We start from the raw sequence: 67,792 nt of genomic DNA on the forward strand, positions 1-67,792 counted from the left end.
AGCTTCTCTTCTCCACCAGTTGTATGATTGAGTTCTCTGAGAGTTTCTTGATCCTGTTCTTTCTTGCTGTTGACATATCAGGATTCTTCAAAAGCTTATATTCTAAGTTCTGTCCTCGAAATATCATCTTCCATCATCTTCTTACTATTGGCCTTTCCTTGACCTCAATGTATTATTCTTCTCCTCCAATTCTTGGGATTATTTTCTCAGCAGGTTTTCTCCTTCTGTATCTTCTCTTCTTGAGTTGTTCATCCAGTTGTGTTACTTCTTCTAAACTAGTCACTTTATCCAGGCATGATAAGCATCGGTCTATATCTTCTTCTATTTCTTCTGTGCCAGTCCTTGTAGGACAAACTCCTTTTGAATACACAGCACCTTTAGTCTCCTCTTTATCGCTGTCTTCATCTGAACTCGAATCTCTAATATCCTTATTTCCTCTCTTGCCAACTTCCTTCTGATCACAGAGTCATATCCACCCATGATCTCTTCTCAATCACTCTGATCTTCATCTTTATCATCTTCTTCAAGTTCCATCTTCCTTAACCTCACTCTTCTCTTCCAGACATCTCATTTTCTTCCTTCTGGAGTTTTGGATTCATCTTTCTGGTCGTTTCTGCTTGTCCTCTATCTATTATTCGTTCATCTTCTTCTCCGATGCAACAATCACCCTGCTGGATGATCACTGGAAGCTGAGGATAAACATCCCTAAGCTCTACTTCCTTCTCGTAAGGTGGGTGTCTTTTTGCTGAATCCGTATGTGAGAAAGGTGTACTAACTTCTGCCATTAGTTTTTCTGTCGCCTTTCCTTCCTTTAGCATTTTCTCTATACCTCTGTTTATCTTATCGCTGGAATCTTTTATCAGTTTTTGTTTGAGAATGAAGGGCAACTTTTGTTTCATTTGCCGGATAACCTAACACTACTTTAGTTAAAGGATTACTATTTTGTACTATATCAACCGGTGTAATCACCTTCATAGCCTTGATGTCGTTTTTCCCCATTGCAACAACCCTTTTATATTCCTTTATCGTTAATTATTTTATTTTAGACTATATAGCTTATGGCTTCCCCCCTTTAATTATTAATATAAACTAAACAACCCAAAAAAAAAATCAAAAAAAATATGACTATCAAAAAATTATATTTAAAAATGTATTCAAAAAATATTTTTTTTAAAAATAAAAAATCAATTAAAAAAAAAATTATTAAAAATTATGAATAATTAAAACCAATTTTTTATTTCTATATCCTATCTTACCCATTTATCAATTAGTGGCTATCTTACCACAACCCATCAGGAAAGTAAATGTAAGTTAGTCAACTTCAAAGCAATCCCAAAAACAAAGCCTTCTAACCTTACAACACTACAATTCCCATAAACCCCCTTGCTCTATAAGCACCTAATTATCTTAATTTTACAGAATAATGTCAGTCCTTGATTCCCAACACAATTCCAATCAAACCCAAGTGATGCCAGAGACTCTAAAATGCAATTTTTAATGAATCAGTATTTGCCAAGCCTCTGTGAAATTGTCATAACATCAAATATCCTGTAGGGGAAGATTTTGTAACCAGACCAGTACCAAAACCTTTTTGACTTGATCCTCTGTCGCGTCACGTGACGTGTACGTCAGCACCCCCTCTCTTTCTCTCTCTCTCTCCATTGTTCCTCTCATATGACAAAAGAACAGAGACACAGGAAAAGATTTTAGTAGTTAATGCAATACTGAGTTACTTCAACCATATTCAATATTCCCCCACTCACATTCGCTTTAAGACTTAATTCAGGACTAAATAGATCGCTCAAAAACATTTTTATTTTATTTTAATCCGTCATTTAATTTAATTCATTATAATCCGTCAACATATATCTAATTTATAAATTCACTACCTCTCAACAAATAGTTTCATTTTCGAACAACAGTCACTTTAACGATTAGAAGATTCATGTCCAAATCTCTCTTGTCTGTGGCTATTTCTCTGTCTCCCCCTGCAGCCCACAGCCCCACAGAAATATGACACTTTACCCACAATCCCGTGTTGTAGTTTTAGCAAATCCCCTCGTGTTGTAGTTTTAGCGCCGTAAAATCAAGCGCATGCGCAAATCCATTTAACAATACGATTGCCAGCATTCTACCTCAGTTCTCTATTTTACACTTATAGTCAGACAATAACACTTAACAGAGCTCACATTTGCGTAGAACTCTGAATTCCACACACACAAACACATTTAAGAGGGTTATCCCATCGCAATGGGACCTCTAAGGACACCCGTTAGCATGTAGCACGCAACACAATTAGCATTTAGCCTTAGCATTTAGCATTAGCCGCTATGTACAATGTGGCATGAAACCCAGCCAGCATTTAGCATTAACATTAGCCTTAGCCTTTAGCTAACTGTGGCCTGCCCCACGCAACAAGCATCCTGCACTGCCCTTTCCTTTTGACTTATTTTCCTACCGTTTGTGCTACCGTGGATTTAATGACAATCTACCGAGAAATTACACCCAAGCGGACCCCCCGTCGGATGAAAGTCGAGCAATAATCACAATCAGATAAATTTCATCAACCCGAGTTTTCTTTAAAACACACCGACTGCACATTCTAACGCGCAACCGGATTTGTCGGCCCATTCTAAATGGCCCCCCTGGGGTCTTACGCGGTACAGTGCTCTAATGTATACGCATATCTGCCTTAATTGTACATCTGCCATTGATTGCTCTAAAATTCCAATTATTTACCGTTTACCAATGCAACCACATTTTAGAATAATTATTACAGACTCCTAGTCGACCGCAAGAGCACCACATCCGCACAAAACCCAAGTAATTTAAACGGTACACCTTTCAGTGCCCTTTCATAAACCAGCCAAACAACTAAACGCCCAATAATTTGTGAGGAATCTCACCTTAGCCGGGTTGAGCGGTAGTCACCTCGCGATTCAGGAATGGGACAAAGAACGATGCATACAGATCCCGGACGAGCCCCCATTTATCGTGTCGCATCGAATGCTGGTGCTCATTGCTGTCAAACAAAGGAGTCCGCTCATACTGAACCTGGATCATAAGTTTTATTTATATCACAAGCTTTCAGCATGAGTTACAGACTTGCAGGGTCTGGAGAGCAGTGTCCTCGAATTCTAATGGCTGCTCTGACTCCCTCTTTGTCTAGCTCATACTTATAAACAATGGCAGAATATGGGTTGCTCCCTCTTCCGTCCAATCACCGGTCTCCCCTGGGGCGTCACCCTACAACTGCTACTTTTGAACTAAGATAAACATATTTTCTTTGTCCCTCTAGAATAGTCATAATCTTTAATACACTACAATGGCGTAGCAGTGCGGTCGTGGTTTTATTCTGTGTCCTAGTGTAAATATCCAGTTTCTTGTTTTTTTGTCTATTTTGTATATATTTCTCAATTTTACTTTTCATTCTTTAACTAAATATACTTTCCTGCAACCCGCCTCACCCAACGTGGAAAGGATTCTATTATTTCTTTATAACTTTCATCAAGAACCTTAAGCTGAAACTAGTCTAGCTGCAACTGAATGGCTACTTGCTATTAGTCACCGTTAGCGTCTTCACCATTGTCCGTGGCCTGCACTATCCACCAGCCAGCTCTAGCCTGGACAATTCGTCGGCCAGTCTGCACAGCGTGCTATCGACCCAGAGCATATCGGACTTTCTGCCGGAATCACTGGACCCTAGCGCCGGATCATCGCAACCAGCTAGCTGCAACCTGTTGTTGGCTAATTACCATTGCCCCATAGCAAGCACCAGTTAGCCTTGAACTAGCCTCAGGCCCATCTCCCGGCTATCTACCTCTCTGTCAACCGGACGGGACCTCCTAGTGTTGACACTGAGCCCCGCCGATCCAACACGACTGGTTTGCCGACGAAATCGTCTGATGTGGTTTCAACAGGCTTCCCGTTGCGACGACCACGAAGATCCATCTGCTAGCCCCGGCCCGCTAGCACACGCAAACTACAACTGTGCTTCCTGCTAGCTGTGCTGAAGCACCAATTTGAACTGCTCTCGGACTCACATATTGCTGTTCACTGGACCTTATGATCACTCAGCTGCACAGCTGATGCCTGCTGGACTGTTCCTTTACACGGTACCCTGTCCTGTTTATTCTGTTTAGCCTCAGCCCAAACTTTATCGCTATTACCAGTTGTTGTCTTAGCTCTCTCTAATAACACCTGTGATTGCTTAATGCCTCTCTCCCATGTCAATATGCATTGCCTATTGCTGTTTGGGTTAGTTCTTATTATACAATTTCACTGTAGAACCCCAAGTCCCTCTCAAACTGCCTCAAATAGTTCCTTTGTTCCACCCCCCATACACGCCGAGACCGGCTCAATCGGTGCCTCCAGTGATGCTATCTCTTTCATTGTTACCCAACGCTTAGGTTTACCTCAACTGTACTCATATCCTTCCATATCCTTTTCTGTACATAATGCCCTGAATCTTTTCTACAACGCCCGGAAATCTACCCCCTTTATTCTCTATACCCAACGCACTAGAAGACCAGTTCTTAAAGCCTTTAGTCATATCCTTATTCTACTCCTCCTCTGTTCCTCTCGTGATGTAGAGGCTAAACCAGGCACTGCAGCCCCCAGTATCACTCCTACTCCCCAGGAGCTATCATTTGTTGACTTCTGTAACCGTAAAAGCCTTGGTTTTCTGCACGTAAATATCAGAAGCCTCCTTCCTAAGTTGGAGTTATTCACTGCGTTAGCACACTCCGCCAACCCTGATGTTCTAGCAGTGTCTGAATCCTGGCTTAGGAAGGCCACCAAAAATTCGGACATTTCCATCCCCAACTATAACATTTTCCGTCTAGATAGAACTGCCAAAGGGGGTGGAGTTGCAATCTACTGTAGAGATAGCCTGCAGAGCTCTATCATACTATCCAGGTCTGTGCCCAAACAGTTTGAGCTTCTACTTCTAAAAATCCACCTTTCCAGAAATAAGTCTCTCACTGTTGCCGCTTGCTACAGACCGCCCTCAGCCCCCAGCTGTGCCCTGGACACCATATATGAATTGATTGCCCCCCATCTATCCTCAGAGTTCGTACTGCTTGGTGACCTAAATTGGGATATGCTTAACACCCCGGCCATCCTACAATCTAAACTAGATGCCCTCAATCTCACACAAATTATCAACGAACCTACCAGGTACAACCCTAAATCCGTAAACATGGGTACCCTCATAGATATCATCCTGACTAACTTCCCTCTAAATACACCTCCGCTGTCTTCAACCAGGATCTCAGCGATCACTGCCTTATTGCCTGCGTCCGTAACGGGTCCGCGGTCAAACGACCACCCCTCATCACTGTCAAACGCTCCCTAAAACACTTCAGTGAGCAGGCCTTCCTAATTGACCCCCCCCCCAGGTATCCTGGATGGATATAGATCTCATTCCGTCAGTAGAGGATGCCTGGTTGTTCTTTAAAAGTAATTTCCTCTCAATCTTAAATAAACATGCCCCATTCAAAAAATACAGAACTAAGAACAGATATAGCCCCTGGTTCTCCTCAGACTTGACTGCCCTTGACCAGCACAAAAACATCCTGTGGCGTACTGCATTAGCATCAAATAGCCCCCGCGATATGCAACTTTTCAGGGAAGTTAGGAACCAATATACACAAGCAGTTAGGAAAGCAAAGGCTAACTTTTTCAAACAGAAATTTGCATCCTGTAGCACTAACTCCAAAAAGTTTTGGGACACTGTAAAGTCCATGGAGAATAAGAGCACTTCCTCCCAGCTGCCCACTGCACTGAGGCTAGGAAACACTATTACCACCGATAAATCTACAATAATCGAGAATTTCAACAAGCATTTTGCTACGGCTGGCCATGCTTTCCACCTGGCTACCGCTACCCCGGCCACCAGCTCTGCACCCTCCGCTGCAACTTGCCCATGCCCCCCCGCTTCTCCTTCACACAAATCCAGACAGCTGATGTTCTGAAAGAGCTGCAAAATCTGGACCCCTACAAATCATCTGGGCTAGACAATCTGGACCCTTTCTTTCTAAAACTAGCCGCCGAAATTGTCGCAACCCCTATTACTAGCCTGTTCAACCTCTCTTTCGTAACGTCTGAGATCCCTAGAGATTGGAAAGCTGCCGCTGTCATCCCCCTCTTCAAAGGGGGTGACACTCTAGATCCAAACTGTTACAGACCCATATCCATCCTGCCCTGCCTTTCGAAAGTTTTTGAAAGCCAAGTTAACAAACAGATCACCGATATTATAACCGCAATCGATAATAGACAGTACTGTGCAGCCGTCTTCATCGACTTGGCCAAGGCTTTCGACTCTGTCAACCACCGCATTCTTATTGGCAGACTAAATAGCCTTGGTTTCTCAAATGACTGCCTCGCCTGGTTCACCAACTACTTCTCAGATAGAGTTCAATGTGACAAATCGGAGGGCCTGTTGTCTGGACCTATGGCAGTCTCTATGGGGGTGCCACAGGGTTCAATTCTCGGGCCGACTCTATTCTCTGTGTATATCAATGATGTCGCTCTTGCTGCTGGTGACTCTCAGATCCACCTCTACGCAGACGACACCATTTTGTATACATCTGGCCCTTCATTGGACACTGTGTTAACAAACCTCCAAACGAGCTTCAATGCCATACAACACTCCTTCAGTAGCCTCCAACTGCTCTTAAACACTAGTAAAACTAAATGCATGCTCTTCAATCGAACGCTGCTGGCACCCGCCCACCCGACTAGAATCACTACTCTCGACGGGTCTGACCTAGAGTATGTGGACAACTACAAATACCTAGGTGTCTGGTTAGACTGTAAACTCTCCTTCCAGACTCACATTAAGAATCTCCAATCCAAAGTTAAATCTAGAATCGGTTTCCTATTTCGCAAAACAAAGCCTCCTTCACTCATGCTGCCAAACATGCCCTCGTAAAACTGACTATCCTACCGATCCTTGACTTCGGCGATGTCATTTACAAAATAGCCTCCAACATGCTACTCAGCAAACTGGATGTAGTCTATCACAGTGCCATCCGTTTTGTCTCCATATACTACCCACCACTGTGACCTGTACGCTCTTGTTGGCTGGTCCTCACTACATATTCGTCGTCAAACCCACTGGCTCCAGGCCATCTATAAATCACTGCTAGGCAAATCCCCGCCTTATCTTAGCTCATTGGTCACCATAGCAACACCCACCCGTAGTATGCGCTCCAGCAGGTATATCTCACTGGTCATCCCCAAAGCCAACACCTCCTTTGGCCGCCATTCCTTCCAGTTCTCTGCTGCCAATGACTGGAACGAATTGCAAAAATCTCTGAAGCTGGAGACTCTTATCTCCCTCACTAACTTTAAGCATCAGTTGTCAGAGCACCTTACCAATCACTGCACCTGTACACAGCCCATCTGAAATTAGCCCGCCCAACTACCTCATCCCTATATTGTTATTTATTTTGCTCATTTGTACCCCAGTATCTCTATTTGCACATCATCTCTTGCACATCTATCATTCCAGTGTTAATACTAATTGTAATTATTTTGCACTATAGCCTATTTATTGCCTTACCTCCATAACTTGCTACATTTGCACACACTGTATATATATTTTCTGTTGTATTTTTGACTTTATGTTTTGTTTTACCCCATATGTAACTCTGTGTTGTTGTTTTTATCGCACTGCTTTGCTTTATCTTGGCCAGGTCGCAGTTGTAAATGAGAACTTGTTCTCAACTGGCTTACCTGGTTAAATAAAGGTGAAATAAAATAAAATAAATAAATAAAAAACCTGGTGGGAGGGAGGAGAAGGTGGAAAAGAGTTTCCTAGGGTTAGAGGCAGAAGCTTGAAATTTAGAATGGTAGAAAGTGGCTTTAGCAGCGGATACAGAGGAAGAGAAGGTAGAGAGGAAGTAGTGAAAGGATGATAGGTACTACGGAAGTTTCGTTTTCCTCCATTTTTGTTCAGCTGCCCGCAGCCCTGTTCTGTAAGCTCGCAATGAGTCACTCAGACACGGAGCAGGAGGGGAGGGCCGAGCCGGCCGGGAGGAAAGGGGACAGTGCGAGTCATAGGATGCGGAAAGGGAGGAGAGTAGGGTCGAAGAGGCAGAATCAGGAGACAGGAGGGAGAAGGATTTAGTAGAAGGGAGATATGATAGGATAGAAGAGGAGAGAGTAGTGGGAGAGAGAGAGCGAAGATTGCGACGGCGCATGACCATCTGGGTAGGGGCTGAGTGGTTAGGGTTGGAGGAGAGGGAGACAGAAAAGGAAACAAAGTAGTGATCAGAGACCTGGAGGGGTTTGTAGTGAGATTAGTAGGAGAACAGCCTCTATTAAATATGAGGTCAATGATATTGCCTGCCTTGTGAGTTGGAGTGGACTGGGAAAAGGAGAGTTGGAAAAAAAAGAATCGAAGACGTCGGGAGGTTGAAGTCGCCAAGTACAAGGAGCGGTGAGCCATCATCAGGAAATTAGCTTATCAAGGTGTCAAGCTCATTGAGGAACTCTCCAAGGGCACCTGGTGGGCGATAGATGACAATGTTAAGCTTGAGTGGACAAGTGACAGTGACAGCATGGAATTCAAATGAGGAGATGGACAGGTGAGAGAGGGAGAAAAGAGAAAATCGCCAGTTAGGAGAAATGAGTAGCCCTGTGCCACCACCATGATGACCAGATGCTCTTGTGGACTCTGAGAGAAAACGTAGTCAGATGAAGAAAGAGCAGCTGGAGTAGCAGTGTTCTCTGGGGGGGATCCATGTCTCCATCAGGCCCAAAAAAGTCAAGGGACTGAAGGGCAGCATAGGCTGAGATGAACTCTGCGTTCTTGACCGTAGATCGGCAGTTTCAAACGCTGCCAGAGACCCGGAATTACACATGGGTTCACTAAATTAGGGGTGGGAGCGTCTGTGAAGCCTACATCAAGAGGAGCTGCCAGAGATCCCGGAATTCCAGGCAGGGTACACTAAATTAGAAGGGTTGCAGCCAAGGGGGTGGGGAGCGTCTGTAAAGCCTACAGGGGGAGGAGCCAACAGGTATAGAAAACACACACATAGTTGCCAAAGCTACAAAAAGAGCAAAATTAGATAATCTGAAAATAACTAGGTAAAATACAGAAGTGAGAAAATGGTGTGGCGCCTTTCCTCAAACAACTCGGCAGAACTCTTAGTTCTGCTGAGAAACCAGGGATACTGAGGTACTAACACGGATTTCTGATTGCCTAGCAACCACTCCACCTCCACCTTCAATACAGTCCACTGATTACCAAAAACAGATCACAAGGTGCACTGCCCCTTAATCCTGGTTGATGTGTCAACAGTAATCTGCAAATTATGAGCAGTCAGCAGTTCACACACCAAGTAGACCACAGATAAAAAATAAAAAATGATATGTATCACTCCTGGAGATATCAGGAGTCCTCTAGCTATAGAATAAAGTCCAAAAATGGATGTAGCAACTTCAGATTTAAAAATAAACGCTTTGTCTGGAGAAAAAAAAAAAAAGTGTTTTATTTTTCTCTCAACTGCGTTACCTACTCCAGTCAGCAGATGGCGATGTGTGTCTTTCAGGCGATGCTACCAGTGTGACGTATAATCTAGTGGACGGGACGTTTAAACAAAAACAGCTAATCAGCCACCTCCGTAGCTTGCTAGCCAACATAGCCGAAAGATTCAAGCTCTTTAGACAATTTCGTGTATATTAGCCACTGTGTTTTAAACCCACTTCTGTCGTCTAGTTAGTTATCCCATTTAATTTCATATTTACGGTGTTGTTGTTATTGGTCAGCTAGCTGGCTGGTTAAGTTAGCACTAGCCTAGTTAGCTAACATCCCCGACCATGAGCTCACTAAGCTACTCTCCTCCTACTAAAGAAGAGGAGGTCTGCTGGACGGAGAAAGAGGGTCTAGTGAAAGAGGAGGAGGAAGAGGAGGAGGATGTTACAATACAAAAACAAGTAGAGGGTGAAGCTGTTACCGTGAAAGAAGAAGAGAAAGACGTTACAGTGAAAGATGAGGAAGACGCGTTCAGAGTGAAAGAGGAGGAGGATGTTACAGTGAAAGAAGAGGAAGACGCGTTCAGAGTGAAAGAGGAGGAAGACGCGTTCAGAGTGAAAGAGGATGATGATGTTACAGTGAAAGAAGAGGAAGACGCGTTCAGAGTGAAAGAGGAGGGGGAGATAACTGTCATATTGGAAGAGGACAATGGAGATGTGATTAACACCAGTAAGTACTGTCTTATAACACTGCATTTAAAAAAAAAAACTGATGTGTGGTTAGGGGCAATCTGGGATTCACACAACAACAAAAAATGACTGCCCTGACACTTGTTTTGGTAAACAGCTGTGGGAAGGGGGCTGGAGAAATGTAACAAATTAACATTTCATAGATTCTCACAGGACTCTATCCACACAGTAGGCACACACACAGCAGCGTAGCCTGAAAATATTTTTGGTGTCCCGGATTGTTCTGACAATTCTCACATAGAAACTTCATTGGGAGGAACAATGCTTGACATGCTTTTTAAAATGTGTATCTCAAACCATTTATGAGAAAATCCTGATGAAAGTGGCCATTTTAGGCCCTTTTTTAGAGCTATACAGATCTGGCATCGTAGCCCTTTAAACACATACCTGTATACAGGTTGAAAATTGCAGATTTGGCCACTGATAAGCGCCTCAATTGGAATGCAGTGGCTGTACAGTAACATGCATTACATGACGTCAGAGCTCTGGGTCTCCGCAGTGAAATGCTTACCGGCCTTCCCTAACAGTGAAGTGCTTACCGGCCTTCCCTAACAGTGAAATGCTTACGGGCCTTCCCTAACAGTGAAATGCTTACGGGCCTTCCCTAACAGTGAAATGCTTACTGGCCTTCCCTAACAGTGAAATGCTTACTGGCCTTCCCTAACAGTGAAATGCTTACGGGTCTTCCCTAACAGTGAAATGCTTACGGGCCTTCCCTAACAGTGAAATGGTTACTGGCCTTCCCTAGCAGTGAAATGCTTACTGGCCTTCCCTAACAGTGAAATGCTTACTGGCCTTCCCTAACAGTGAAATGCTTACTGGCCTTCCCTAACAGTGAAATGCTTACTGGTCTTCCCTAACAGTGAAATGCTTACGGGCCTTCCCTAACAGTGAAATGCTTACTGGTCTTCCCTATCAGTGAAATGCTTACTGGCCTTCCCTAACAGTGAAATGCTTACGGGCCTTCCCTAACAGTGAAATGCTTACGGGCCTTCCCTAGCAGTGAAATGCTTACTGGTCTTCCCTAACAGTGAAATGCTTACGGGCCTTCCCTAGCAGTGAAATGCTTACTGGCCTTCCCTAGCAGTGAAATGCTTACTGGTCTTCCCTAACAGTGAAATGCTTACGGGCCTTCCCTAACAGTGAAATGCTTACTGGTCTTCCCTAACAGTGAAATGCTTACTGGTCTTCCCTAACAGTGAAATGCTTACGGGCCTTCCCTAACAGTGAAATGCTTACTGGTCTTCCCTAGCAGTGAAATGCTTACTGGTCTTCCCTAGCAGTGAAATGCTTACTGGTCTTTCCTAACAGTGAAATGCTTACTGGCCTTCCCTAACAGTGAAATGCTTACGGGCCTTCCCTAACAGTGAAATGCTTACGGGCCTTCCCTAACAGTGAAATGCTTACTGGTCTTCCCTAACAGTGAAATGCTTACTGGTCTTCCCTAACAGTGAAATGCTTACTGGTCTTCCCTAACAGTGAAATGCTTACTGGCCTACCCTAACAGTGAAATGCTTACTGGCCTTCCCTAACAGTGAAATGCTTACTGGCCTTCCCTAACTGTGAAATGCTTACAGGCCTTCCCTAACAGTGAAATGCTTACTGGTCTTCCCTAGCAGTGAAATGCTTACTGGTCTTCCCTAGCAGTGAAATGCTTACTGGCCTTCCCTAACAGTGAAATGCTTACTGGCCTTCCCTAACAGTGAAATGCTTACGGGCCTTCCCTAACAGTGAAATGCTTACTGGCCTTCCCTAACAGTGAAATGCTTACTGGTCTTCCCTAGCAGTGAAATGCTTACTGGCCTTCCCTAACAGTGAAATGCTTACTGGCCTTCCCTAACAGTGAAATGCTTACTGGCCTTCCCTAACAGTGAAATGCTTACTGGCCTTCTCTAACAGTGAAATGCTTACTGGTCTTCCCTAGCAGTGAAATGCTTACTGGCCTTCCCTGACAGTGAAATGCTTACTGGCCTTCCCTAACAGTGAAATGCTTACTGGCCTTCCCTAACAGTGAAATGCTTACTGGCCTTCCCTAACAGTGAAATGCTTACTGGCCTTCCCTAACAGTGAAATGCTTACTGGTCTTCCCTAACAGTGAAATGCTTACGGGCCTTCCCTAACAGTGAAATGCTTACGGGCCTTCCCTAACAGTGAAATGCTTACTGGTCTTCCCTAACAGTGAAATGCTTACTGGCCTACCCTAACAGTGAAATGCTTACTGGCCTTCCCTAACAGTGAAATGCTTACTGGCCTTCCCTAACTGTGAAATGCTTACTGGCCTTCCCTAACAGTGAAATGCTTACTGGTCTTCCCTAGCAGTGAAATGCTTACTGGTCTTCCCTAGCAGTGAAATGCTTACTGGCCTTCCCTAACAGTGAAATGCTTACTGGCCTTCCCTAACAGTGAAATGCTTACGGGCCTTCCCTAACAGTGAAATGCTTACTGGCCTTCCCTAACAGTGAAATGCTTACTGGTCTTCCCTAGCAGTGAAATGCTTACTGGCCTTCCCTAACAGTGAAATGCTTACTGGCCTTCCCTAACAGTGAAATGCTTATTGGCCTTCCCTAACAGTGAAATGCTTACTGGCCTTCTCTAACAGTGAAATGCTTACTGGTCTTCCCTAGCAGTGAAATGCTTACTGGCCTTCCCTGACAGTGAAATGCTTACTGGCCTTCCCTGACAGTGAAATGCTTACTGGCCTTCCCTAACAGTGAAATGCTTACTGGCCTTCCCTAACAGTGAAATGCTTACGGGCCTTCCCTAACAGTGAAATGCTTACTGGTCTTCCCTAACAGTGAAATGCTTACTGGCCTTCCCTAACAGTGAAATGCTTACTGGCCTTCCCTAACAGTGAAATGCTTACTGGCCTTCCCTAACAGTGAAATGCTTACTGGCCTTCCCTAACAGTGAAATGCTTACTGGCCTTCCCTAGCAGTGAAATGCTTACGGGCCTTCCCTAGCAGTGAAATGCTTACGGGCCTTCCCTAACAGTGAAATGCTTACGGGCCTTCCCTAACAGTGAAATGCTTACGGGCCTTCCCTAACAGTGAAATGCTTACTGGCCTTTCCTAGCAGTGAAACTTCCCAACAATGCAAAGAAGAAGAAAAAATTGAAATAGTAGAAAAATAATAACAGAATAAATCCACAATGAGTAACGATAACTTGGCTCTATACAGGAAGTACCAGTACTGAGTCCATGTGCAGGGGTACGAGGTGATAACTTGGCGCTATACAGGAAGTACCAGTACTGAGTCCATGTGCAGGGGTACGAGGTGATAACTTGGCTCTATATAGGAAGTACCAGTACTGAGTCCATGTGCAAGGGTACGAGGTGATAACTTGGCTCTATACAGGAAGTACCAGTACTGAGTCCATGTGCAAGGGTACGAGGTGATGACTTGGCTCTATACAGGAAGTACCAGTACTGAGTCCATGTGCAGGGGTACGAGGTGATAACTTGGCTCTATACAGGAAGTACCAGTACTGAGTCCATGTGCAGGGGTACGAGGTGATAACTTGGCTCTATACAGGAAGTACCAGTACTGAGTCCATGTGCAGGGGTACGAGGTGATAACTTGGCGCTATACAGGAAGTACCAGTACTGAGTCCATGTGCAGGGGTATGAGGTGATAACTTGGCTCTATACAGGAAGTACCAGTACTGAGTCCATGTGCAAGGGTACGAGGTGATAACTTGGCTCTATACAGGAAGTACCAGTACTGAGTCCATGTGCAAGGGTACGAGGTGATGACTTGGCTCTATACAGGAAGTACCAGTACTGAGTCCATGTGCAGGGGTACGAGGTGATAACTTGGCTCTATACAGGAAGTACCAGTACTGAGTCCATGTGCAGGGGTACGAGGTGATAACTTGGCTCTATACAGGAAGTACCAGTACTGAGTCCATGTGCAGGGGTACGAGGTGATAACTTGGCTCTATACAGAAAGTACCAGTACTAAGTCCATGTGCAGGGGTACGAGGTGATAACTTGGCTCTATACAGGAAGTACCAGTACTGAGTCCATGTGCAGGGGTACGAGGTAATAACTTGGCTCTATACAGGAAGTACCAGTACTGAGTCCATGTGCAGGGGTACGAGGTAATAACTTGGCTATATATACACGGGGAGCCAGTACCGAGTCCATGTGCAGGGGTACATGGTAATTGAGGTAGATTTAAGCAACAAGGCCCGAGGGGGGTGTGGTATTTGTCCAATATACCACGTCTAAGGGCTGTTGTTAGGCGACTTAACGCAGAGTGTGTATGTATCTAGTCCCCAAGTGTCTGCATGGTTCTAAGAGGCTCTGGTGAAAGTTTCCATTAAGGTTGTCCTATTGGTTATCACTCCTCCATTAAGGTTGTCCTATTGGTTATCACTCCTCCATTAAGGTTGTCCTATTGGTTATCTCTTCTCCATTAAGGTTGTCCTATTGTTTATCTCTCCTCCATTAAGGTTGTCCTGTTGGTTATCACTCCTCCATTAAGGTTGTCCTATTGGTTATCACTCCTCCATTAAGGTTGTCCTATTGGTTATCACTCCTCCATTAAGGTTGTCCTATTGGTTATCACTCCTCCATTAAGGTTGTCCTATTGGTTATCGATGACAATGTTGAAGACGTACAGTGCATTCGGAAAAGTATTCAGACCCCTTGACTTCACATTTAGTTACGTTACAGCCTCATTCTAAAATTGATTAAATTGTGTTATTTTAATCAATCTACACACAATACCCCATAATGACAAAGCAAAAACAGGTTTTTAGAAATGTTTGCAAATGTATAATTTTTTTTTTTTTAAAGCATTTACATAAGTATTCAGACCCTTTACTCAGTACTTTGTTGAAGCACCTTTTGCAGTGATTATAGCCTCAAGTCTTCTTGGGTATGACGCTACAAGCTTGGCACACCTGTATTTGGGGAGTTTCTCCCATTCTTCTCTGCAGATCCTCTCAAGTTCTGTCAGGTTGGATGGGGAGCGTTGCTCCACAGCTATTTTCAGGTCTCTCCATAGATGTTTGATCGGGTTCAAGTCCGGGCTCTGGCTGGGCCACTCAAGGACATTCAGAGAAGCAACTCCTGCGTTGTCTTGGCTGTGTGCTTAGGGTCATTGTCCTGTTGGAAGGTGAACCTTCACTCCAGTCTGAGGTCCTGAGCACTCTGGAGCAGGTTTTCATCAAGGATCGCTCAGTGCTTTGCTCCATTCATCTTTGCCTCAATCCTGACTAGTCTCCCAGTCCCTGCCACTGAAAAACATCTTCACAGCATGATGCTGCCACCACCATGCTTCACCGTAGGGATGGTGCCAGGTTTTCTCCAGACCATGATGCTTGACATTCAGGCCAAAGAGTTAAATCTTGTTTCTCATGGTCTGAGAGTTTTTAGGTGGCTTTTGGCAAACTCCAAGCGGGCTGTCATGTGCCTTTTACTGAGGAGTGGCTTCCATCTGGCAACTCTACCATAAAGGCCTGATTGGTGGATGGTTGCAGAGATGGTTGTCCTTCTGGAAGGTTCGCCCATCTCCACAATTGGAACTCTAGAGCTCTGTCAGAGTGACAATCGGGTTCTTGGTCACCTCCCTGACCAAGGCCCTTCTCCCACGATTGCACAGTTTGGCCGGGCGGCCAGCTCTAGCTTAGTCATGGTGGTTCTAAACTTATTCCATTTAAGAATGATGGCGGCCACTGTGTTTTTGGGGACCTTCAATGCTGCAGAAATGTTTTGGTATACTTCCCCAGATCTGTGCCTCGACACAATCCTGTCTCGGAGCTCTACGGACAATTCCTTCGACCTCATGGCTTGGTTTTTGCTCTGACATTCACTGCCAACTGTGTGCCTTTCCAAATCATGTCCAATCAATTGAATTTACCAAGGATGAACAATGGAAACAGGATGCACCTGAGCTTAATTTCGAGTCTTATAGTAAAGGGTCTGAATACTTAGGTAAATAAGGTGTTTAAAAAATATATATTTGAAATACATTTGTAAATATTTCTAAGAACCTGTTTTCACTTTGTCATTATGGGGTATTGTGTGTGTAGGGAAAAAATAATAATTGTATCAAGTTTAGAATAAGGCTGTAACGCAACAAAATGTGGAGAAAGGGAGGAGGTCTGAATACTTTCCGAATGCACTGTAGATGCTCTTTTACACAGGGTCAGTGAAAATCAGTTGTCCCCCCCAAAGCTCTGTCCCCTCACTCTCAAAACAGAATTTCTCAGTTTTACTTACCCTCAAACTTTGGAATCAAAGAGGACAGATTCCACTCATTCAGAGTATCCTTTACAAACCTGTCCAGTGGCCTTGACCTCTGCATTTAAGCACAGAAATAAAGAAATGTTAGAAACATAGCTAGCTAACTATACTAAACTTGGCTACATCAAATATAAGGTAAACTCTAACATTAGCTAGCTAACAGAGTTTGCATCCATCCACCGACTAAAGCTGCCACTGTCAGAAACCATTGGAAACTAGTACAGTAACAACGCCTGCCGAATAGCTTGGTTAAATTAACCCAGAAGGAGAATAAGTCAAATCTAGCTATGGTAATTTAGCTAGCCAGCTAACGTTAGCTAATGAGTGAAACAGTGTCCGACAGTCCAGAAGAAGAAGTGTCCGACTTAGTTAGCTATCGTTACAGACAGCTTGCTAGCTAGCCAAACGTAGTCAAAAAAACGTACATTTAGCTATATTCCGCAACAACACTCCAGTAAATTAGCATTGCGAGCATGGTTGCCAGGCTAACGTTACCACAGCCTGAAACATTAGCATAGAAAATGACTAGCTAGCTAACGGTCATTAGCTAATGCTCAAGCTAACATTAGCTAGCTACCTAATTTACCTAATAAGACGGCCTCAATCTGTACTTTTTGCCATGTAACTGATTGCATCTAGAAGGAACACCACATGTAACTGATTGCTTCTAGAAGGAACACCACATGTAACTGATTGCTTCTAGAAGGAACACCACATGTAACTGATTGCTTCTAGAAGGAACACCACATGTAACTGATTGCATCTAGAAGGAACACCACATGTAACTGATTGCATCTAGAAGGAACACCACATGTAACTGATTGCATCTAGAAGAAGAGAAGGAACACCACATGTAACTGATTGCATCTAGAAGGAACACCACATGTAACTGATTGCATGTAGAAGGAACACCACATGTAACTGATTGCATCTAGAAGGAACACCACATGTAACTGATTGCGTCTAGAAGGAACACCACATGTAACTGATTGCTTCTAGAAGGAACACCACATGTAACTGATTGCTTCTAGAAGGAACACCACATGTAACTGATTGCTTCTAGAAGGAACACCACATGTAACTGATTGCTTCTAGAAGGAGAGAAGGAACACCACATGTAACTGGTTGTTTCTAGAAGGAACACCACATGTAACTGATTGCTTCTAGAAGGAACATCACATGTAACTGATTGCATCTAGAAGGAACACCACATGTATCTGATTGCTTCTAGAAGGAACACCACATGTATCTGATTGCTTCTAGAAGGAACACCACATGTAACTGATTGCTTCTAGAAGGAACACCACATGTAACTGATTGCTTCTAGAAGGAACACCACATGTAACTGATTGCTTCTAGAAGGAACACCACATGTAACTGATTGCTTCTAGAAGGAACACCACATGTAACTGATTGCTTCTAGAAGGAACACCACATGTAACTGATTGCATCTAGAAGGAGAGAAGGAACACCACATGTAACTGATTGCATCTAGAAGGAACACCACATGTAACTGATTGCATCTAGAAGGAACACCACATGTAACTGATTGCATCTAGAAGGAACACCACATGTAACTGATTGCTTCTAGAAGGAACGCCACATGTAACTGATTGCTTCTAGAAGGAACACCACATGTAACTGATTGCTTCTAGAAGGAACACCACATGTAACTGATTGCTTCTAGAAGGAACACCACATGTACAGTGGGGGAAAAAAGTATTTAGTCAGCCACCAATTGTGCAAGTTCTCCCACTTAAAAAGATGAGAGAGGCCTGTAATTTTCATCATAGGTACACGTCAACTATGACAGACAAAATGAGAAAAAAAAATCCAGAAAATCACATTGTAGGATTTTTAATGAATTTATTTGCAAATTATGGTGGAAAATAAGTATTTGGTCAATAACAAACGTTTCTCAATACTTTGTTATATACCCTTTGTTGGCAATGACACAGGTCAAACATTTTCTGTAAGTCTTCACAAGGTTTTCACACACTGTTGCTGGTATTTTGGCCCATTCCTCCATGCAGATCTCCTCTAGAGCAGTGACGTTTTGGGGCTGTCGCTGGGCAACACAGACTTTCAACTCCCTCCAAAGATTTTCTATGGGGTTTAGATCTGGAGACTGGCTAGGCCACTCCAGGACCTTGAAATGCTTCTTACGAAGCCACTCCTTCGTTGCCCGGGCGGTGTGTTTGGGATCATTGTCATGCTGAAAGACCCAGCCACGTTTCATCTTCAATGCCCTTGCTGATGGAAGGAGGTTTTCACTCAAAATCTCACGATACATGGCCCCATTCATTCTCTCCTTTACACGGATCAGTCGTCCTGGTCCCATTGCAGAAAAACAGCCCCAAAGCATGATGTTTCCACCCCCATGCTTCACAGTAGGTATGGTGTTCTTTGGATGCAACTCGGCATTCTTTGTCCTCCAAACACGACGAGTTGAGTTTTTACCAAAAAGTTCTATTTTGGTTTCATCTGACCATATGACATTCTCCCAATCCTCTTCTGGATCATCCAAATGCACTCTAGCAAACTTCAGACGGGCCTGGACATGTACTGGCTTAAGCAGGGGGACACGTCTGGCACTGCAGGATTTGAGTCCCTGGCGGCGTAGTGTGTTACTGATGGTAGGCTTTGTTACTTTGGTCCCAGCTCTCTGCAGGTCATTCACTAGGTCCCCCCGTGTGGTTCTGGGATTTTTGCTCACCGTTCTTGTGATCACTTTGACTCCACGGGGTGAGATCTTGCGTGGAGCCCCAGATCGAGGGAGATTATCAGTGGTCTTGTATGTCTTCCATTTCCTAATAATTGCTCCCACAGTTGATTTCTTCAAACCAAGCTGCTTACCTATTGCAGATTCAGTCTTCCCAGCCTGGTGCAGGTCTAAAATTTTGTTTCTGGTGTCCTTTGACAGCTCTTTGGTCTTGGCCATAGTGGAGTTTGGAGTGTGTCTGTTTGAGGTTGTGGACAGGTGTCTTTTATACTGATAACAAGTTCAAACAGGTCCCATTAATACAGGTAACGAGTGGAGGACAGAGGAGCCTCTTAAAGAAGAAGTTACAGGTCTGTGAGAGCCAGAAATCTTGCTTGTTTGTAGGTGACCAAATACTTATTTTCCACCATAATTTGCCAATAAATTCATTAAAAATCCTACAATGTGATTTTCTGGATTTTTTTTCCTCAATTTGTCTGTCATAGTTGACGTGTACCTATGATGAAAATTACAGGCCTCTCTCATCTTTTTAAGTGGGAGAACTTGCACAATTGGTGGCTGACTAAATACTTTTTTTCCCCACTGTAACTGATTGCTTCTAGAAGGAACACCACATGATCAAGATATCCTGAAGACGATACACTAATTTATCACTCAAATAAAGTGTTATGAGTGAGTGCACCTCAAACGTATTTCCAAGGTGTTGATGCATCCTCCTCCCAATACAGCCTCCTCCAACACCAGGGGTAGGGAGAAGGGAATCCATCTGCAAAGTGAAGTTTTTGCTCTGATGTCAAATCAGCTCATATTGTTGTTACCGTAGCTGTTGTACTAGCTAACATGCTACTGAACCGTGACACTAGCATATAGACACATATAGACAGGTGTTAAAAGACAGCAACATATTCACCTAAAAATAGATGTTTTTAGGCAAATCATTAGTTAGCTAATACAAATGACATGTAACAACACCCTGAGAGTATCAGACAGGACTGGACTCTAACTAGTATGCAGCTAACACCACACAGCCCTTACACCACTGCCACAGCAAAGAAGTTCTGAACCACTGACGGTCCGAATCTACCACAGCAAGAAGTTCTGAACCACTGACGGTCCGAATCTACCACAGCAAGAAGTTCTGAACCACTGACGGTCTGAATCTACCACAGCAAGAAGTTCTGAACCACTGACGGTCTGAATCTACCACAGCAAGAAGTTCTGAACCACTGACGGTCTGAATCTACCACAGCAAGAAGTTCTGAACCACTGACGGTCTGAATCTACCACAGCAAGAAGTTCTGAACCACTGACGGTCTGAATCTACCACAGCAAAGAAGTTCTGAACCACTGACGGTCTGAATCTACCACAGCAAAGAAGTTCTGAACCACTGACGGTCCGAATCTGCCACAGCAAAGAAGTTCTGAACCACTGATGGTCTGAATCTACCACAGCAAGAAGTTCTGAACCACTGACGGTCCGAATCTACCACAGCAAGAAGTTCTGAACCACTGACTGTCCGAATCTACCACAGCAAGAAGTTCTGAACCACTGACGGTCTGAATCTGACCTGGGACAACATTGATCTCAATGGGGGTTTCTATTGAGATTGTATAGTGTACTAGTCCTGATTTAGTATCAGTAAGGTGATATTTATTGCCAGTGACCATTTTACATTTGAGTCATTTAGCAGATGCTCTTATCCAGAGCGACTCACAGGAGCAATTAGGGTTCAGTGCCTTGCTCAAGGTCACATTGACATATCTTTCACCTAGTCGGCTCGGGGATTCGAACCAACTGCTAGGCCACCTGCCGCCCATATCCTGTTTCTTTTTTACACTGGTCATTAAACTTTGGGTCCTTCAGAGCTCTGCTCTGATCAGCCTAAAACATGACATTATCTATTATTATAGAGCTCTGATCAGCCTATAAACATGACATTATCTATTATTATAGAGCTCTGATCAGCCTATAAACATGACATTATCTATTATTATAGAGCTCTGATCAGCCTAAAAACATGACATTATCTATTATTATAGAGCTCTGATCAGCCTAAAACATGACATTATCTATTATTATAGAGCTCTAATCAGCCTAAAACATGACATTATCTATTATTATAGAGCTCTGATCAGCCTAAAACATGACATTCTATGAGACATTAGATTTTGAGCTCTACATAAATTGTTTTTAAACTCTCACCAAGTTTATTTTTAATGATGAAATGTTGTGAAGACTGACCTCAGGTTATTGAGGGATCTAGTCTGGATTAAACCTCATAGGAAGACAATTTTATCATGTGGAGGTTTAATTCAGGTCACTTTAGTATTTAACTATATACTCTGTTTGTCTTTAGCAGGAGAGAGACCAGACTCTCAGTCAGACAGTGGAAAGAGTCCTTCAGAGGAACCAGACCCAGAGACACTCAAACCAGCGAGACTACACCACTGCTCCAAGTGTGGAATGAGTTTTACCCGATTACTACGCCTGAAATCACATGAGAGAATACATACAGGAGAAAAGCCCTTCCACTGCTCCCATTGTGGAAAGAGTTTTACTCAGTTAGGGAACCTTAAAATACACAAGAGAATACACTTGGGAGAGAAGCCTTACCACTGCTCCAAATGTGGAATGACTTTTACCTGGTTAGGGAGCCTGAAAACGCATGAGAGGGCACACACAAGAGAAAAGCCTTTCCAATGTTCTCACTGTGGAAAGAGTTTTACCCAGTTTGGGGACCTGAATAAGCACGAGAGGACACACACAGGAGAGAAGCCCTACCAATGCTCCCAGTGTGGAAAGAATTTTTGTTGGTTAGTGAGCCTGAAAACGCATGAGAGAATACACACAGAAGAGAAGCCTTACCCCTGTTCCCATTGTGAAAAGCGTTTTAGGGGGTTAGTGAGCCTGAAACGGCATGAGAGAATGCACACAGGAGAGAAGCCTTACCCCTGTTCCCATTGTGAAAAGAGTTTTAGGTGGTTAGGGACCCTGAAAACGCATGAGAGGACACACACGCCAGAAAAAGAAAAGCCCTACCAATGCTCCCTGTGTGGAAAGAGTTTTACCAAGTTAGGGGGCCTGACTAGGCATGACAGGACACACACAGGAGGGGATAAGACCTACCACTGCTCCCTGTGTGGACAGAGATTTAACCGGTTAAGACATCTGAATAAGCATGAAAGAATACATACACAGGAGGAGAAGACATACCACTGCTCTCATTGTGGAAAGACATTTTCCCAGTCAGAGGACCTGAAATCACACGAGAGAATAGAGAGGCTGTGTTCTGACTTATGTTTTTGACTGAGAATTTGTGTTTTTCTTTATGCTACATTAAATCAGCTTTGATTTTATTGATTTTGATACAAATATAAACCCTCTGATGTTGTTCATTATATTATTTTCGATATTGCAAATTATAATATAAGTAAGTAGCCTTGCAGGAGCCTTGGCTTGTCTGACTCAGAATCTCATAGTAGCAAGCCCATCTCCTTAATGTACAAGTACTTCCCCTGGACAAGACTCTAATCTATTAAGTTATTACATAGATTAATAGAATTTTGCAATTCTTGATTCCAACTTTGAAACCTCTTGAATTTAATTCGATATATGATTTGAATACTGCTAAATGACTTTGTCAGTCGGGGCTCTGGCTGGGCCACTCAAGGACATTCAGAGACTTGTCCCGAAGCCACTCCTGTGTTGTCTTGGCTGTGTGCTTAGGGTCGTTGTCCTGTTGGAATGTGAACATTCGCCCCCAGTCTGAGGTCCTGAACGCTCTGGAGCAGATTTTCAACAAGGATCTCTCTGTACTTTGCTCCGTTCATCTTCCCCTCGATCCTGACTAGTCTCCCAGTCCCTGCCGCTGAAAAACATCCCCACAGCATGATGCTGCCACCACCATGCTACACCGTAGGGATGGTGCCAGGTTTCCTCCAGACGTGACGCTTGGCATTCAGGCCAAAGAGTTCAATCTTGATTTCATCAGACCAGAGAATATTGTTTCCTTTTGGCAAACTCCAAGTGGGCTGTCATGTGCCTTTTACTGAGGAGTGGCTTCCGTCTGGCCACTCTGTCATAAAGGCCTGATTGGTGGAGTGCTGCAGAGATGGTTGTCCTTCTGGAAGGTTCTCCCATCTCCACAGAGGAACTCTAGAGCTCTGTCAGAGTGACCATCAAGTTCTTGGTCACCTCCCTGACCAAGCCCCTTCTCCCCTGATTGTTCAGTTTGGCCAGGCGGCCAGCTCTAGGAAGAGTCTTGGGGGTTCTAAACTTCTTCCATTTAAGAATGATGGAGGCCACTGTGTTCTTGGATCTTCAATGCTGCAGATATTTTTTGGTACCCTTCCCCAGATCTGTGCCTCGACACAATCCTGTCTCGGAGCTCTATGGACAATTCCTTCCACCTCATATCTTGGTTTTTGCTCTGGTGTGCAATGTCAACTGTGCGACCTTATATAGACATGTGTGTGCCTTTCCAAATCATATCCAATCAATTGAATATACCACAGGTGGACTCCAAACAAGTTGTAGAAACATCTCAAGGATGATCAATGGAAACAGGATGCACCTGAGTTCAATTTTGAGTCTCATAGCAAAGGGTCTGAATAATTAGGTAAATAAAGTATAACTGTTTTGTTTTTTTATATACATTTGCAAAAATGTCTAAAAACCTGTTTTCGCTTTGTCATTATGGGGTATTATGGGTAGATTGATGAGGAAAAAATATATTTTAATCTATTTTATAATAAGGCATCTTTCTGATTGAGAGGGGGTCAAATACTTATTTCCCTCATTAAAATGCAAATCAATTTATAAAAAAATTTGACATGCGTTTTTCAGGATTTTTGTTGTTGTTATTCTGTCTCTCACTGTTCAAATAAACCTACCATTAAAATTATAGACTGATCATTTCTTTGTCAGTGGGCAAACGTACAAAATCAGCAGGGGATCAAATACTTTTTTCCCCTCACTGTATATGTCACAACGATTCACCGATACGTGACTCTATGATGCTGGTGAAGTTTTGTCTCACGCTCCTGCCGCACGAGCGCAGACACACTTCCCCAAGCTCTGGTCATAAAAAAGCTAGCTAGCCGATGGATGCAAACAATGTTCTTCCCCAAAAAACATAGCAAAAAAACGACAATCTGTTTCAGTAGCTATAGTTAGCTAGCTAACGATCTAGCTAGGTGTCATCATCTAAAATACCCCTAAATTATAAGGCAGTTCTTATTTGATTAATGGTGGTCAGACCCACCTATGTGAAGCTAGCCACAATAAGGATTAGCCACAATAGTGGAATTTGCGCTTTGCCTTCAAAATAGTCTCTCAATGAACGTGATGCAAATGAATACAAATACTGGAATCATGCCATAATGGAATAAATCATGCTAAACGAGGGTGGATTGTTCTTTAAATACAGTGGGGGGAAAAAGTATTTAGTCAGCCACCAATTGTGCAAGTTCTCCCACCTAAAAAGATGAGAGAGGCCTGTAATTTTCATCATAGGTACACGTCAACTATGACAGACAAATTGAGAAGAAAAAAATCCAGAAAATCACATTGTAGGATTTTTAATGAATTTATTTGCAAATTATGGTGTAAAATAAGTATTTGGTAACCTACAAACAAGCAAGATTTCTGGCTCTCACAGACCTGTAACTTCTTATTTAAGAGGCTCCTCTGTCCTCCACTCGTTACCTGTATTAATGGCACCTGTTTGAACTTGTTATCAGTATAAAAGACACCTGTCCACAACCTCAAACAGTCACACTCCAAACTCCACTATGGCCAAGACCAAAGAGCTGTCAAAGGACACCAGAAACAAAATTGTAGACCTGCACCAGGCTGGGAAGAATGAATCTGCAATAGGTAAGCAGCTTGGTTTGAAGAAATCAACTGTGGGAGCAATTATTAGGAAATAGAAGACATACAAGACCACTGATAATCTCCCTCGATCTGGGGCGCCACGCAAGATCTCACCCCATGGGGTCGAAATGATCACAAGAACGGTGAGCAAAAATCCCAGAACCACACAGGGGGACCTAGTGAATGACCTGCAGAGAGCTGGGACCAAAGTAACAAAGCCTACCATCAGTAACGCACTACGTCGCCAGGGACTCAAATCCTGCAGTGCCAGACGTGTCCCCCTACTTAAGCCAGTACATGTCCAGGCCCGTCTGAAGTTTGCTAGAGTGCATTTGGATTATCCAGAAGAGGATTGGGAGAATGTCATATGGTCAGATGAAACCAAAACATAACTTTTTGGTAAAAACTCAACTCGTCGTGTTTAGAGGACAAAGAATGCTGAGTTGCATCCAAATAACACCATACCTACTGTGAAGCATGGGGGTGGAAACATCATGCTTTGGGGCTGTTTTTCTGCAAAGGGACCAGGACGACTGATCCGTGTAAAGGAAAGAATGAATGGGGCCATGTATCGTGAGATTTTGAGTGAAAACCTCCTTCCACAGCAAGGGCATTGAAGATGAAACGTGGCTGGGTCTTTCAGCATGACAATGATCCCAAACACACCGCCCGGGCAACGAAGGAGTGGCTTCGTAAGAAGCATTTCAAGGTCCTGGAGTGGCCTAGCCAGTCTCCAGATCTCAACCCCATAGAAAATCTTTGGAGGGAGTTGAAAGTCTGTGTTGCCCAGCGACAGCCCCAAAACATCACTGCTCTAGAGGAGATCTGCATGGAGGAATGGGCCAAAATACCAGCAACAGTGTGTGAAAACCTTGTGAAGACTTACAGAAAACGTTTGACCTGTGTCATTGCCAACAAAGGGTATATAACGAAGTATTGAGAAACTTTTGTTATTGACCAAATACTTATTTTCCACCATAATTTGCAAATAAATTCATTAAAAATCCTACAATGTGATTTTCTGGATTTTTTTTCTCTTTTTGTCTGTCATAGTTGACGTGTACCTATGATGAAAATTACAGGCCTCATCTTTTTAAGTGGGAGAACTTGCACAATTGGTGGCTAACTAAATACTTTTTTCCCGCACTGTAAATTCAACAAAATACCATAATTTGTTAATTTGATAAATCTGTTGAAATCACACTGGATGTATTAGACTTTAGAATTGCATTGGAGGGGGCAAGCCTATTTCACTGTACAGCCTTACCTATGGATTGTGGATCAATGACGTGGGGGTATCGGTCTACTCAGTGACACCCAGAGAACATTAGCTCTTATTGCGAGACTCTGAAACCACTGCGAATTGAGCCACATTTATTGTGCCAGTCACCCTACTACGTGTATTGAACACTATTCCAGAGGGAAAAAACAATACAACCTGGATGTTCTGGAGTCTGATAACGGACTTTTATTTTGAAGGTGAAACGCAAATTCCACTATTGTGGCTAATCCTTATTGTGGCTAGCTTCACAACACAAAACCCGGTCAAGCCATACTAGCCAGATGAAGCTAGCTGGCTGCTTATAACGTTAGTTTTGGGCAACAGGGTAAAGTAGCTAGCTAGCTAGTTATTTCAATAGGAGAACAACAAGTGGCTAGCTAGTTATTTCAATAGGAGAACAAGTGGCTAGCTAGTTATTTCAATAGGAGAACAACAAGTGGCTAGCTAGTTATTTCAATAGGAGAACAACAAGTGGCTAGCTAGTTATTTCAGTAGGAGAACAAAAAGTGGCTAGCTAGTTATTTCAATAAGAGAACAACAAGTGGCTAGCTAGTTATTTCAGTAGGAGAACAACAAGTGGCTAGCTAGTTATTTCAATAGGAGAACAACAAGTGGCTAGTTAGTTATTTCAGTAGGAGAACAACAAGTGGCTAGCTAGTTATTTCAATAAGAGAACAACAAGTGGCTAGCTAGTTATTTCAGTAGGAGAACAACAAGTGGCTAGCTAGTTATTTTAATAGGAGAACAACAAGTGGCTAGTTAGTTATTTCAGTAGGAGAACAACAAGTGGCTAGTTAGTTATTTCAATAGGAGAACAACAAGTGGCTAGTTAGTTATTTCAGTAGGAGAACAACAAGTGGCTGGCTAGTTATTTCAATAGGAGAACAACAAGTGGCTAGCTAGTTATTTCAGTAGGAGAACAACAAGTGGCTAGCTAGTTATTTCAATAGGAGAACAACAAGTGGCTAGCTAGTTATTTCAATAGGAGAACAACAAGTGGCTGGCTAGTTATTTCAGTAGGAGAACAACAAGTGGCTAGCTAGTTATTTCAATAGGAGAACAACAAGTGGCTAGCTAACATTTTTTGATCCTGGTCGTTTGATCCTGATCTAATTTCAAATGCTCACACAGACGTTTTCCCATTCGGTCGAACAAGCAATGCTTTATTACCAACGCAGTATTGTACTGCTTCGACAGTGATCGTAATGGTGGCACTTGGCTTGCACGTGCAAATTCAGAACACACAGCATTCTATAATAGAATTGTGTTAATTGACGTGTCAAATTAAAAGCTTATTCGAAGCGTCAAATAGTGTTATTCGACGTGTATCTTTTTTGACACGCAAAGACTCAAACACGGCGTTCCATAACTGGTGGAATCACTAAACACATGCTTCATTTGTAAATGGCGTCTGCGTGTTGTAGTGTGCTCCTGGTTATCTGTAAATAAAAAATTTTAAAAAAAAATTGCCTTCTGGTTTGCTTCATATAAGCAATTTGAAATGATTTATACTTTCACTTTTTACACTCAAGTATATTTTTGCAAGTACATTACCTTTTGATACTTAAGTATATTTAAAACTAAAATACTTTTACTCAATAAGTATTTTACTAGTTGACTTTCACTTTTACTCGAGTCATTTTCTATTAAGGTATCTTTTACTTTTACTCAAGTATGATAGTTGGGTACTTTTTGCACCACTGATTAATTATAAATAATTAGTCATTTAGCAGACACTCTTATCCAGAGCGACTTACAGGAGCAATTAGGGTTAAGCGCCTTGCTCAAGGGCACATCGACAGATTTTTCACCTAGTCGGCTCCGGGATTAGAACCAGCGACCTTTCGGTTACTGGCACAACGCTCTTAACCACTAAGCTACCTGCCGCCCCACACCCATTATCAGGCAGAACATAACAATCAGTCTCCGGACCTTGTAGGGTAAGAGGTGTGTACCCCTGGGCTGTATGAATGGTCGAGTCAGTCCTTCTATCTAAAAGTTATCCTAGGGAGGACCCAGACCCCCTGAGCAAGGGGACCTTGTAGGGTAAGAGGTGTGTACCCCTGGCCTGTATGAATGGTCGAGTCAGTCCTTCTATCTAAAAGTTATCCTAGGGAGGACCCAGACCCCCTAAGCAAGGGGACCTTGTAGGGTAAGACGTGTGTACCCCTGGGCTGTATGAATGTTCAAATAACTGTAATGTAATTTTTACCAATATGTTACTGTGCTCATTTCTGGAGGTGGAAATTATATTTTAGATGGTGTCAACATAAGTTTATTTACCTAAAGTTTGGAGTAAAATGTCCTTTTAAAAAGTAACCAGAACTGAGCTTCTCAGTCATTCTATCTAAAAGTTATCCATGGGGAGGGAGGACCCAGACCCCCTCTAAGCAAGGGGACTGGAATTGGTCAAACTCGCAGTTTAATACATGTACACATGAAAGCATGACGGTCATGACTTTGTCACATGACAGGGGAGGTTAACTTGGCCCCAGACAATCCATCTGAGATCGATTGCAACATTTCAGTCATGGGATGCTTTAACCCCTGTGATCTGAGCCTTGCTGTTGGAAACCACTACAGCGTCCCACTTTTGGCTGTCGCAATGTGCGCCTCCCCAACTTTAATTAGTTGACTTTTGTCTGCAGTCGTCTGCTTTAGCCTTACAACTCGAACGCAACCCGCTGGAATATATTGTTTTTAATCATCTAGGAATTGTTCAAACGGCACTCAGTGAGGCATCTACTACACCATTAAAGAGTGGGACACCAACAAAACTTTATTAACGATAGATAAAATGCATCCAATTACACTGAGTGAAATAGTTCTTATTATCTATTATTATAGAGCTCTGATCAGCCTAAAAACATGACATTATCTATTATTATAGAGCTCTGATCAGCCTATAAACATGACATTATCTATTATTATAGAGCTCTGCTCAGCCTATAAACATGACATTATCTATTATTATAGAGCTCTGATCAGCCTATAAACATGACATTATCTATTATTATAGAGCTCTGATCAGCCTATAAACATGACATTATCTATTATTATAGAGCTCTGATCAGCCTATAAACATGACATTATCAATTATTATAGAGCTCTGATCAGCCTATAAACATGACATTATCTATTATTATTATAGAGGTCTGATCAGCCTATAAACATGACATTATCAATTATTATAGAGCTCTGCTCAGCCTATAAACATGACATTATCTATTATTATAGAGCTCTGATCAGCCTATAAACATGACATTATCTATTATTATAGAGCTCTGCTCAGCCTATAAACATGACATTATCAATTATTATAGAGCTCTGATCAGCCTATAAACATGACATTATCTATTATTATTATAGAGGTCTGATCAGCCTATAAACATGACATTATCAATTATTATAGAGCTCTGATCAGCCTATAAACATGACATTATCTATTATTATTATAGAGGTCTGATCAGCCTATAACATATTATCTATTATTATAGAGCTTTGATCAGCCTATAAACATGACATTATCTATTATTATTATAGAGGTCTGATCAGCCTATAACATATTATCTATTATTATAGAGCTCTGCTCAGCCTATAAACATGACATGATCTATTATTATAGAGCTCTGATCAGCCTATAAACATGATATTCCATGAGAGAGCTAGAGGTTAGAGGTTAGATTTGAAGCTCTTCATTATTATCATTCTTAGTATTATTATGATGGCCACAAGTTTTTCTTTAATGATGAAATGTTGTGAAAATTGAACTCCCTAGTCTGGATTAAACCTCATAGGAAGACAGTTTTATCATGTGGAGGTTTCATTTAGGTCATTTTAGTGTCTAATTATATACTCTGTCTTTAGCAGGAGAGAGACCAGACTCTCACTCCGACAGCGGGAAGAGTCCTTCAGGGGAACCAGACCCAGAGACGTCCAAACCAGCAAAACAACACCACTGCTCCCAGTGTAATAAGAGTTTTAAGTGGTTATGGAAGCTGAAAGAGCATGATAGAACGCACACAGGAGAAAAGCCCTTCCAATGCTCCCAGTGTGGAAAGAGTTTTAGAAGGTTAGAACACCTACAATTACATGAGAGAACACACACAGGAGAAAAGTCTTACCACTGCTCCCAGTGTGGAAAGAGTTTTAGAAGGTTAGAACACCTAAAATCACATGAGAGAACGCACACAGGAGAAAAGTCTTACCACTGCTCCCAGTGTGGAAAGCGTTTTAGAAGGTTAGAACACCTACAATCACACGAGAGAACACACACAGGAGAAAAGCCATACCACTGCTCCCAATGTGGAAAGAGTTTTACCCGGTTAGGGGGCCTGAAAACTCACGAGAGAACACACACAATAGAGAAGCCTTACCACTGCTCTCAGTGTGAAAGGAGTTTTAAGTGGTTAGGGAATCTGAAGGATCATGATAAAATACATACAGGAGAGAAGCCTCATCAATGCTCTCAGTGTGGAAAGAGTTTTAGGTGGATAGGGAGGCTGAATGAACATGAGAGGACACACACAGGAGAAAAGCCCTACCAATGCTCCCAGTGTGGAAGGAGTTTTAAGTGGTTAGGGAGTCTGAAGGAGCATAAGAAAATACACACAGGAGAAAAGTCTTACCACTGCTCCCTGTGTGTAAAGAGTTTTACAGAGTTATGGAACCTAAAAGAGCATGAGAGGACACACTCAGGAGAAAAGCCTTTCCAATGTTCCCAGTGTGGAAAGAGTTTTACCCGTTCAGGGGACCTGAAAAGGCATGAGAGAACACACACAGGAGAGAAGCCTTTCCAATGTTCCCAGTGTGGAAAGAGTTTTACCCAACCATGGCATCTGAAAGCGCATGAGAAGACACACACAGGAGCGAAGCCCTACCACTGTTCCCATTGCACAAAGAGTTTTACCCAGTTATGGGGCCTGAAAAGGCATGAGAGAATACACACAAGAGAAAGCCCTTTCCAATGTTCCCAGTGTGAAAAGACATTTTCCCGATCAGGGGACCTGAAAAGACACAAGAGACTTGAGAAGCTATGTTCTGTCTCATGTTCTTGACTGAGAATTTGTGGTTTTGTTTATGTTACATGAAATTACATTTTAAATAATAGACCTTACTCAAAGATAATAATGTATTGAATTTATATAGCACCTTTCCACCTACAGCAGATGTTCAAAGCACTTTACTAATTAAACAGTAGGTGCTCAAACCATTACATTTTAAACAGTTTGGTGTTCAAAACTTTTTACATATTAAACAGTAGGTGTTCGAACCCTTTACATATTAAACTGTAGGTGTCCAAATCTTTACATATTAAACAGTAGGTGCTCAAATGCATTTACATATGAAACAGTAGGTGTTCAAATACCTTTACATATTAAACAGTAGGTGTTCAAACTCTTTACATATTAAACAGTAGGTGTTCAAATCCTTTACATATTTAACAGTAGGTGTTTAAATATATTTACATATTAAACAGTAGGTGTTAAAAATACATTTACATATTAAATAGTAGGTGTTGAACCCCTCTCCATATTGAACAGTAGGTGTTGATACCTCTCCATATTAAATAGTAGGTGTTGAATCCCTCTCCATATTAAATAGTAGGTGTTGAATCCCTCTCCATATTAAATAGTAGGTGTTGAATCCCTCTCCATATTAAATAGTAGGTGTTGAATCCCTCTCCATATTAAATAGTAGGTGTTGAATCCCTCTCCATAATAAACAGTAGGTGTTGAATCCCTCTCCATATTAAACAGTAGGTGTTGAATCCCATTTCATATTAAACAGTAGGTGTTCAAACCCTTTACATATTAAACAGTAGGTGTTCAAAACACTACATATTAAACATTAGGTTTTCAAATCCCTCTCCATATTAAACAGTAGGTGTTCAAACCCTTTACATATTAAACAGTAGGTGTTCAAATCCCTCTCCATATTAAACAGTAGGTGTTGAATCCCATTTCATATTAAACATTAGGTGTTCAAACCCTTTACATATTAAACAGTAGTTGTTCAAAACCCTTTACATATTAAACATTAGGTTTTCAAATCCCTCTCCATATTAAACAGTAGGTGTTCAAATCCCTCTCCATATTAAACAGTAGATGTTGAATCCCATTTCATATTAAAAAGTAGGTATTCAAAGCCCTTTACATATTAAACAGTAGGTGTTCAATACCCTCTCCATATTAAACAGTAGGTGTTCAAAACCCTCTCCATATTAAACAGTAGGTGTTCAAAATCCTTTACATATTAAACAGTAGGTGTTGAATCCCTCTCCATATTAAACAGTAGGTGTTGAATCCCTCTCCATATTAACAGTAGGTTTTTAAATCATGGATGTCACCAGGACCTGGCTTTCGGGCTTTAGCCCCGAGTCTTTTGTGCTGCTGCAATGGTGTAAGAAAAAATATTAGTCAACTGAATGCGCCACCTAATTAACAGAGCCGTGATTAGGCCGACATGAAACTCCGGAAGTCATCCAAGCGTTCTAATCAGGGGTGTAGCACTGCGCTGGTGCACAGCAGAGCTAATGGTGTCTGATTCATTAGTCATCTACATAACAAACCGAATATAAGAGATCATGTCAGGCCAATTTAGGACCATTTAGGATGATTGTGCTGAAATGTTTCTTTTTTTGTTTGTTGTGGTTGTGTTTAACTCCGTTTGCTCTAAAATTCGATTAGTTAGGCCGGTTAGCCACCCTTACACCGTTCAAGAAAATCGAAATGCATATTTCCGTGAAACTGATTGGGATCAAATGGTGTTCAATGCATGCAGCATGGACGTTTCTCCTGTAAAACATGAATAATTATAATTCACGATTGACAGTGATGACGGCCTAATTTGCTGTTTTTAGTATTTTAAAAATAGAACATTTCCCAATTTTGGATTTATATTCTAAAATAATTTTATGCAATAGGCTTCATGTCGGTACCAACTTTCATTCAGAAATGATGGCTTAGTAACCATTGTGTAAATGCACTACACCACTGGTTATAATCAATGTAGACAACAGATAAGTCCAGCACCGTTTTGGGACAGCGTCATTATCATAAAATAATATGCCATTTAGCAGACGCTTTTATCCAAAGCGACTTACAGTCACACACACACACTTTAAGCCTATAGCCTACCTGATCTTTCCAATACTTTTCTGATGTCACTTAGCCTGCTGATGCGAATACATTTACATTTTAGTCATTTAGCAGACGCTCTCATCCAGAGCGACTTACAGTTAGTGAACGCATATATGTTTTCATTTTAATACTGGCCCCCAGTGGGAAACAAACCCACATCCCTGCCGGCCATTCCCTCCACTACCCTGGACGAGGCTGGGCCAATTGTGCGCCGCCCCATGGGGTCTCCCAGTCGCGGCCAGCTACGACAGAGCCTGGATTCTAACCAGGATCTATGGTGGCACAGCTAGCACTGCGATGCAGTGCCTTAGACCACTGCGCCACTCGGTTTGTACACCTTAGGCTATTCAAGTCATTTGACATATGTTGGTATTGTTTTTAAAGGTCAGAAGGCCTACATCGTTATAATACTAATAATATAGCTGAAACCACTATTGGCTTCATTTACTTAATGAATGTATTCTTGTAATTGTAGACTGATAGATGATTGCAGATGTTATTGTAACAGTAGGCCTACCTACACAACAACCTCATATGGGGTTACTGACCACAAGCCATGGAATGAATAATAAGAAGGGGTGATTAAGATGATTGTAAATGTTATTGTAACAGTAGGCCTACCGACACAACAACCTCATATGGGGTTACTGACCACAAGCCATGGAATGAATAATAAGAAGGGGTGATTAATTTATTTGGCCTTGTGGAGAGCACAGTGCATGGAGGAAAACACAGCCCTGCAGGAAGGGGTGATTATTTGGCCTTGGGGAGAGCACAGTGCATGGAGGAAAACACAGCCCTGCAGGAAGGGGTGATTATTTGGCCTTGGGGAGAGCACAGTGCATGGGAGAAAACACAGCCCTGCAGGAAGGGGTGATTATTTGGCCTTGGGGAGAGCACAGTGCATGGAGGAAAACACAGCCCTGCAGGAAGGGGTGATTATTTGGCCTTGGGGAGAGCGCAGTGCATGGGAGAAAACACAGCCCCCCTGCAGGAAGGGGTGATTAACTGAAATACATTTGCCAAGTTATATGATTGCTCCTGTCTCTATAAATAAATTAAATCATTGAAAATACTACACCAGCATAATTTAGCCACAGAGGATCCATATCTTATTTTAAAAAATTGCTGTAGATTGTGTTTTGGAACATTATGAACACTTAGTCTACAGTCGGGAATCCCGCAATTGGGCAGCAAATGTAAAACTGCTGATTGTTGAGTTGTGGCTGTCAAACTGCTGATTGGTTGAGTTGTGGCTGTCAAACTGCTGATTGGTTGAGTTGTGGCTGTCAAACTGCTGATTGGTTGAGTTGTGGCTGTCAAACTGCTGATTGGTTGAGTTGTGGCTGTCAAACTGCTGATTGGTTGAGTTGTGGCTGTCAAACTGCTGATTATTGAGTTGTGGCTGTCAAACTGCTGATTGGTTGAGTTGTGGCTGTCAAACTGCTGATTGGTTGAGTTGTGGCTGTCAAACTGCTGATTGGTTGAGTTGTGGCTGTCAAACTGCTGATTGGTTGAGTTGTGGCTGTCAAACTGCTGATTGGTTGAGTTGTGGCTGTCAAACTGCTGATTGGTTGAGTTGTGGCTGTCAAACTGCTGATTGGTTGAGTTGTGGCTGTCAAACTGCTGATTGGTTGAGTTGTGGCTGTCAAACTGCTGATTGGTTGAGTTGTGGCTGTCAAAGAACAGCAGGCAGCAGCTAGAAAGTATTTCGCAATATTTCAAAAATACATTTGCTGGAAAAATCTGTTTGTAGGCGTAAGATCTGTGTATCCACTCTTTCCATTGGCCGTTGCTGTTGGTTGCATTCCATGGCTTCTGGTTGGGGTATGTACGTACGGTCACTGTGGGGACGACATCATCGATGCACTTATTGATGAAGCCGGTGACTGAGGTGGTATACTTCTCAATGCTATCTGAAGAATCCCGGAACATGTTCCAGTCTGTGCTAGCAAAACAGTCCTGTAGCTTAGCATCTGCGTCATCTGACCACTTTTTTTATTAACCGAGTCACTGGTGCTTCCTGCTTTAGTTTTTGCTTATAAGCAGGAATCAGGAGGATAGAGTTATGGTCAAATTTGCCAAATGGAGGGCGAGGGAGAGCTTTGTATGCGTCTCTGTGTGTGGAGTAAAGGTGGTCTAGAGTTTTTTTTCCTCTGGTTGCACATTTAACATGCTGGTAGAAATTAGGTAGAATGGATGTAAGTTTCCCTGCATTAAAGTCCCCGGCCACTAGGAGCGCTGCCTCTGGATGAGCATTTTCCTGTTCACTTATGGCCTTATACAGCTCATTCAGTGCAATCTTAATGCCAGCATTGGTTTGTGGTGGTAAATAGACAGCTATGAAAAATATAGATGAAAACTCTCTTGGTAAATAGTGTGGTCTACAGCTTATCATAAGATACTCTACCTCAGGCGAGCAAAACCTCGAGACTTCCTTAGTATTTGATTTTGTGCACCAGCTGTTGTTTACAAATATACACAGACCGCCACCCCTTGTCTTACCGGAGTCAGCCGTTCTATCCTGCCGATGTAGCGTATAGCCCGCTAGCTGTATGTTGTCCATGTCGACGTTCAGCCACGACTCGGTGAAACATAAGATATTACAGTTTTTAATGTCCTGTTGGTAGGATAACCGTAATCTTAGGTCATCCAATTTATTCTCAAATGATTGAAGATTGGCTAATAGGATTGATGGAAGAGGCAGTTTACTCGCTCGCCGTCGGATCCTTACAAGGCACCCCGACCTACGTCCACGATATCTCCGTCTCTTCCTCACGCGAATGACGGGGATTTGGGCCTTGTCGGGTGTCTGTAGGATATCCTTCGCGGCCGCCTCGTTGAAGAAAAAATCTTTGTCCAATACGAGGTGAGTAATCGCTGTCCTGATATCCAGAAGCTCTTTTTGGTTATAAGAGACGATGGCAGAAACATTATGTACAAAATAAATTACAAATAACGCGGAAAAACACACATAATAGTACAATTGGTTAGAGGGCTGTAAAACGGCAGCCATCTTCTCCGGCACCATTATAATTACATATTAAACAGATGTTCAAAGTCCTTTACATATTAAACAGTAGGTGTTCAAATACCTTTACATATTAAGGGGGGGAAACTCATCTCTTCCACCACCAATGTGTAGCACCCACCCTACTCTTACGGTAAGTGGGATTTATAATGACCACAGCGAGTCAGGACACTTGTTTTAACGTCTTATCCAAAAGACGGCACCCTTTGCAGGGCAAGGTCCCCTTCACTGCCCTGAAGCATTGGGATCTCCATAGAGCAGAGGAAAGCATGCCCCCAACACCACTTCCAGGTCATCTGGTCTCCCATCCGAGGACCAGGACCGACCTGCCCCAACACCACTTCCAGGTAATCTGGTCTCCCATCAGAGGACCAGGACCGACCTGCCCCCAACACCACTTCCAGGTCATCTGGTCTCCCATCCGAGGACCAGGACCGACCTGCCCCCAACACCACTTCCAGGTCATCTGGTCTCCCATCAGAGGACCAGGACCGACCTGCCCCCAACACCACTTCCAGGTCATCTGGTCTCCCATCCGAGGACCAGGACCGACCTGCCCCCAACACCACTTCCAGGTCATCTGGTCTCCCATCCGAGGACCAGGACCGACCTGCCCCCAACACCACTTCCAGGTCATCTGGTCTCCCATCAGAGGACCAGGACCGACCTGCCCCCAACACCACTTCCAGGTAATCTGGTCTCCCGTTCGAGGACCAGGACCGACCTTCTTAGTGTCAGAGAGAGGCCTACTTTACTTCTAGTTGTTTTCATCTCCAGACATCGCTAAAATCATCAGATTATTTACGTTTATTTGAATTTTTTGGTAAATTTGATTTTACATTTTTTGGTAACTTTGATTGATTGGATACAAGGGTCATTCCTTGAAAAGAGGGCCTTTTGCGTCCCTTTGATATTTTACTTAGAAATTGTGCACCAATATTGCATGATAAAAGCCTGTTATATTAAATGAAGTGCCCTTTAATATAGACCACATGGAAAATTAAATAAATCTGTCGAAACGATTTAAATTGACATTTATGAAATTGTACCCACATTTCCTGTTTCCATCAGCCCTGTTTCCATCAGCCCTGGATCCATCAGCCCTGGTTCCATCAGCCCTGTCAGGTAATTCAGCCGCTTGAAATGGTTGGATGGAAACCTGATTTAATAGTTATTTTGTCGCTTTAAAAAAAAATAATTTCTGAAGATAATTTATTTAATGTGAGATGTGATTAATCTAATCACATGAAAAATGATGTCCCTCATTTTAAGTTCAACCCTGTTATGTGAACTGAACTCTCGTTTTAATATGGTGAAACTATTCCTCAACAATATATATATTAACGTTGAACATCTAATAGTCAAACTGTAAAAGCAGGTGAGCTAGTTCTACTCTTTTTGGCTGGTTCTGGTTCTGGAACATTCTGGTTCTTTTCTGGTGTTTTGTGGTATAAAACTGAGCAGGTCAAGCATCAACACGTCAACTCTGTTACCCATTGAAAGACATGCTAGAAATGTTGAAAGAGACGGAGATATCGTGGACGTAGGTCGGGGTGCCTTGGAAGGATCCGACGGCGAGCGAGTAAACTGCCTCTTCCATCAATCCTATTAGCCAACGTTCAATCATTTGAAAATAAATTAGACGACCTAAGATGACGGTCAACAGACACCGCCTCAGCAGCAAGGCCAAAGATCTACTACCTCACCATTAGTGAATGTGTCCACACAACAGTCTCCTGGACAGCGGCAAAACAAGAATAATGAAGAGAGACACAAGAATCAATGGTGCCAACCACAGCATCAAACACACCAGAGGGGTGGACCAAGAAGACCAGATGTCTGCTGGGGGGGTGCAATCAATCAGGGCATATGAGAAGGAATTGTCCTACCAAGCCGCGGGTGCCTAGGCAACCACAACAGTGTAATTGGCAAGAAAATGGGCCCAGCTCAGCTGGAGGGGGTCAGTCTCAGACACAGGGTCCACCGGGCCAAATCAGGGGAGCTAGTGAACCCGTGGGGAGGACCAAATCAGGGGAGCTAGTGAACCCGTGGGGAGGACCAAATCAGGGGAGCTAGTGAACCTGTGGGGAGGACCAAATCAGGGGAGCTAGTGAACCGGTGGGGAGGACCAAATCAGGGGAGCTAGTGAACCGGTGGGGAGGACCAAATCAGGGGAGCTAGTGAACCGGTGGGGAGGACCAAATCAGGGGAGCTAGTGAACCTGTGGGGAGGACCAAATCAGGGAAGCTAGTGAACCTGTGGGGAGGAACAAATCAGGGGAGCTAGTGAACCTGTGGGGAGGACCAAATCAGGGGAGCTAGTGAACCTGTGGGGAGGACCAAATCAGGGGAGCTAGTGAACCTGTGGGGAGGACCAAATCAGGGGAGCTAGAGAAGCATTTATTTTGGACTAGGGGACAGGACTAACTTTTTGTAGGTTCTGGATTTATTGCACAACAATTTATATTTTTTACTAAAAATCAATGCAGCAGGTTAAAATTATTAGAATACTGGAAAGTGGTTATGGGTTTTATGTTATAGGTGTATATTCTACTGATATAGAAATTAAAATATATACAGGTTAAAAGTAATGACTAAATGTTCCACCCTTAAATATAGTTGTGAAATGTTCTTGTTTTAAGTATGATTAGTACTTTCTTAGTAGTGACTAATTATTACACACTGAAACTGTGTGAAATGTGTTAGAATCATAAGATTGTAATGTGTGAGCATAGGGCAAGTTAAGATTATGACATTGTGTTACTATTTAGCAATGTGAGTAGGAGTTAGGCCAGACAATAAAGAAGAAGGAGAACTGTTAGGCTTGGAAGAGAGTATGAAAACATGTTGCAGGATATTGTGAGAACGGAGATAACTAAAGAATGCAGCCTGCCCGAGCAAGGAGTAGACTATGATACGAACGTGTGTGTGCGTGTGTGTGTGTGTGTGTGTGTGTGTGTGTGTGTGTGTGTGTGTGTGTGTGTGTGTGTGTGTGTGTGTGTGTGTGTGTGTGTGTGTGTGTGTGTGTGTGTGTGTGTGTGTGTGTGTGTGTGTGTGTGTGTGTGTATGTATGTGTGTGTCCTGATGGTCAGGAGAGCAGAGGAAAATCACATGAGCTAAACCCAGGTGTGTGTACAGTGGAAAAATACAGCCCGCCTAAAGCGGGGTGGGATTTTTGTATGACGTGTGTGTATAAAAGATGGACTCTGAAATTGTGATAACAGAATTCTCTGAATAAAGACCTGGCTATTGCACTGATGCTCTGTCCGTTTCTTGAACCAAAGTCTTACAAACTTTGGGAAACGCACAGAGACACTGAAATAGGTAGTTAATAAATTCTCTTAACAGCTTGGTCCTTCGAGCCGGATTCCAATACCTGCCTCTGTCATTCCAGGTAACTCTGAAAACCGTCGATGGCTAATGATACATTCGTAAATAGAAAGACCTGCCCTTTGGCATTAAGGGTTAAAACAGGCCAGAGGACAACTGAATAATGACAGAGACGGTGACGGAATCCAACCTACATTGAATCTCAGCTGCGAGGATAAGGTCAGTAGTCTTTATTCTTTAGTGAAATGTTGGTGGGTCCGTAACGATTCACGGTAAAATAGGCCATTACCAAAAGAAACTACAATGTATTGAAATAGAAGGAACTATTGAAAGTATACCTAAGGGGATGAACCTGTAGTAGATTATAGAACAGTAATGTTCAACAAATAATCTGGGTTAAACAAATACAAAAGTAAAAGAGAGGATATAATTGAGTAAATTTGGACAGTTAAGATCACTAGGAAAGGGAGAACCCATTCCTGTTGAATGAGACTGTCAGGAATTGTCTAGATTACATTGTGGGGATAAATTCCTCCGTAGAGTATGAGATAATTCTGGGGGACTAGTCAAGACTACCTATACAGGAAGGGGTGATTCCGTTTTGAATTACTTGTTATATAGAAGAGGTGGCTAGAGGAGGGAGAACCCATTTCTGTTGTATGAGACTGTCAGGAATTGTCAAGATTACATTTGAGGGGATAAATTCCTCTGTAACGGTATGAGATAATTCTGGGGGACTAGTCAAGACTACCTACAGTGGGGGAAAAAAGTATTTAGTCAGCCACCAATTGTGCAAGTTCTCCCACTTAAAAAGATGAGAGAGGCCTGTAATTTTCATCATAGGTACACGTCAACTATGACAGACAAAATGAGGAAAAAAAATCCAGAAAATCACATTGTAGGATTTTTAATGAATTTATTTGCAAATTATGGTGGAAAATAAGTATTTGGTCAATAACAAAAGTTTCTCAATACTTTGTTATATACCCTTTGTTGGCAATGACACAGGTCAAACGTTTTCTGTAAGTCTTCACAAGGTTTTCACACACTGTTGCTGGTATTTTGGCCCATTCCTCCATGCAGATCTCCTCTAGAGCACTGATGTTTTGGGGCTGTCGCTGGGCAACATGGACTTTCAACTCCCTCCAAAGATTTTCTATGGGGTTGAGATCTGGAGACTGGCTAGGCCACTCCAGGACCTTGAAATGCTTCTTACGAAGCCACTCCTTCGTTGCCCGGGCGGTGTGTTTGGGATCATTGTCATGCTGAAAGACCCAGCCACGTTTCATCTTCAATGCCCTTGCTGATGGAAGGAGGTTTTCACTCAAAATCTCACGATACATGGCCCCATTCATTCTTTCCTTTACATGGATCAGTCGTCCTGGTCCCTTTGTAGAAAAACAGCCCCAAAGCATGATGTTTCCACCCCCATGCTTCACAGTAGGTATGGTGTTCTTTGGATGCAACTCAGCATTCTTTGTCCTCCAAACACGACGAGTTTAGTTTTTACCAAAAAGTTCTATTTTGGTTTCATCTGACCATATGACATTCTCCCAATCCTCTTCTGGATCATCCAAATGCACTCTAGCAAACTTCAGACGGGCCTGGACATGTACTGACTTAAGCAGGGGGACACGTCTCGCACTGCAGGATTTGAGTCCCTGGCGGCGTAGTGTGTTACTGATGGTAGGCTTTGTTACTTTGGTCCCAGCTCTCTGCAGGTCATTCTCTAGGTCCCCCCGTGTGGTTCTGGGATTTTTGCTCACCGTTCTTGTGATCATTTTGACCCCACGGGGTGAGATCTTGCGTGGAGCCCCAGATCGAGGGAGATTATCAGTGGTCTTGTATGTCTTCCATTTCCTAATAATTGCTCCCACAGTTGATTTCTTCAAACCAAGCTGCTTGCCTATTGCAGATTCAGTCTTCCCAGCCTGGTGCAGGTCTACAATTTTGTTTCTGGTGTCCTTTGACAGCTCTTTGGTCTTGGCCATAGTGGATTTTGGAGTGTGACTGTTTGAGGTTGTGGACAGGTGTCTTTTATACTGATAACAAGTTCAAACAGGCGCCATTAATACAGGTAACGAGTGGAAGACAGAGGAGCCTCTTAAAGAAGAAGTTACAGGTCTGTGAGAGCCAGAAATCTTGCTTGTTTGTAGTAGACCAAATACTTATTTTCAACCATAATTTGCAAATAAATTCATAAAAAATCCTACAATGTGATTTTCTGGATTATTTTTTCTCAATTTGTCTGTCATAGTTGACGTGTACCTATGATGAAAATTACAGGCCTCAGTAACATCTTTTTAAGTGGGAGAACTTGCACAATTGGTGGCTGACTAAATACTTTTCCCCCCACTGTATACAGGAAGGGGTGATTCCAGGTGGTTGTATAGAGAAGAGGGAGAACCCATTTCTGTTGTATGAGACTGTCAGGAATTGTCAAGATTACATTTGAGGGGATAAATTCCTCTGTAACGGTTTCGAGATAATTCTGGGGGACTAGTCAAGACTACATAAACAGAAAGGGTGATTCCAGGTGTTGTGTGAAACTGTTCACAGGAGGCAAGTCCTCACAAGAGGTTCCAGAATTAACTGGGGACGAGAAATATATGGAAATGCGAGACAAACGGAATGTGTATTATGGACCTAATTGGAGAAGGAAATATGGATTTATTGGGGCGACTTGACGTAGTTAAACTGGAATCCACGATTTAAACAAATGCATGTAAATTGTGGTACTGATCTAAAGAAACAGAAAAGAGAGAGGGCTTAGATACAGATACAGCTTTAGATACAGCCAAGGTGTGGCTAGCCGAAGCTAGAAAAAAAAAAAAAGCAGTGAAGAAGAGTTTCAGACCTTGCCAGCCCCTTTAAAAGCTAAGCAAGAAAGGTTATATCCAAACTTGGCAGACCAGGCGAGAGAAAATCCAGATGATGAGTACGTAGTGAGGAGAAGGAGAGTGCAGGGGAACAACGTCGTCGTCCCCCCCCCAACCGGCCCCACTTCCCTATGAGGAAGGAGGGGCTGGAGGAGGAAGGGAAGACGAAGGTGAGGAAGAGACAGAGGTAGAGGAGTACAGGACAAGGGCAGAGAAAGTCAGACAGGAGTCGAAAAGAGAGAAAGTAGAGAAAAGGAGAACGCCAGAGAGGTACATAGTTGAGACCAAGAGAAAAGAAAATTGCATTGGCAGTGGCTAAGGGAACCCTGGCAACCTTAGATCTATACAGGGCATGGACCCAGAGAGATGTGGTCCGAGCCGTAGGGGGGGTTGGAAATTCAGGAGAGAGGGGTTAAAGAATCCTTCCGAGGGTCAAAGATAATGGATTCTGAAAGGTGAATTGACAGTATGTATGGGTGACAGCGCGAATGAGGGTTACAAATAGTCAAATGGTGTATCATGCTGCATTTAAACAATCGCTGAAGGGGTTGAATTTGAGTGTTGTGGATTGTAGTAAAGTGTTAGGTGCGTCGAAGGGCGAGGACACTAATGGGCGAAACCATCATCACATTAGTAAACTATTTTGGTAGAAGGGGCATGTGGGAAAGTACAACCAACGAGGCAAGAGATAGCATATTTGAGTTTTCGACATCATGAAGCATGTTGAGGTTGATTGAGTTGTAGCAGTGCGGCTAGGGAAAAAGCCTAGGGGGTTTAAATCTTATGGGATTTTATTTCGTTTTATGTGCACTGGATTGTGGAATTCACTGGAGAAGGGTGCAGTCACAAGTGATGTTCTTGAGGGTTGTCTGAAAAGGCGGGATCAGAGATATTACATTTACATTTACGTCATTTAGCAGATGCTCTTATCCAGAGCGACGTACAAATTTGTGTAAATTTGTGCATTCAACTTATGATAGCCAGTGGGACAACCCCTTTTTTTATGGAAGGGGTGGGGGGGGGGGGGCATAGAAGGTTTACTTTATACTATTCCAGGTATTCCTTAAAGAGGTAGGGTTTCAAGTGTCTCCGGAAGGTGGTCAGTGACTCTGCTGTCCTGGCGTCGTGGGGGAGCTTGTTCCACCATTGGGGTGCCAGAGCAGCAAATAGCTTTGACTGGGCTGAGCGGGAACTGTGCTTTCGTAGAGGAAGGGGAGCTAGCAGGCCAGAGGTGGATGAACGTAGTGCCCTCGTTTGGGTGTAGGGTCTGATCAGAGCCTGAAGGTAAGGAGGTGCCGTTCCCCTCACAGCTCCGTAGGCAAGCACCATGGTCTTGTAGTAGATGTGAGCCTCAACTGGAAGCCAGTGGAGTGTGCAGAGGAGCGGGGTGACATGAGAGAACTTGGGAATGTTGAACACCAGACGTGCTGCGGCGTTCTGGATAAGTTGTAGGGGTTTAATGGCACAGGCAGGGAGCCCAGCCAACAGCGAGTTGCAGTAATCCAGACGGGAGATGACAAGTGGACCTGTGCCGCTTTCTGTGTAAGGTAAGGTCATACTCTGCGAATGTTGTAGAGCATGAACCTGCATGAACCGCTTTGATGTTAGCGGAGAACGACAGGGTGTTGTCCAGGGTCACGCCAAGGTTCTTTGCACTCTGGGAGGAGGACACAATGGAGTTGTCAACCGTGATGGCGAGATCATGGAGCAGGCAGTCCTTCCCTGGGAGGAAGAGCAGCTCCGTCTTGCCGAGGTTCAGCTTGAGGTGGTGATCCGACATCCACACTGATATGTCACCCAGACAGCAGAGATGCGATTCGCCACCTGGTTATCAGAAGGGGGAAAGGAGAAAATTAATTGTGTGTCGTCTGCGTAGCAATGATAGGAGAGACCATGTGAGGATATGACAGAGCCAAGTGACTTGGTGTATAGAGAGAATAGGAGAGGGCCTAGAACTGAGCCCTGGGGGACACCAGTGGTGAGAGCACGTGGTGCAGAGACAGATTCTCGCCACGCCACCTGGTAGGAGCGCCCTGTCAGGTAGGATGCAATCCAAGAGTGAGCAGCCCCGGAGATGCCCAACTCGGAGAGGATGGAGAGGAGGATCTGATGGTTCACAGTATCAAAGGCAGCGGATAGGTCTAGAAGGATAAGAGCAGAGGAGAGAGAGTTAGCTTTAGCAGTGCGGAGAGCCTCTGTGACACAGAGAAGAGCAGTCTCAGTTGAATGACCAGTCTTGAAACCTGACTGGTTTGGATCAAGAAGGTCATTCTGAGAGAGATAGCAGGAGAGTTGGCTAGAGACGGCACGCTCAAGAGTTTTGGAGAGAAAAGAAAGAAGGGATACTGGTCTGTAGTTGTTGACATCGGAGGGATCGAGTGTAGGTTTTTTGAGGAGGGGTGCAACTCTCGCTCTCTTGAAGACGGAAGGGACATAAACCAGCAGTCAAGGATGAGTTGATGAGCGAGGTGAGGTAAGGGAGAAGGTCTCCGAAAATGGTCTGGAGAAGAGAGGAGGGGATAGGGTCAAGCGGGCAGGTTGTTGGGCGGCCGGCCGTCACAAGTTGCAAGATTTCATCTGGAGAGAGAGGGGAGAAAGAAGTCAAAGCATAGGGTAGGGCAGTGTGAGCAGGACCAGCGCTGTCATTTGACTTAATAAATGAGGATCGGATGTCGTCAACCTTCTTTTCAAAATGGTTGACGAAGTCATCCACAGAGAGGGAGGAAGAAGGGGGGAGGAGGATTCAGCAGGGAGGAGGTGGCAAAGAGCTTCCGAGGGTTAGAGGCAGAGGCTTGACATTTAGAGTGGTAGAAAGTGGCTTTAGCAGCGGAAACAGAGGAAGAGAATATAGCGAGGAGGGAGTGAAAAGATGACAGGTCCGCAGGGAGTCTAGTTTTCCTCCATTTCCGCTCGGCTGCCCGGAGCCCTCTTCTGTGAGCTCGCAATGAGTCGTCAAGCCACGGAGCAGGAGGGGAGGACTGAGCCAGCCGGGAGAATAGAGGACATAGTGAGTCAAAAGATGCAGAAAGGGAGGAGAGGAGGGTTGAGGAGGCAGAATCAGGAGATCGGAGGGAGAAGGATTTAGCAGAGGGAAGAGATGATTGGATGGAAGAGGAGAGAGTAGCAGGAGAGAGAGAGCGAAGGTTGCGACGGCACATTACCATCTGAGTAGGGGCAGAGTGAGTAGTGTTGGAGGAGAGCGAGAGAGAAAAGGATAAAAAGTAGTGGTCGGAGACTTGGAGGGGAGTTGCAGTGAGATTAGTAGAAGAACAGCATCTAGTAAAGATGAGGTCAAGCGTATTGCCTGCCTTGTGAGTAGGGGGGGATGGTGAGAGGGTGAGGTCAAAAGAGGAAAGGAGTGGAAAGAAGGAGGCAGAGAGAAATGAGTCAAAGGCAGACGTATGGAGGTTAAAGTCACCCAGAACTGTGAGGGGTGAGCCATCCTCAGGAAAGGAACTTATCAAGGCGTCAAGCTCATTGATGAACTCTCCAAGGGAACCTGGAGGGCGATAAATGACAAGGATGTTAAGCTTGAATGGGCTAGTGACTGTGACAGCATGGAATTCAAATGAGGAGATAGACAGATGGCTCAGGGGATAAAGAGAGAATGTCCACTTGGGAGAGATGAGGATTCCTGTGCCACCGCCGCGCTGACCAGATGCTCTCGGGGTATGCGAGAACACATGGTCAGACGAGGAAAGAGCAGTAGGAGTAGCAGTGTTTTCTGTTGGTAATCCATGTTTCCGTCAGCGCCAAGAAGTCGAGGGACTGGAGGGTAGCATAGGCTGGGATGAAGTCAGCCTTGTTGGCAGCAGAACGGCAGTTCCAGAGGCTGCCTGAGACCTGGAACTCCAGGTGTGTGGTGCGTGCAGGGACCACCAGGTTAGAGAGGCAGCAGCCACGCGGTGTGAGGCGTTTGTGTAGCCTCTGCGGAGAGGAGAGAACAGGGATAGGCAGAGGCATAGTTGACAGGCTACAGAAAAAGGCTACAATAATGCAAACGAAATCGGAATGAAATGAAATGAACTAAACATCTGGGAAAGCAAGAGAGCGGGGCCTCCCTCACTTACGTTTCACTGAAACACTCAAATATAACTCTCCCAACTTCTACTTTAGAAATTATAATTGTTGTAAACTACAGCGGTTCAATGTTTCTAGTGTGGTGGTCCAAGACAACAATGCTGATCTATGCTGTGATGATAAGGAGTCCGCCGACACTGTACTTTGTTTATAAAGGTTTATTATAACAAAGAGTTTCAGCGTCAGATTTACAGATACCTGCAGATATCTGAAGAACAGCAAGAGCCAATTCTGTAATTCGCTATTCTTTCCTTTTCTCTCTTCAAGACATGGTTTTATATCATTTATGACATAGTATGGCGTGATTCTAATATCCAATCCCTGGTCTTTTTCACATCTCTCCCCATATACTTTTTTCCAGGAACTTTAGTAATGCTTTCCAGATGTTTCAGCAAAGTAGAGTAAAGTTAATCTGTTACACCATTTGCAACATCAGCAAAATCCTAGAGCTAAGTTTCCTCTAACACACTTTTTGCAAAGGTCAGCACATCACAGACTCTAAGACACTACATATTTCCCCCCTTCGAGACTAATTAAGTCTCGAAAACAAAAAGAATAGGATTATGACAAATAACAATTTTTATTCTTGAGTAGCTTTATCAATAAACCAAAATTTATGGAGAGTAAACACATGTTTATATAGACACATTTTTGTATGTAGTGTAAATACGTTATTATGGAGTGTAAATAAATTGTTATGGAGTGTAAGAGCGAAAAACCTGTCTGGCAGCTTTCATTCCAAATATCCATCAGTCAGTCAAGACAGGAAAATTCTCTCACGGCCCCTCTGCCCTAGGCGACCACCTAAGTACTCCAGATCAATTTATACATCTTTATCAATACATTTTAAGCTATGATGCAATTGAATACATATGAAAACCCCAGCAAACAAAATACAATCAAAATGTCCACATTCAGGCTGGTCGACCCATCAGACCCTCCTGTGGATTCTCTCTGTCCTTGCCTAGACCCCATATCCCTAAACTTCAACGAAATAAACAAAAACATCTGAGGTCCCCACATGTACCCAACAACAGAAAACATAATTCTTCAAAAATTAATACAGAAAGAATATAACACTGGAATGTAGTCCACTACACTTCATCTCCTCCACAGTGTCGACTTTCAATGCGACGTCGATGATGGAATCGGAACATTTCCACTCCTTCCTTGTTCCACTTCCTCCAGTCCATTCATATTGTCCATGTTTGAGTATTTGAGTCCCTCTACATATTCCCCCATATGCTTCTGGAAGAAAAGAAAATACCAAACAGTATCTTTTGCAAAACAACACATGCAAATTAAAACATCAATATCAACTAAAAATATAAGAATTCCGAAAATGATATGAATTCCATTTCCCCTCTTTGATTCATCACAATAATATAATCATCCCACAATCAGATATTCCAAATTTCCTAGAGTTATTTCAACCCTAGTTTTCATAACATTTTAGTCTGACTTTTTCAAAAAAAATTCTTTCTCTAATTTTATAAAAAACCATTTAACTGATTTATTCACAAAACTCTTTCCCATTTTCTGAGGATATTAAGTCAGGAAATTCCCACCTGCTTATGACTTCTTTACACAACAACTTTGTAACCGACTGAGCATCTTTCCGCTTAGTTGAACATGTTATGCACCTCTTGGTATATGAATGTAACCAAGAATAACAGTCACACATTATTTTTCAGACAGATTATGCACCTGCCTATGACATAGTCAATCTATTCAAGAAAATATGGTTCCCAAAAAACTCTACTCCTTTGTGATCTTTCTCCTAAACTCCCCTCTTGCAACATAAGCTAACCCATAGCTTCCTAAATCATCATGGTTTCTCCCAAAACAATAATTGATTGCTACTCTAACGATTTTTTCTATTGTCTTCAAAACACTTGCTTTCGAAAGTCCTTCAATTTCTGGTTCAATCCCTTGGATTGCTTCATCTTTCAATGGAAACTGATTCTTCCAAGGAGGTCTGGCTCCTGGTCGAAGTTCAACTTTCACCTCAATTGAGCTGATTTCACAAATCCAGTATCAGTCCTACTTTGATATCTCAAACATTCTTGAACTTTTTGCAACATCTCTTCTTCCATAGATTCTCAATCCATCTTCACATTTCAAACAGATTCATTTGTCTTCCGTACAGCTTATGACTCTCCTTGTCCTTGAGCCGAAATCATCATTTTCAGAAATCGCTGATCTTCACTCCTCCAAATCCTTCTCATAATTAGTTGATTTGTCATAGTGAGATGTGTAACCTCTTCAGGCTGAACACAGATAAAAGCCTTTCTGCTATCCATCATCACTTCCCATAGTCCATTGTTTATTTTCACTTCAATTGTTGGATCTTTTTCCGGTCCTGATGCTACCAGCTGACACCCCCCTTTCGGATCTTCTGGGCACCTCTAGAATCCTTGCTCCTATAAGGGTTCACCTGGAGGACAGGTGATCTTCACTTGCTCCTGTATCTTCCTCTGAAGTTCTTTCTTTCCAGAAACTATCTATGGATATGAAACAATTTATACCACTTGTTGTGGCTGGTATAATTGCATTTGACCTTGTTCAGTTGAAGCTGTAGCAGTAATTGTTGATTTGGTTCACACTGATTCTGCATAACCAAAGCTTCTCTTCTCCTTCTTCTCCACCAGTTGTATTTGATTTAGTTTTCTGAGAGTTTCTTGGTCCTGTTCTTTCTGGTTGTGTTCCTTTTTCCGGTACAGATCCACTTGATGGGCTATATGATCTGTATAGACACCTTTTGTCATGCTCCCAAGTCCAACTACTTCTGCCAGTTTGCTCCTTACCGGTAAGGGCAGTCCCATCTGTAGTTTAGCTCTCAAGATTGACTGCTCAATTTGACTCACATCTGGATCATTTCCGGTAATATTTCTCCACACTTGATGAACTCTTGACACGTAGGCTGTCTGATTTTCTTGTTGTCCTAGTGGGTCAATCAGAATGTTGTCAGGATGCACATTTGTTGGAAACGTATCTCTCAGTGCTCTCCACAGCCGATTTCTACTTGCAACCAACAATTCAGGGTCGTTTACTGCAGTCCCCACATATCTATGAAGTCCAGCTCTCTGAAAAATTTCTTCCATGCCTGGAATCCCAAGGAGATTAGCCAAAAGTCTCTTAATGTCTCCTATGGCAGACTGTGTTCCCACCGTAATTTCTTCCAACTTTGAAATCCAAGGATATGCTCCATCTTGAAGAGTAGGCAGTTTCTCAAGTATATCTGACATATCGGTATTCTGCAAAGGCTTATATTCTAGGTTTTGTCCTCGAATGATCACCGGCATAATTTTCTTACTAGTGCCTCTTTTCTTGGCCTCAATGTATATTTATTCTCAGATTCTTGGGATTCTTTTCTCAGCAGCTTCTTTTTCTTTATCTTCAGCTTCTGGAGTTGTTCCTCCAGTTTTTTCACTTCTTCTAAACTAGTCACTTTATCCAGGCATGAGACGCATCGGTCTATATCTCTTTCTATTTCTTCTGTGCTAGTCATTGTAGGATAAAATCCTCTTGAATATGAAGCACCTTTAATCTCCAAATCTTCATCGTTGTCTCCATCTTCATTTTCATCAGCACTCGAATCACTTGTATTCTTCTTCTTCCAACTTCCATCACCCCATCTTTCCGCTCTGGCCAACCTCTGTCTGATGACTGGGGCGGCAGGTAGCTTAGTGGTTAAGAGCGTTGTGCCAGTAACCGAAAGGTCGCTGGTTCTAATCCCCGAGCCGACTAGGTGAAAGATCTGTCGATGTGCCCTTGAGCAAGGCACTTAACCCTAATTGCTCATGTAAGTCGCTCTGGATAAGAGCGTCTGCTAAATGACTAAAAATAAAAAATAAAATAAAAAATAAATATCCACCCATGATCTCTTCTGAACCACTCTGATCATCATCATCGTCATCATCATCATCATAAAGTTCCATCCTCCTGAACCTCGCTCTACCCTTAGTTTCCAGACATCTCGTTTTCTTCCTGCTTTTGGAGTTTGGATTCATCTTTATGGTCGTTTCTGCTTCTCCTCTCTCTATTATTTGTTCATCTTCATCTCTGATGCAATAGTCACCCTCCTGAATGATCACTGGAAGCTGAGGATAAACGTCCTTAAACTTGGCTTCTTTCTCATAAGGTGGGGGTGTTTTTGCTGAATCCATATATGAGAAAGGTGTATTGACTTCTGCCATTAGCTTTTCTATCACCTTCACCTCTTTTGCCATTTTCTCTGTACCTCTGTCTCTCTTATCTTTTGTATCTTTTATCAGTTTTTGTCCTTCATTTTCAAACAGCTTAAGAACACCCAGCTCTCTTTGTCTTTTTTCTTTGCGTAGTTTTCCTTTCTTCCCCTTCTTTTGATCTGCCTTATACGTGGATACAAGCACTTGCATTATCTTGATGACGTCTGGGTTAAGAGTCCCTTCCACTGGCCATGGTTGTTCAATGTTAGGCCAACGTTTATTAAAATTTTCAGATAATTTTGCTATACCATTAACTAGAGGATTACTATTCTGTACTACATCAAGAGGAGTAATTGCTTTTGTAGTTTTGATGTCCTTTTTCCCCATTGTAATGACTCTGTTATGTGTTTCCCTCTTTTTTCCCTCTTTTTTCCCTCTTTTTTTTTTTTATTAAAAAATAATTAATCAATTAATCCAACCAATCAATTAACCAATTAAATCAATCAATCAATCAATCAACCAACTAATCCAATCAATCAATCAAGTAACTAAATCAATCAAACAATCAATCAATCCAATCAATCAATCAACTAATTCAACCAATCAACCAATTAATCCAATCAATCAACTAATCAACTAAATCAATCAATCAATCAATCAAATCAATCAACTAATCAATTAAATCAAATCAATCAACTAATCAATTAAATCAATCAATCAATCAACCAAATCAATCAATCAACCAACCAATTACTTCAATCAATCAATCAATCAATCCAACCAACCAACTAATTCAATCAATCAACTAATTATTTTGTGAATTTTATTTTACCAAATTATTGATTAGTGGCAGTCTTACCACATCCGATGAGGAAGAGTAAAGGAAAGTAGTCAACTCCAGAGCAATTCAAAAATAAAAGACCTGTACCAGAAACACTAGATTACTCACAACCCAATTGCTTAATAAGCACCTAATTACCTTAATTTTACAGAATAATGTCAATGCTGGATTTCCAACACAACTCTAATCAAAACAAGTCATTGACAAAAACTCTAATGTGCAATTATCAATTACATCAATTCATCAGTCTGTTGCCAAGTTCCTGCGAAATGGTCACAACATGAAATATTCTATGTAGACACAATGTATTAATTATATCCTGTAAGGGAAAGTAGGTTTTGTGGATAAGAACAGCACTGGCCTTGATTGGGCTGGGTTGTTGTCACTGATGTCAGCTGATGTCAGCACCTCCTCTCTCTCTCTCTCTGTCTCCTCCTTCTCGTCTCTCATATGACAGAAAGACAAAAGAACAAACAAGAATTTAGTTTATTATTATTTATATAATTTTTTTTTTCACATTCACGCTAAGAAATAAGCAAACAGCTTAACTCAGGAATATTATAAATAGCTCAATAACATTTTATTTTATTCATTTATTTTATTATTATTATTTTTAATCCGTCAATATATCTCTCATTCACCAACTCAACCGATTATCAACCAAACAGTTTTACAGTCAAGCAACAGTTAATTCAACAGAACATTTCACTTGTCTGCTCTGAGTCTGCTTCTCCCAGCAGTTCAGTGCAGGGGAGTGGCACATCTGTTGTACGTAACTCTAAACTCATAAAATCCTACGCGTGCGCAGTTCAGTCACCAATGTGATTTCAGAGTGAAAGGAACAGACAGACCCGCTGTCGCTCCGTTCTCTCCTCCCATAGACAAACAATAAGACTTTACAGAACTCACAAACGAACACGGAACACAAAGAACAGAACACAAATCCCACTTCCAAGTTTGTTATCTTTCACTTATCCTAATCTGCAGATTTATAGTTATGTTGTTATCAATTACAAAACATCTCTATACACTCTTAAGAAAGTCTTCCCTGTAGGGTCATGCTATTCTAATAGTTAATGAACATTCTCTTTTTATAGAGACTCATAAGGTTTTGACCTTAACTAACATATTTCCTTACAAAAGACTAAAACCCCTGTTGTCATAGCCTTAGTCGACACACAGCTGGAACTCATCAGGCACGGAACCACTCTCTCTCTGTTTCACACAAACACACACACACACACACAGGATCCGTTTATACAAAGCATGCTTATCGCCGTTCCTATTTTCTTTTATATTCCTTTTGCTAAATTTCTGCTACCTTCAGGTTGTAGACATTCAAAAGAGAGGATTACTTCAGACAAATACTTCGTCAAATAGATTTCTGAGCGGTAAACATACAATTGAACATATTATCTTCCAACCTGCAGTTCCCAGAACTGACTTGAGAGTTAATCTAATAACTATCAAGATTTATGGCCCATCATATTGATGCCTTGTTTTCAAGGGCTTCCTTAAATTAACGGCGTCCTAAAAGTATACTGTCTTTTATTCCTTCATGCCTTATTTCTTCATAATTTTCCTGGACACTCCTTTTCCTTTTATTAAAGCTAAATATATGTGTGCCCTATTGGTGTGCCCTATAGACACTCCCCACTTTTTGCGTTGTTCTCAACGCAAACTAATTTAGAAAATTTAGAACGGAATTCCTATAACACAGCAAAAAAACAGCAAAACGCACGCACAGATTCTTTGACGGTACATCTTGAACGCACACACTCTCTGGACTCACAAAACGGCCAGCGCCCAATATTAGTGAATAAGCTCACCTTATCTGCCGGCTTCTTGAGCGGGAGTCACTTTGTAGCCCAGGAATGGAATGCAGAGAAAAGATGTATCACGGCCCAAAATAAAACAAACCTCGTCGCCATTAAATGTGGTGGTCCAAGACAACAATGCTGATCTATGCTGTGATGATAAGGAGTCCGCCGACACTGTACTTTGTTTATAAAGGTTTATTATAACAAAGAGTTTCAGCGTCAGATTTACAGATACCTGCAGATATCTGAAGAACAGCAAGAGCCAATTCTGTAATTCGCTATTCTTTCCTTTTCTCTCTTCAAGACATGGTTTTATATCATTTATGACATAGTATGGCTGTCACGATCGTCTTGAAAAGGAGTAGACCAATACGCAGCGTGTTGAGCGAACATGATTGACTTTATTATAATAACGCACAAAAACCAAAACAATAGACGACTCGTGAAGTCCACAGTAACACTGACCGTAAAGGAACAAAAACCCACAAACCCAAAGTGAAACACAGACAGTTAAATATGGCTCCCAATCAGAGACAACCAGCAAACAGCTGACACTCGTTGCCTCTGATTGGGAGTCACTCAGTCACACATAGAAATGAACACAACAGAAATACCAACATAGAAATACACCCAATGAATGAACACACCCTGGCTCAACATAATGAGTCCCAGAACCAGGGTGTGACAGTACCCCCCCCCTAAAGGCGCGGACTGCGACCGCGCCTAAATACGAGCAAAACAGGGGAGGGCTGGGTGGGCATACCTCCTCGGCGGCGGTTCCGGCTCCGGCCTTGCCCACCACCCTCCAATCAACCCCCCATAGCGCCCCTGGTCCGGTCTGACCCCACTGGCTGGATCTGGACTGGACATTGACGGCGCGGATTGCTTACGCTTCGTTGTGGAGCAGCTGACCGGTCTTACCAGGCTGACGACTCGCACCCCGGGCTTGGTGCGAGTGGCAGGAACGGGCTGGCCCAGGCTGACGACGCACACCGTAGGCTTGGTGCGTGGAGCAGGGACAGGCCGGACTGGGCTGGCGACGCACACCGTAGGCTTGGTGCGTGGAGCAGGGACAGGCCGGACTGGGCTGGCGACGCACACCGTAGGCTTGGTGCGTGGAGCAGGAACAGGCCGGGCAGGGCTGTCGACGCACACCGTAGGCTTGGTGCGTGGAGCAGGGACAGGCCGGACAGGGCTGGCGACGCACACCATAGGCTTGGTGCGTGGAGCAGGAACAGGCCGGGCAGGGCTGTCGACGCACACCGTAGGCTTGGTGCGTGGAGCAGGAACAGGCCGGGCTGGGCTGGCGACGCACACCGTAGGCTTGGTGCGTGGAGCAGGAACAGGCCGGGCTGGGCTGGCGACGCACACCGTAGGCTTGGTGCGTGGAGCAGGGACAGGCCGGACAGGGCTGGCGACGCACACTGTAGGCTTGGTGCGTGGAGCAGGAACAGGCCGGGCAGGGCTGTCGACGCACACCGCAGGCTTGGTGCGTGGAGCAGGGACAGGCCGGACTGGGCTATGGAGACGGATAGGAGACCTGGAGTGAAGAGCTGCCACAACCCGTCCTGGCTGAATGCCTACCTTCACACACTCTGTGTGAGGCATCAGCACAGGACGTACAGGGCTGTGTACCCGTACTGGCACAACAGCACGTGATACTGGCGCAGGATATCCGGGACCGAGGAGAGGCACTGGAGGCCCCGAGCGCTGAGCCGGCACACTCTGTCCTGGCTGCATGCCCACCTTCGCACAACACGTGCGGGGTGCTCGCACAGGACGTACCGGACTATGCCGGACCACTCGTGGCACAGTGCGCAGCTCCGCATACCGCGGAACCTGCCCAGTCTCATGCTGCCATGCCTGAGTACGGGGAGTTGGCTCTGCTCTCCATCCAGGCTCCGCCAACCTGCCTTCTGGCCCCCAAAACCCGGTGGCCTTCTCTCCTCGTCTCCTATTACGCCCTGTGGCAGCCTCCTGCTGCCCAGTCGCCCATGCCGTGTGCCCCCCCCTAAAAAATTATTGGGGGTGCCTCTCGTCCTTCCGACGATGGCACTGCTGACGCCGCTGCTCCTCTCCTGCCTGGGTCTCCCCCTTCATAGCCCTCCGGTACCGGACGGCCTCCTCCTCGGTAATCTGCCCCCAACCGAGGAGGACATCCACCAGAGTCACCTCCTGCGTGTGTTCCTGGACACGCTGCTTGGTCGTTGTATGGTGGGTTTTTCTGTCACGATCGTCTTGAAAAGGAGTAGACCAATACGCAGCGTGTTGAGCGAACATGATTGACTTTATTATAATAACGCACAAAAAACAAAACAATAGACGACTCGTGAAGTCCACAGTAACACTGACCGTAAAGGAACAAAACAGAAATACCAACATAGAAATACACCCAATGAATGAACACACCCTGGCTCAACATAATGAGTCCCAGAACCAGGGTGTGACAATGGCGTGATTCTAATATCCAATCCCTGGTCTTTTTCACATCTCTCCCCATATACTTTTTTCCAGGAACTTTAGTAATGCTTTCCAGATGTTTCAGCAAAGTAGAGTAAAGTTCATCTGTTACACCATTTGCAACATCAGCAAAATCCTAGAGCTAAGTTTCCTCTAACACACTTTTTGCAAAGGTCAGCACATCACAGACTCTAAGACACTACACTAGGAATAGACTAACTTAGTTTATTCAGGAAGCTAACTTGGTACAGTATTCTTCCGTGAAAACCGTCCAGGGCACCGAATCCTATGACGCCAAAGCCAACTAGCATGCCAGCCTCCAATAACACGGTTTAGCACCAATACTCGGTTACAACAAACCACCAGTGTGTTAACACGCCATGCAGATTATTTGTGTCCGTGTCTAACGTTGTGTAAAGTTTTGGGTTAGTTTTGACAGTTTGAGTGAGTACGTCGTCAACTTATTCAGCCAGTTAGTTAGCTAGAATAGTTAGCATACTAGCTAGCCATTGCTCTCTGCCAACGAGCTAACCCCTCCTCCCACGGCACGAACACACAGAGAGCCAAGCTAACGTTAACTAGTCACCCATGTCCCGAATTCCCTTGAACGACTCTGGTTACCAGTATGTAAAAACTAAACAAAAATAAATGTAGGTTATAGCTTACCCTTAGTAGCTACTGTTAGCCAGTTAAGTGCAAAGCTAGCCACTGAAATGATTCAGCCAGTTCGCGTCTGTCCCAACGGAGAGAACGCGTCTCCAAATATTAACTACATTTCGAGTACAGTAGCTACTAACCACCTACATTTACATTACATTTTAGTAATTTAGCAGACGCTCTTATCCAGAGCGACTTACAGTTAGTGAGTGCATACATTATTTTGTTTGAGTATTTTTTATTTAAAAAAATAAAAAATGTATACCCCCCCTTGGGAATCAAACCCACAACCCTGGCGTTGCAAACACCATGCTCTACCAACTGAGATACATCCCTGCCGGCCATTCCCTCCCCTACCCTGGACGACGCTGGGCCAATTGTGCGCCGCCCCATACCTAACGTTAACGCTTCAGATAATGAGGTTAGAAAAACAGCTGAATGGTAGGCAGCTAGCTGGCATAATTACAGGTACTCTTAAGCGTGAAATAACATTGGAAACAACTATCCACAGTTGAATAGAGAGTGGGAATTTAGAATTTAGATTGTTTGGACTGGTTAAGAGGTATCAAAATGGAAACTAACTAAATGTGTACTTTTTCTTCCAGGAAAAAGGGGGAGTGGTTTTCTTTTTTCTTTGAAATATTTTCAGAGACTATAAATAAGGCCTGGCTATTTTTTGTTTGTTTATTGTTTTACTATATGGTGTTCAAATAACCACAAACATCCTACTTAGTATGAAATGTTAGCTGTATAGGATTTTTTTATTTATTTTAGGGTTATTTTCACGGGGTAAAAGTGGTATGTCTTAAGGGGGCAAACACATGTAATTTGGGCTTTTATTTACTGAGGGATAAGTAAATACGTGTGATTTATTTTGAAAAGAGCTGTACTAAAGACTTACTGTACATTAGGGGTACAACATTTATGAAATGTGTTGACGGTTGTTAATGAGTAGTATACCATTGGATGGAACAATTATAATATATAATAATATAATAATAATAATAATATAATAATAATAATAATATAATATGCCATTTAGCAGACGCTTTTATCCAAAGCGACTTACAGTCATTCGTGCATACATTTTTGTGTATGGGTGGTCCCGGGGATCGAACCCACTACCTTGGCGTTACAAGCGCCGTGCTCTACCAGCTGAGCTACAGAGGACCACAATTCATTGAATGATTTCAATGACCTCTGCAATCTGTCCTGGCTTTATAGTGTGACTTGATCACCCCGCACTGTAAATCCTAGAGGCATGTTTATAATAAGGAATTGTGAAGAAGTATATAATTTGGCATCAATCCTATATATCATTCCAAACAGGACAATGATGAAGTGAGAGAGTTAGTCTTGAAGGAGAGAGATATTCTTGAATAATGTTATCGAATGCAATTGGGTTAAGATATCATCAAGGGTTGTCATTTTAAGTTCAGTTATTATTTTTGGTTTAACAAGCAATATTGTTGTTGTTTTGTTTTTTGAACACATGAATCACGATGGGATGTGTCCAAAGGAGGGAAGTTGTTAACTGTTTTAATGTTTTTTGGGGTTTTGGGCTTACAGGGGTTTTAATGGTTTTAATGGTTTTGTGGTAAAATATGCTAATTGTATTAAGGATATGAGCAGTAGTAATAATGTGTTATGGGTTAGGTTAAATCTTTTTTGTTTTTGTGATATGAGGCAGGGTGTATAGGAAATGAAATGAGTGGACTACAACAAGCTGCAAGGAGGTGCGCTTCATAATCTCAAGGCTTCTCCTGACGGATGAGAGGACATAAGTAGCATACTGTGTCTCACCTAACCTAACAATGTTCTTAAGATTTTCTTTTCATGGGGTGAAGATAACTCTGGCCAACTGAGCAGGAGAATCTGAGCATTTTCTGCGCCCTCTGAGACTATGTGATGGTAAAAGTGGGAGAGATAGATACTTAGATCCATGTTTTCCCACTATAGGAGTGTTCCAACCCCCAGAAGAGGAAGACGGCCCCAGCCATTGGGTTGCATTGTTATCTTTTGTGTGTGTCTGTGCTTGTGTATCCTTGCAGCAGTAACTCCGAGCTTCCCTATGGGTAGGCTGATAGAAGGACACTCTTCGCAGACCGATGTCGATAGATTGAGAGGGACTCTGGCTGATCCGGAGACCCTAGTGACGGGAGAAGGTTAACAGCTAAAGGTGACCATACATCGGCGTCCAGGTTACACCAACGGCGGTACGGATAGAGGGGAGCATGACCTGGTATAATCTAAACCATTGTACCAGAGTGAGGGAACCGGTGACTGAGAGATGAGAGAGCTGAGGATGCTGCCCGAGAATCAGATGGGGGAGGATGGCAATTACTGATGAGCTACGTGTTCTTGCTGAATCCCTCGGCGGAGGGGCAGATCTTCGAGACTTTCGAGACCTTCGAGACCTTCGAGACTTTCAAGACCTTCTAGATCTTTGAGATATTCCAGACATTCAAGATGCACCAGATATCCCCATCATTGATTTCTCTGCACTTGACTAGTTCCCTGAGAATAAGGGGAATGGGGTACTGATAATAGTAAAGAGCAGAAGAACAAGACATAGAAGGGATATAGACAGGATTAGAATGTATATTCCTGCACAGGCAGGAACCATAACTAAAATACAGGAAGGGATCACTATTAAAATACAAGGGTTAACTGGTTATTGGTGTGGGAGGAACCACCACAATGATTATGGGGAAATCACATGACCTTAAAATAATAAAAGAAAATGACAGATGGATCATAGACATAAGGATAACAGTTCAAGACTTAGATAAACAATTTGATGTAGTACTTAGTGTTAGAGTTCCCGGGGGAAGTGTTGTTGGAGTAGTTATTCCTTGGGAAAGTGCACTAAACCATGCATATGTTAGAGCCATACCAAATACAGAAGAAAGGGAATGGAAGGAGCCGTTAAACAATGATTGGTATAGATGATTACAATATATTACATAAAAATTAAATAAGGAAAATAGTCTAATATGCACCGCATCTCCGTTTAAATAATTAACAGTAGATCCAAATCTTCACAGTTACCAGGACTGTGCGATGATTCAATCACAACTTTTGTCATATTTAGGAAACCCTAAATATAAACAATTGTATAATTACCCAGGATGGGGAGAGAAGGGTAAGCAATTAGTGGTTAGAATAGGAGCAAGGAAAAGGGAAACGCCAGAGTAATGTCAAATAGACCATGAGCAAATGATATAGGATTGGTACAATAAAACAATTGGGTTATAGAAGTTGGAAGAATTCAAGGGAGATTGTGAAATGATGTGGCATTTATACAGATAGCTTTGGAATGCAGGGAAAAAATCTATCAGGCAGCAGGATCATGTATTAGAAATGTGTATTAAGAATGAGTGGTGAAACATAATGAATTGTCATATAGTCAATGTTAATAGGGACGTTTTGGATTGGAAATTAACTCAACTGAACTGTTATGATCTGTCCTTTCCCGAGGTTGCTGCGGATGGTGTCGTAATGCAAAAACAGAGATAATTCGATCCAGAACCTCAATAAAAACCAAACACCCTCTACCCGGCTGAAGAGGAGCAAACAAAGGCGTTGAAGACGTTCCTGTCCGGCACCACCTGTATCAGAACCAGACCTGGATCAGAACCAGACCTGGATCAGAACCAGAATCCAATCAAAGCAATACATTACCTTCTCTTTTATGCCTTTTCTCTCAAGAAGGTGACATGAGTCCATGTGGAGTGAGCAGGAAGAGAGCGATCTATTCAAATACAACATTTCTCATAGTTTGGGTATACTGGTTGGCAAAATGGACGAAACTGAATGAAGGTGGAGGTGGGGGCGGCTCAGGTGTGACATTGGAATTGGGACATTGCCATGGGCAATCCAAGATGAACTATGAAGCTATCTGAAGAACATAATGAAGGGGGGGCTTTGTGCATGTTTCAAGGATTTAGGGCCTTGTCATGGTTAAACTAAACATGAGTGTGTGTGTGTGCAAGACAGGGGAGTGAGTGATTGGTTGGAGTACTATGTGCATGATAAAAGTCGAGTTTAGCCGCCCTCAGAGACAAAGGAAGTGGGCGGAGCAATAAAAAGAGCGGGAAACTGAAGAGGGGACTAAATAAACTGGAGAGAGAGAGTAAGAGGGGGGGGGGGGGCAATCTGCAGATTGACCTGGCTTTGTTGAATTAAAAATAAAGTCATTCTTGATGCAACAAAAACTCTGTAAGACCTTTGATTTTTAATCAAGTATAGAGGTTATTTTCCACAACACGGGTTTTCAAAATTCTATCATATCACGCAATTATGCAATCTCTAAAATGGTCAGATATATATTTGTAATACAGACCATCTCTAAATAACCAGACCAGCTATATTGAACTGATTCCAGAAGCAGACCCAAAACAACACCGGAGGAGAGGTACCCGGAGCGTTCTTCGTCCGACTTAGGAGGCGTGCACACCACCCCACCGCTTCCGAGTATATTACTCGCTAATGTTCAGTCTCTGGATAATAAAGTTGACGAGCTCAGGGCGAGGGTTGCTTTCCAGAGAGATGTCAGGGATTGTAACATACTCTGTTTTCACGGAAACATGTCTCTCTCTGGATATACTGTCCGAGTCGGTCCAGCCAGTTGGGTTTTCAGTTCATCGCGCAAACAGGAATAAATAACTCTCCGGGAAGCAGAATGGCAGAGGTATATGTTTTATGATTAACGACTGATGGTGTAATTGTGATAACATACAGGAACTCAAGTCCTTTTGTTCACCTGACCTAGAATACCTCACAATCAAATGCCGACTGTATTATCTCTCAAGATAATTTTCTTTGGTTATAGTCACGGCTGTGTATATCCCCCCTCAAGCCGATACCACGACGGCCCTCAAAGAACTTCACTGGGCTTTATGCAAACTGGAAACCACATATCCTGAGGCTGCATTTATTGTAGGCAGAGATTTTAACAAAGCAAATTTGAGGAAAAGGCCACCGAAGTTCAATCAACACATCGACTGTAGTACTCGCGCTGCTAAAACACTCGACCACTGCTACTCCAACTTCCGGGATGCATACAAAGCCCTCCCCTGCCCTCCTTTCGGCAAATCTGACCACGACTCCATTTTGCTCCTCCCTTCCTTTAGGCAGAAACTCAAACAGGAAGTACCCGTGCTAAGGACTATTCAAAGCTGGTCTGACCAATCGGAACCCACACTTCAAGATTTTTTTGATCACGCGGACTGGGATATGTTCCAGGTTGCTTCAGAGAATAATATCGACGTATATACTGATACGGTGACTGAGTTTATCAGGAAGTGTATAGGAGATGTTGTACCCACTGTGACTATTAAAACCTACCCTAACCAGAAACCGTGGATAGATGGCAGCATTCGCGCAAAACTGAAAACATTTAACCATGGCAAGGTGACTGGGAATATAGCAGAATACAATCAGTGTAGTTATTCCCTCCGCAAGGCAATCAAACAGGCAAAACATCAATATCGAGACAAAGTGGAGTCGCAATTCAACGGCTCAGACATGAGACATATGTGACAGGGTCTTCAGACAAAGGACACAAAAGGAAAACCAGCCACGTCTCGGACACCGACGTCTTGCTTCCGGACAAGCTAAACACCTTCTTCGCCCACTTTGAGGATATTACAGTGCCACCGACGCGGCCCGCTACCAAGGACTGTGGGATCTCCTTCTCCGTGGCCGACGTGAGTAAGACATTTAAGCATGTTAACCCTTGCAAGGCTGCCGGCCCAGATGGCATCCCTAGCCGCGTCCTCAGAGCATGTGCAGACCAGCTGGCTGGTGTGTTTACGGACATATTCAATCTCTCCCTATCCCAGTCTGCTGTCCCCACTTGCTTCAAGATGGCCACCATTATCCCTGTACCCAAGAAAGCAAAGGTAACTGAACTAAATGACTATCGCCCTGTAGCACTCATCTCTGTCATCATGAAGTGCTTTGAGAGACTAGTCAAGGATCATATCACCTCTACCTTACCTGACACCCTAGACCAGGGGTGTCAAAGTCAAATGGACGGAGGGCCAAATAAAAAATTTAGCTACAAGCCGAGGGCCGGACTGTTCGAATGTTCATTGAAAATTGTTTAAATGACGCATATAGTCTAGTGAACCTAATTGAACCTACTGAAAACCTAACAAATATATTCCAATATGATCAGATAAATAAAGCAATATTTTCTTATGGCTCTGTCAGTAATCTTTAATTTTCAACAGACACAAAAGACAAATTTCCTTTATATAAAAATCCCCATAACATGAACATTAAATGAAAGAAACCGGTATTCAAGGCACCATCAGTAGCCTATATTTTCTATTTTAGCAAAAGTGGGCTAAATTTACTTCAAAGAAAAAAACAATAATAGCAATTTTCTATCATCCACTCAACTGAAATATTTTTAAAATATAATTGGATTGAAATACAATAAAATAAAGTGCAAAAATCTATTAATCAAAAACAACACTTTGTTTAAGGAGAAGTAACATGCAGTGAAAACAAATATTAAACTTTAACTTTTAAACTTGAACTGAGTAAAAACTCTAAATATGTGATTGCACAGTAATGTTCACTTGTTTGAGGTTGAGGGTGATACTTGGTGGTGTCCCATCTTTTCCACAAGTTCATCAATGTTCGGGGTAAGGCTCTGAGCTGAGGAAATCCTCAGAATTGAGTGGAGGTGTTCAGCAGTAAGTCGACTTCTGTGTGATGTTTTGTTCAGGTTCATCAAAGAAAACAGTTGTTCACACAGGTATGTGCTGCCAAACATAGACAACGTTTGAGCAGCCTGGATGCGCAGCTGGGGCATTGTGTCGGGGAGGAAACGGGCGAACTCCGCAGCACCCACTGCCGCATATTTTGCCCTCAGTGCATCATTGCATTGGAGGTCAATCAACTCCATTTGGAGGTTTGGTGGTGAGCTTTCCACGTCAACAGCAAATGGGTTACCGAGCAGTTCCAACCTGCTTTTTTGTGCTTCAAAGTCAGCAAATCGGCGTCGAAAGTCAGCGGCAAGCATACCTATTTTATCAGCCAACTGTGCGCTCGGGAACGCACTGGTAGAGAGCTTCTCTTTCATGGTCTGGCAGCTGGGAAAGTGGCTCAAATTTTCTTTCCGCATCTGCGTCTCCCACAGAGTCAGTTTGGTTTTAAATGCCTTCACTGTACTGTACATATCAGAGATGACATGATCCCGACCCTGCAGCTGCAAGTTCATTGCATTCAGATGACTCGTAATGTCACACAGAAAAGCCATTTCACACAGAAACATTTCGTCTCGGAGTTGTGTTGTGTCTTTCCCTTTGCTGTCCAAGAACAGACAAATCTCCTCACGAAGCTCGAAACATCTTTGAAGCACCTTTCCCTGGCTTAGCCATCGCACCTCTGTGTGATAAGGCAAATCACCATGCTCCGTTTCTAACTCCGTCAGAAATGCCTTGAACTGGCGGTGATTCAAACCTTTGGCTCTGATAAAGTTAACTGTGCGCGTGATGATGCTCATTACATGCTCCATTTTCAAGGCTTTACCGCACAACGCTTCCTGGTGTATGATACAATGATAAGCTGTCAGCTCACCTGTCGCGTTTTCCTCTTGCATCTTTTCCCGTATCTTCGCCACCAGTCCGCTCCTGTGTCCACACATCGCAGGTGCTCCGTCGGTTGTCAAACCCACGAGTTTTTCCCAAGGCAGCTCCATCTCATTTACACATCTTGACACCTCTTCATACAAATCATGCCCCGTAGTTGTGCCATGCATAGGACGTAAAGCCAAAAACTCCTCTGTCACGCTTAGGCTGGAGTCCACTCCGCGGATGAAAATTGACAACTGGGCAATGTCAGAAATGTCGGTGCTCTCATCCACAGCCAAGGAATATGCAATGAAATCTTTTCCCTTTTTCACAAGCTGCTCTTTTAGATTGATGGACAACTGGTCTACTCTCTCGGCAATGGTGTTTCTGCTCAGACTCACATTTAAAAAGAGTTGCCTTTTTCTGGGCAAACTTCGTCACAAACTTTAATCATGCAGTTTTTGATGAAATCCCCCTCCGTAAATGGCCGGGCTGATTTAGCGATCTCTTCTGCCAAAATAAAACTGGCCTTGACAGCAGCCTGGCCTTGTGATTTGGCTTTTTTGAACAGAGCCTGTCGAGATTTGAGGCCTCGTTTTAATTCCTCTGCCTTTTGTAGCCTTTGTTCCATGTCCATATTCTTGTTTTTGTCCGCGTGTTTCGTTTCATAATGTCGTCTCAGATTATACTCTTTCAGTACCGCCACACTTTCTCCACACAGAAGACACACAGGTTTTCCAGCTACCTCCGTGAACATATACTCCGACTCCCACCTTGTTTGAAACCCCCGGTTCTCAGTGTCCACCTTCCGTTTTGCCATTTTTGATGGGTATCTGAAAGTTAATTTTACTGTGATGCTGACGACTGCTGTGCCAATAAATATTGAAATGAAGCAGCCTACTGCTCGGTGCGTCACCGTTGCATTGTGGGAAATGTAGTATTGGTGCGTGTAAAAGATCTGCGGGCTGCCGGCTTGCTGCGGTCTGCGGGCCGGTTCTAATAATAAATCAAGATCATCCCAGGGGCCGTAAAAAACCTTCTCGCGGGCCGGATGTGGCCCGCGGGCCTTGACTCTGACATATGTGCCCTAGACCCACTTCAATTTGCTTACCGCCCCAATAGATCCACAGATGATGCAATCGCCATCACACTGCACACTGCCCTATCCCATCTGGACAAGAGGAATACCTATGTAAGAATGCTGTTCATTGACTATAGCTCAGCATTCAACACCATAGTACCCTCCAAGCTCATCATTTATGCTCGACGCCCCGGGTCTGAACCCCGCCCTGTGCAACTGGGTCCTGGACTTCCTGACGGGCCGCCCCCAGGTGGTGAAGGTAGGAAACAACACCTCCACTTCGCTGATCCTCAACACTAGGGCCCCACAAGGGTGCGTGCTCAGCTCCCTCCTGTACTCCCTGTTCACCCATGACTGTGTGGCCACGCACGTCTCCAACTCAATCATCAAGTTTGCAGACCACACAACAGTAGTAGTCTTGATTACCAACAATGACGAGACAGCCTACAGGGAGGAGGTGAGGGCTCCTGCACCGGGGGCAAACTACCAGCCCTCCAGGACACCACAGCACCCGATGTCACAGGAAGGCCAAAAAGATCATCAAGGACAACAACCACCCGAGCCACTGCCTGTTCTCCCCTGCTATCATCTAGAAGACGAGGTCAGTACAGGTGCATCAAAGCCGGGACCGAGAGACTGAAAAACAGCTTCTATCTCAAGGCCATCAGACTGTTAAATAGCCTTCACTAGCACATTAAAGGCTGCTGCCTATATACATAGATTAGAAATCACTGGCCACTTTAATAAATGGAACACTAGTCACTTTAATAATGTTGACATATCTTGCATTACTCATCTCATATGTATATACTGTATTCTATACTATTCTACTGTATCTTAGTCACTTTAATAATGTTTACATATCTTGCATTACTCATCTCATATGTATATACTGTATTCTATACTATTCTACGGTATCTTAGTCACTTTAATAATGTTTACATATCTTGCATTACTCATCTCATATGTATATACTATATTCTATACTATTCTATTGTATCTTAGTCACTTTAATAATGTTTACATATCTTGCATTACTCATCTCATATGTATATACTGTATTCTATACTATTCTACTGTATCTTAGTCCATGCCGCTCTGTCATTGCTCGTCCATATATTTATTTATATATTCTTAATTCCATTCCTTACTAGTTTAGTGTGTATTGGGTATATGTTGTGAAATTGTTAGATATGACTTGTTAGCTATTACTGCACTGTCGGAGCTAGAAGCACAAGCATTTCACTACACCCGCAATAACATTACTGTACCGGTACCCCCCTGTATATATAGCCTCCCTACTGTTATCACCTGCTATAACATCTGCTAAACACATGTTGTTACCAATAACATTACTGCACCGGTACCCCCCTGTATATATATAGCCTCCCTACTGTTATCACCCGCTATAACATCTGCTAAACACATGTTGTTACCAATAACATTACTGCACCGGTACCCCCCTGTATATATAGCCTCCCTACTGTTATCACCCGCTATAACATCTGCTAAACACATGTTGTTACCAACAATATTACTGCACCGGTACCCCCCTGTATATATAGCCTCCCTACTGTTATCACCCGCTATAACATCTGCTAAACACATGTTGTTACCAACAATATTACTGCACCGGTACCCCCCTGTATATATAGCCTCCCTACTGTTATTTTATTTTACTTCTGCTATTTTTTTCTCAACACTTTTTTTGTTGTTGTTTTATTTTACTTTTTTATTAAGAAATAAATGCGTTGTTGGTTAAGGGCTGTAAGTAAGCATTTCACTGTAATGTCTGCACCTGTTGTATTCGGCGCATGTGGCCAATAAAATTTGATTTGATTTGATCTGTTGAACACGTGTATGTGACCAATACCATTTGATTTGATCTGATTTGAAATAACAGACCAGCTCTAAAATAAGTGGTGGGAAAAAATATGTTTGCACCCCCTCAGTGGACACACCCCCTATTTTAATTAGCTCCATGGCTCAGTGGACACACCCCCTATTGAAATTAGCTCCATGGCTCAGTGGACACACCCCCTATTGAGGGGGGGGGGGGGACTCCTAGGCGATGGGAAGCCCGGACCTGACACAGGCTTCAAACAGCCTCACCGCCCTGGATCCAGAGTTTCTGGTACCTTCATCCCTGGGGTCACCGCCCTGGATCCAGAGTTTTCTGGTGACTTCATCCCTGGGGTCACCGCCCTGGATCCAGAGTTTGTGGTGCCCATCCATCTGTTGGGTTGGTAGGATGTGGAAAGACCCACCACATTGGTTAGTATTGACTGTGGTAGAGACATCTGTTGGGTTGGTAGGATGTGGAAAGAAGT

The 67,792-nt window shown here is 43.1% G+C and overlaps 2 protein-coding genes across 2 annotated transcripts; both read left to right on the forward strand.

Annotated features, from left to right (window-relative positions):
* The first annotated feature begins 10,094 nt into the window (after window positions 1-10,094).
* LOC123484972 (gastrula zinc finger protein XlCGF17.1-like) lies at window positions 10,095-22,620 on the forward strand. Its single transcript, XM_045215795.1, has 2 exons — window positions 10,095-10,213; window positions 21,564-22,620. Exon 2 carries the CDS (start codon window positions 21,671-21,673, stop codon window positions 22,511-22,513), a length of 843 nt encoding a protein of 280 aa, XP_045071730.1. The 5' UTR covers window positions 10,095-10,213; window positions 21,564-21,670; the 3' UTR covers window positions 22,514-22,620.
* A 5,417-nt stretch (window positions 22,621-28,037) lies between these two features.
* LOC123484970 (gastrula zinc finger protein XlCGF17.1-like) lies at window positions 28,038-31,602 on the forward strand. Its single transcript, XM_045215793.1, has 2 exons — window positions 28,038-28,048; window positions 30,268-31,602. The coding sequence occupies exons 1-2, from the start codon at window positions 28,038-28,040 to the stop codon at window positions 31,418-31,420; spliced, it is 1,164 nt and encodes a 387-aa protein (XP_045071728.1). The 3' UTR covers window positions 31,421-31,602.
* The last annotated feature ends 36,190 nt before the right edge of the window (window positions 31,603-67,792 follow it).

Source organism: Coregonus clupeaformis, unplaced genomic scaffold (genome assembly GCF_020615455.1).
Source record: "Coregonus clupeaformis isolate EN_2021a unplaced genomic scaffold, ASM2061545v1 scaf0516, whole genome shotgun sequence".
NCBI lineage: Eukaryota > Metazoa > Chordata > Actinopteri > Salmoniformes > Salmonidae > Coregonus > Coregonus clupeaformis.

Bases quoted from the DNA above. Each gene is read 5' to 3' on its own strand.
- LOC123484972 (XM_045215795.1), top strand. From the start codon at position 21,671: ATGAGTTTTACCCGATTACTACGCCTGAAATCACATGAGAGAATACAT.